The sequence below is a fragment of the Carassius auratus genome, chromosome 25 (genome assembly GCF_003368295.1).
Source record: "Carassius auratus strain Wakin chromosome 25, ASM336829v1, whole genome shotgun sequence".
NCBI lineage: Eukaryota > Metazoa > Chordata > Actinopteri > Cypriniformes > Cyprinidae > Carassius > Carassius auratus.
Window position 1 is genome coordinate 10,420,376 of NC_039267.1, and position 65,830 is coordinate 10,486,205.

The window sequence follows — 65,830 nt, forward strand, 5'->3', positions numbered from 1 at the left end:
CTCCAGGTCAAAGTCAGGACAGACGGCATTGTGGATAGGTGCGCTCTTCACTGCACTGAATGAATCGATTGCCTCAGCCATGTGAAATCTGGATATACCCTCTTACTCTTTTGAAAATGTTTACTTCTGTGTCTGGGACCTAAGAGCTGATCACTGGAAAAACAAAAACAGAAAATGAATTTAAAATGAACTGAATTTAAAGCTGTGTGTTACTTGATTAAGAAATCAAATAAAATTGTGGGATATTCAAGGTTTGCTGTTCATTAATAATCCATTACATTTACCTTGTTTAATTTTCACAAGTTGGTTAACCGTAATTATTGCTGAAATAACATATTTCTTGTTAAACGTGTCTTCTATGTTTGAAAAATGTGTTGGATGCGTAAAAAGAGACAAACCTTAGGTTAGTTATGCAAATGTCTGTCTGAGCTTATAAGAGCTCTTGCCTTCGGCTGTGATTTTTATCTTCGTATTAAACTGGGCTAACATTGCACATCTCTACTGTGGTCTTTTCAACTAAAACAATTTGTTCTCTGTCAACTGATGGCAATTAGACAATTTTGCTATTGCCTTCTGTTGCCATTTCCAGCCAGCATCCTTCAGAAATGTTTTCTCAGTTGCTAGTGAATCCAGTTAATCAAGCTTGAACCTTTTTCTGCTCCATTATCTACCACAGCATGAACGCTGAGCAACATATGATTGTGTGAACTGTCATTATTTCCTTTTGTTTCAGTTTCCATTAATGCAGATGGTACCAACAGCGAAATATACAAACAAACAGCAATATGCTTCCTGAAATATCTGAGTGGGCCAGTGTGCACAAGATGGCACCGGGTAATTTCTTGCCCATGAAAAATAATTAAAAACCATACACTTTACGTGATTTAATGCAGCCGAGTTCAAGGACTACATTCTCTTTTTTCTAGTATTTGATATTGTGAAGATATGGAACTGACGGCTCAATAGAAAAATACCTTCATTTACATTAAGGATACACATTTAAACATAAAACACAGACCTATAATCAAACACTAAACCCAGAGTTTTCAGCCTTCTGGTGAATTAAAACACTCATTTTTTCATGCCAATTTGTAGCTACAAAATGAACATTTGCTAAAGATCTAAGCATTAGTATATAATTTAATAATTTTAGCTAATGTTCTTAATTATTGTTCTTTATTATTGTTCGTAATTTTTTGTTACTATAGTGTTTCAGAGAAAATTTAGCTTTTTATACTCTTTTAGAGGTTTCTATGATGGTCTATATGATCTAGCTTCTGCTAATAATAAAAAATAGTCCATTAAGATGAGGTAGGGCCTACTTATTAGTGTTATTTCATAGGCAAAAAGTCCATTGTTCATTGTCAATAGTGTAGAGATGTATAAAGCACAACTCACACGGAAATCACATTCAACCCTGTTGAAAAAAACCAGCATATGCTGGTTATGTATGTTTTGAAGCTGGGATGCTGGTTTGAGCTGATTTAAGCTGGTCCCTTGCTGGTCTAAGCTGGTTCTTTGCTTGTTTAAACTGGTCCCTTGCTGGTTTAAGCTGGTTCTTTGCTGGTTTAAGCTGGTCCCTTGCTGGTTTAAGCTGGTCCCTTGCTGGTTTAAACTGGTCCCTTGCTGGTTTAAGCTGGTTCTTTGCTGGTTTAAGCTGGTCCCTTGCTGGTTTAAGATGGTCCCTTGCTGGTTTAGGCTGGTCCTTTGCTGGTTTAGGCTGGTCCTTTGCTGGTTTAAGCTGGTTCTTTGCTGGTTTAAGCTGGTTCTTTGCTGTTTTAAGCTGGTCCTTTGCTGGTTTAAGCTGGTTCTTTGCTGGTTTAAGCTGGTCCTTTGCTGGTTTACGATGGTTCTTTGCTGGTTTAAGATGGTCCTTTGCTGGTTTAAACTGGTCCTTTGCTGATTTAAGCTGGTCCCTTGCTGGTTTAGGATGGTCCTTTGCTGGTTTAAGCCAGTCCTTTGCTGGTTTAACCTGGTCCTTTGCTGGTTTAAGCTGGTCCCTTGATGGTCCTAAACTGGTCGGACTAGCTAAGGACCAGCATAAACCAGAAAAGGACCAGCTTAAACCAGCACCCAAGCTTCAAAACATTCCTAACCAGCTGTTTTTTTTTTTCAACAGGGAACCCAAACAGATTTTTGTTGATCAATGCAGTGAATTTGCATGACCAACTTGAACCCATTGCGAAATCTCTTTAAGTAATCTTTCGCACTTACATCAAATTCCCAGTCGCAACTGCAGGACATTAGGTAGTGTGAGTAATGTTATTGGCAAAAAACAATCTCCTGTTCACTTTAATAGAGAATAACATTTTCTCCATGTCCAGTATTCTAATTACTTTGCTCCTTTTGCACAGCACTTTATGTAGAATAACTGTAGCAGATAGTGGAAGGTCCTTGGGAGAATAAAGTAATTTAATAAACTCATCGAGGGTTTGGCTTCTCAGCCTGTGGGATTATGAGGTTCAGAAGTGCTAACCAAACACTTTTCAGGCCTGATTACAAGCTCTCCAAATGCTCTGGGCTTCACACACTTCTCTCACTTAAAATAGAACTGAATTAAAAATGATCCAACAGATAACACAATGCTGGGTTACTATAGGACCTACCTAATGTTAGGTTATTTTAGCCCAGTGGATTGGGAAAGGAAGTTTTATTATTGCTATGTAAATAAATAAGGCCAAGGAGCTCATATAAAAAGTGCTTCCTGACAAAATATAATAATTTTGCCTCTCAGAAGGTCAGTCGGAAAAAGGAGTTTTATCATCTCAGGAGGCAAACTGTATATCTGACAGGTCTGAAGTGAAATAGAAGGAAGATGAGAAATTGTTTAATCGATACAAACTATTTCAAGGATGCAGGGATATTGGAGACTTCTTGACAAATGCACTTCTAAAACTCATTTAGCTTTCCCATTTCTGGGGATGTACTGTAGCTTTTCCAAAAGATTGTCAAGACATTTAGAGGTTTTCAATTGTTTAAATAGCATAAATAAAGAAACTCTCAGTGGTTTAAATATAACAAACAACAATCTCCAGTTCTGTCTTTGAGGTTTCAGCCTTTAATGTTTTTTCCTCTTTTTTTTTTTCTAGGAAACAGAAATGACAGAAAGGCTCATGAAACTGTTGTTCCTTGTTCAAGCAGCGTGTGTGTCTGTGTTTGAGAGATTTGGATAGCTCAGAGCTCTGTGAGGATGTCAAGTGTTGCTGACTTTGATTAAAATGATGGTTTTGTCCCACAAGAGATGGGAAGACAGAAAATATGAGATTTTCCCGAAAGCAGAAATGAATTTGACTGAACTGTGAATGTGGAGCTTTAATTTCCGTGAATGCGAGAACTCTTATGGCATGAATAGAAAAACTGTATGAATAGAGAGTTCTGGAGCTTAAATTAAGATTTTATACCATAGCATTTGTTATTTTTAAATGTCCATCCTTTGAAGAAAGCTGTTTTAACCAGATGGTCCAATGCAAAATTCAAGAACAATGAGTTAAAAGTCTTTATTGTTTTAAGAAAGACTATTTATATTTATAAAATATTTTTTCCACATCAAATAATCACAAACATCATTCACAAACCTGAGGGAAAAAAAACATTTTAAATTTGTGCTACACAGTAGCAAAACTACTAAATGCTTAAATACACAAGAGCTAATCATACAGCAGAACATTTAAAGAGACAGTTCACTGAAAAAATGAAAAAGGTGAGTAAATAATGACAAAATGTTCATTTTTGGGTGAACTATCTATTAATTACTCACCCTCATGTCGTTCTAAACCCATAATACCTTCTCTACTCTTGTGAATGGCAACAGACCGACCCAGAAGAGCAGAAATTATGAACAATATGGTTGAAAAAGGACTATTTTATTAATGTCCTTACTACCTTTCTGGGCCTTGAACGTGGTAGTTCCCTTGCTGTCTACTGAGGGTCAGAAAGCTCTCGGATTTCATAAAAAATCTCTCAATTTGTGTTTAGAAGATGAACAAAGGTCTTACTTGTTTGGAACGACATGAGGGTCAGGTCAGTAATTAATGACAGGATTTTCATTTTTGTGTGAACTATCCCTTTAAGCATCATTGTCTCTAGTCTAAACCATCTGTTCTGGTCAAAATTAAATGTTTGACACTTGCTCCATGTTGGCTTTGAGGTCCGACACAAGACAATAAAGATGTTTACAGTGTTAAAAACAGAGAACAGCAGCCTTCCCTCGACACAACAGTGTGTGAAGGGACACTGTATCTCAGTCCAGTACATATCCAGAGATGCGTCACATTAGACACTAGGCTTATAGAACTTTCCCAAGCAGTATGTTGGTAATTGTCCATTTCTGACTGCTGCACTGTTGAAGGGCCAGCTGATATCCATGATCCACATCCGCACTTTCAACCAACTCCAAACAACGCTTCGACTTCCTATTCTGAATGGAGCCTCCCTGCAAGACACAATACACATCCAAATGAGTGAACAATGACATTAAATTGGTCCAGGATCATGAAGAATGTTGATTTGTATTACACTTTTTACAAAAAGAGGTAATATAATCCCTTTAATTCGAAAAACATGGAGCAGACATATCCTTTCTAATGCCGGATCCGAGCGGCACTAAGTGAGAAATCAAAGCGACACTTGCACCTCGAGAAACATATTTCTTTCAGTCAGTAAATAGAGTATGAAATACACCACCAAAGCCAGAAGCCTTCCCGAACAATGTCAAAAGGGAAGTGATGTTCTTGAAGTGGTAGCTTCTGAAGAAGAGCCTGAGGGATTGAGAGTCTTACAGTGTTGAAGGAGGCTCCGGTGACATGAAAGAGGAGGCCTCGGGCGAAGAGTCGCTCTCATCCAATCATCTGCCACCGTATGAAATCCAAGGTGTATGAAATGCCAAATGTCTCGCTACACAGGCTAAATCACATTATTGAAGATGCACAGTTGGAATATTTGTATTACTTTTATGGCATTTGTCATTTCCATGGCTGCAACATTGGCATTTGAAAACAAAATGTTTTACACTGTGCTAAGTGTGAAACTACATTATTGGATAGAATACCTTCATATGGTGGTTAGCGGTGGCAATTTAGGACAATATAGATGGTAGAGTAGCACATAGTGTGTAGTGCATTATTCAGAACTCAACTTTACACTTGAACAAAACTCTTACCCCATGTCTTAAACTTACACCAGTGACCAAGATCTTTTTTTATTTATTTAAAGTTGCGCTTTAAATAAAACAGGAAGAATTTGTTGTGTACAAGCCTGTTGCAGATATAATTTTCTATACCAGTGACCTTCAGTTGTCTGAGTATTGTTTAAATGGTTGTGTGGTTGCTTAACATGTTCAACTCACACAAATTATACTCAAGTATTAAATAACCATTAAGATGACAACTGTAGATACAGTATAAAATAGGAGCAGTGATATTAATTATAAAATATATTTTTTACTCTTTTCAATTTTAAAATGTATAAAATTAAAATGTGTGTTATACTGAATACAGTAGGTATTCACAATATAAATGGGCATGTATCTAAATGAAGAGTTAATTTGCAAAAACAGATAACTCTCAGTTTTCAAAAATCATGTTTTTTCAATGTGTATTCTAATTAATCTCAGTCACACTGCAGTTGGGTTATTTTAAGTAAAAAAAATACAGCTAATTAACACAATAAAACATGAGACCATATATATATAGTTGTATATAGTAATTAAGGAGTTATCAGTTTTTGCTAATAAACTCTTCTTCAAATGTTAATTTGCAATACATGCTTCTGAATTTGGAGACAAAAGCACCTCTCAGTCAATTATACCTTGAATTATAAACACAATTATGCTATTTTCTTGAAGTCCCACTGAGATTTAAAATAAATATTTAAATATTTTAACACCACATTTCAATAACACTTTAGTATAGGGTCCAATTCACACTAATAAGTAGTTGCTTATTAGCATGTCTATTATTAATGTATTGGCTGTTTATTAGTGCTTATAAAGTACATATGATGCATAACATCCATAATCCTACCCAATACCCTAAACTTAACAACTACCTTATAAACTATTAATAAGCAGCAAATAAGGAGTTAATTGAGGCAAAAGTCATAGTTAATGGTTAGTTAATAGTGAGAATTGGACCCTAAAATAAAGTGTGACCCACATTTCATTTAGCCCAGTTTGGGAAACGCTGTACCAATACAGTTTACTTTAAGGTCCAAATCTCGCTATTAACAAATCGGATGTATTAACAAACTATGTATTTTCCCTCATTAAACTCCTAATTTGCTGCTTATTATTAATTAGTAAGGTAGTTGTTAAGTTTAGGTATTGGGTAGGATTAGGGATGTAGAATATGGTAATGCAGAATATGTACTTTATAACCACTTATAAACAGCCAATATGTTAATAATACATTACATTTACCTTTAGTCATTTTGCAGATGCTTTTATCCAAAGCGACTTACAGCTGGGGGATACATAAAGCAACTCTTCTTAAAGAGGCAAACAGACACAGCAAGTGCTACAAGCTAGAATATTAATACGCATGTTAATAAGCAACTAGTTAATAGAGAGAATTGGTACCTATACTAAAGATTTACTATTATGTTTTATACATTTGGTGATGTTGATAAAGATGTCATTTCTCTTTTTATAACAATTCAAAAGTAGTGCTGTCAAACAATTAGTTCCAAAATACATTTTGTTTGCATAATATATGTGTGTGTACTGTGTTTATTTATTATGTATCTATAACTACGTGCACTTATAGTATATATTTTGAAAATACATTTATAGTCATAGAATTTATATAATATATAAATATAATTAATATATAAACAACATATTTTTCTGAAATATATACATGCATGTGAGTGTGTGTGTGTGTATGTGTGTGTGTGTGTGTGTATATATATATATATATATATATATATATATATATATACACACACACACACACATACATACACACACACGCACACAATACACACACACAAACAGCATACACACATATATTATGTAAACAAAAACTGTTTAGGATGTGATTAATCGCAATTAATCATTTGACAGCACTAGTCTAAAAGTAATCTAAATGTAATCAGAATATATTACCTAAAATGACTAAAATTTTCATTATGTAATTTGTAATCAGTAACAGATTAGAATTTATATTATTTGTTTCTCTCTCACTCTATATTTCAATTTTGTGAAATAGAATTGTAGTAGTATGACTCCATGCAATCTTTCGTGATCATATACATTATAAACAAGGTATTATTAAGACCCCATTCATTATAAAATAATTTGGCAAGCATCGTTGAACAGGTGTCACCTAGAGGAACACAGCATCTGCTTCAATTATGTTTTTGTTCCAAATCAGCCTCCCTAAAATAATGTCACTGACTGCTGGTGGAGCCAAACACACTAAAGGAAGAAATAACATGTGTCATGTATGCTTAACGGCGCATTTATTCATGACCTGTCAAGCGGTATCCTGGTAACAGACTGAAAAGCAGACAATGTGAGTCAATAAAAACATAATTAAAGCCATTTCTGATGCTCTCCTGTGTGTCAAGAGCCAGATCACTCTTTCACTGGCTTTGTCATCAATTATTCATCGCACCTAAAAGGCCACAATGGATTCGGCCCACCCGATTCCATTTTAAATAACCTGAAGAAAAAAGGTGTCTGTCTTTATCCCTCTGAGCTCGTGTGAGACATTAAAGCACGTCCCGAGGGTTTGTGTGAGAATTGATATCGTTCCTACTCTTACACTTTTCCTGTAAGCGCATGTTTGTTCATCTACTGCGACATCTCTCCCAAGGGGGCAGCATTACCCTTTCCTAATAACCCCATTCTGACATTTCCAGCACACTTCAGCTAAACCTTTTAGACGACACAGCCTGCTGTGACATATATTAATTCACCTGACTTTTAATAGAGAAGCATATATTACATGCGGATGAAATCAAGATGTCTGCTACGATCCAGAAAGGTGCTTGAATTGAATTAAGAGAGCTTTACAACACACACACACACACACACACACCTCTGAATTATTAATGCTCGATATCCAGAAAGTGTCCACTGCAGTCACACAGCCGGAGGGCTAACAGATGCTGCAAATTGACAGAAAATTTTAAGGGAAAGTTTTGAACTAGTATTTCAATGATATCAAAACTTATTAAAAAAAAATGGAACGATTTTGACAATGGCTTTAAATGAGCTGTGCAGTAAAGGATGTCTGTGTGTAATGAGGATTGTGTAGAATGCAATGAAGCTCTTTATGGCCAGGGTTTTTAAAGCTTATTATAACTACAACTAAAACCATAAAAAACTGACCAGTTAGCAAAAACTGACCACTGCAATACTCCACTTATTTAGAAGTAGGGCACCAAAACCAGGATAAAAAAATGTTTTGAGCGTACAATTGATTGTTTCTCATGAAAGTATACCTGAGTAAAGAGCCAGGAGAGCTTCATGTGCTTGTTGCTGGCGTAGCTGCATTCTAGCAGTCGCGGCCGGCCGTTCACATCCACCAGGCACTTGTTATCGTCGTCGTCGATGGTCGGACTCAAGCCTCCGACGTGCAGCTGCTGAGAGCTTGTGTAGTACACATTCTAAAACAACAGAAGAGACAAGCATGCTTAAATGATGCATTCATATCCATGTAACTAGACTACATTTTGGACACAAGAAATGTTTCTCGAGCAGCAAATCAGCAGAATAGAATGATTTCTGAAGAACCGTGTGACACTGATGACTGGAGCAATGATGCTGGAAATTCAGCTTTGCATCACATGAATAAATTACATTTTACAATATATTCAAATAGAAAACAATTATTTTAAATAGTAATAATATTTCACAATATTACTGTATTTTTGATGCAATAACTACAGCTTTAGTGAGCATAAGAATCAATTTCAATATTTTGTCCCATTAAAATGTATTAAATACATTTTGTAAAGAAAAGCATGTTTTGTTAAGAAACTATTACATGAACACTTATATGTTGAACATTGAAATAAAAATATATAAATAATTATTTGTAAAAATAAAAATACTTCTATTGAAATTCTAACTAAATGACTTTTATTCACATGAACTTTAGTTTGTTGGCATGAGGCAAAAGAACGAAGTCTCTGATATTCAATATTTGCTTTGAATCACTAATGCACATTTTGTTGGACCAAGTCCTAAATCAATAGCCCTCATACTTTAATCGCTCGCCTTACTGAAAAACAAGCACTTTCAGAAAGAATTCATTTCATGCAATATGCCCGCTTTTTTTTTTTTCAGGGTCTGGATGGATTGATATTTCACTTCAAAAGCCTGAGCCTGGAGAGGTGCTAACAGTATTATTGATTAGATAGCTCATGCAGCGCATCACAAAAAGGCATACTTCTCTCAAATACATAGATTAAATTGGTTGTATACCATCTAGAGCAATTTTAGCAATGGAACAATTGTGTTACTATCAGTCCTGTAACATCTGATACAGAGCTAGGCATACTCCTCTTCTCCTCTCTGGTATCGTTTGGGAGCTACCATGCTTAGACGGTTTTTGTTTGTCAAGAATATGTATTTCTAAGATTACCTCGGTACACCTGAGCCTACAGTAAAATCATATCAAATCGTTTGACTTTGGAACGGCACCAATGCAAAACTGCTCAAACTTTTGTGAGGCACCTTGAAATGAAAATCTCTGCAAACACAAAGACTGAAGAGCCAGCGAGTGCATCTCCACAGACACATAAAACAACTGATCATTCATTCACAACGGAAACAATACATGTCCTTCGGGACCCTTTGATGAGCAATGGAACTGTGACGGGAAGGGATGGAGGGCTAAAATGGGAAAGGGAATAATATAATAGTGAAGAAAAACAAGGACTGAACTTGCTAGGGATTCATTTAACACTGCTTGAGGAAAAGCTTGCTTCTTAAGAGATTTATGGCTGTTGTATGGGAACAATTGTTCCTTTTGCCCAATGAATGGGAGATACGCACTGAAAGAGAGAGGGAACGTGATATGCTTCATTTCCAACATGCTCAAATCCCCGAGCAACTGCCACGGTGTTAATACGCTTAGCTGAGGTATTGTCTAACGGCCCATTAAAGATAAAACTAATCCAGAGACGGCTCACATCCTATCAGAATGATTCAAGTCAGTTTAAGTGTGCAAATAGACATGAGATGCACTGTAAATTGTGCAAAAATTGTCTGGCTGGTAGAGAACTTAAATGTATATCTATATTTGCACACACACACACACACAGAAAGTGTGTGAGACAGTGAGAGAGCGAACATTTACATTAAATCCATCATTTCTTGAAAAAGCTTATCCCCTGTAGGATTGCAGGAGTTATATCAAAAAATATATAATTATTATTCTAATAAAAAGTAAAAATTGTGCATTTCATATATATATATACAGTACAGACCAAAAGTTTGGAAACATTACTATTTTTAATGTTTTTGAACATTTGCTTCTGTTCATCAAGCCTGCATTTATTTGATCAAAAATACAGAAAAAAATTATTATTGTGAAATATTATTACAACTTAAAATAATAGTTTTCTATTTGAATATACTTTTTAAAAAAAAATTTATTCCTGTGATGCAAAGCTGAATTTTCAGCATCATTACTGCAGCCTTCAGTGTCACATGTAACATCCAGTCGATCACATGATCATTTAGAAATCATTCTCATATTCTGATTTATTATGACTGTTGGAAACAGATCTGCTGTCTAATATATTTGATGAATAAAAGGTTAAAAAGAACTGCATTTATTCAAAATAAAACATTTCTAATAATATATATTAATATATTTTGATCAATTTAACACATCCTTGCTGAATAAAAGTATTGATTTTATTTAAAAAAAAAGAAAGAAAAAAAATTACTGACCCCAAATTACTGACCAGTACTGTATATTGTTATTACAAAATATTTATATTTTAAAAACATAGCTTTTTTTTTTTTTTTTTTACTTTTTTTACTAATTATTCAGCAAAGTATCCTAAAAAAGTATCACATGTTCTGAAAAAATATTAAGCAGCAGAACTGTTTCCAACTTTGATAATGAATCATCATATTAGAATGATTTCTAAAGGATCATGTGATAATGATCCTAAAAATTCAGCTTTGCATCACAGAAATAAATGACAATTTAAAGTAATTATTTATATTAAGTTGTAATAATATTTCACAATATTACAGTTTTTTCTGTATTTTTGATCAAATAAATGCAGGCTTGATGGACAGAAGAAACTTCTTTCAAAAACATTAAAAATAGTAATAGTAATATATAGTAATATATATATATATAAAATTAATATCTTAGAACACATACCTATCCATATGTAGGAATGTGGGAATTATAGGAATTATATAAAATATATTATTTATTACTATTATTATTAATAATAAAAATAAATAAAATATTATTTGCAAAATAAATAGTTTTGAATCACATTTTATTATTTTGTATTATATATATATATATATATATATATATATATATATATATATATATATATATCAGGTAATATCTAATAGGAATAAAAAAGCAACAATAATAACAAGTTCAAGACATGGAGCCTCTAAAATTCCCTATAACTAGCCGTGGTGTATTTCTGATTTCCTCAACAGATTCTAGAAAGTTTCGAATCAGCAAGAATAGAAAGTGAAAACACTATACTGCATTGCTTGGCACCATTGTGTCGTTTCCAATAAGAGAGCTGGAAGCGCACACGGATATGAATTCAGCAGGTGTAAGAGACCCAGCTAAGTAGTTAAAATCATGCTGACAGTGCTCTTCTCTGTCTTTCCCTCCCTCTCGCTCGCTCTCATTTATATATCTCTGTCACATATTCACATTCTACAATTCGACCACATCTAAATGATGCCCCTGTGGTGGTGAAACAACCCTCCCTGGTTGCGTTCTAAGTCATTGCTCTTTATTGAGATTCATTATAGTGACTACAGCCCTGGAATCTGTCTAAATCCCAAATTCCCTGGAGAGTCTATGCTTTATGGAGAAAGCTCCCTATTTTTACGGTATTTTTGCAGGGTATCGTTTGTCGTGGAACCTGGTTGTGTAATACACTCTGAATAAGACAAAAAAAAAAACAGACTGGATTGCCTAAAGTAGCCCAACTGTTTAAAAATTAATATTTCGAGCCTCAGCACAAAATAATGAAGATGTTTTATGCAATACAATGACTGTTTTATGGGGTGGAGAAATTGACAGTTTATCACTGTGAAATGCTGAGATCAATTGTGACGGGAAGATGGGAAAGAGCAAGCCAAGTGCATACAAGCCAAATCTTCATAAAAGAGAAATCTTCATAGAGGAAGAAATGTCTTTTAACTCACATTTCCACCATGAATTAAACAACTGTAGTGTGCAGAGCCTTTGTACAGAAGATAGGAATAAGGATGAATGATATAGCTATAAAAAATTCAATGTTTATATTTTTCAGACTTTTGATATCTCAGCACTTGTGTATTTGCTCTGAAATGGTTTGTTTATTTTTTCATCCAAACAGCCATAGTTGCCGAATAAATTGCTGAATGAAACTTTTAATAATAAAAGTTTTAGATACAAAAGCTAAAATACAGTTACCGTTTGAACTGATTTACATAAATGGACCACAGTTTTTTTTTAATAAGCTTTTAATAAAAAAAAAAACAATTCTTCTTTTACTACATGAATTAAGGGAAGAATCATACCAAAGTGATTATTTCAGTTGTAATTAACACTTCTGTCTAGTGACAAACATATTATGCTTCAGATTAATGAATCTTTTTGGTTCAGAATTATAATTGATTCATTGGAATGGACAGTTTTAAGTGATTCGCATAAATGAGTCGAAGTAATCAAGTTAAACCTTTTCAAAAAAGGTTTAAATTAGAGACACAATTAAAAGCATTCTCATATTTGTTAGGTGAATGTATCAATCAATGTATACAGTGAATGTTGAAGCTGTAGCTTAGCGGTTAGCATAAATGTACTAGAATCTAAAACATTTAGCCATGTGCTCAAACAGGTGCAAATAAACTTTTTTCTCATCCCGTTCCAACTGTTTCTACCCGGTATTTTCTGTTCTTGACATCTAGGCCAAAAAGAAGTTCTTAAAATGTTTCATTTCACATACTGTACAGATATAGTGAGAAACATGGAAATACTCTGAAATTAGAAACATAATATATTATTATTATTGAGTTTACAGCGTATGGTGGTTTTGGAGTTGCAGAAAAAAAATATTTTTGTCTTACTTAAAATACATTTTAAACCTCACGTTGATGTTTCTAGATTTAAATCTAGATTTGAATTCAGAGTGACAGTATCGATAGTCTATGCATGCATGACCTGACATTTTATTCGTATCCAAAATGAGGAGATGCTTCATTCATACTCGAAGCCTGAGGGCGCTCTCGCACATAAAGTTCAAAACAGACTCATAGAAGTATTAACCTATGGTGTGCAGGAAATGCCTAATACGGACAAATGTATTCTGAAGCTGAGCTGAATAAAAAGCAGAAATGCTTTTACTGATGAAACATGGAGACAATAAACACACAATAGCAAAAATACATGGTTTATGTGTTTTCAAGTTATCTCCAGGTAATAAATAATCAGACTAAACTAGGCCTATATGAATAATCGAGTACTGATTGATATATCATCTAGTATAGAAACTATAAAGTATATTTCCTGCCTTATTCTGTGATAAAAATGGGAAAACGGTGTTCGTAGTAGCCATTTTAAACAAGTTAAAAAATTATCATTAGGAAAATACTGAACAAAACTATTATAGGCCCTTGCTGCAGCTAACGTTACACACAGCAATATAAACAACAGCTGTGCATGCTCTCTTCAATTCGTTCTTGTATAATAATAAATTAATAATATTAGTATACCTGTAAATGCACACCGCTCCGCTGAGAATACATTGTTGAAGGCATCTAACAGTGCGCTAAATTAATAACGTGAGGGATCGTCCCAGATGAGATTATCAGGTGAAAGGTCATCATGTGAATCATTTCTTTTACAGCTAAATTATTATTCAGTATCTTTCTAATAGTTGGATTGGACAGGCCTTCACAAAAGGGAGTTTAATTACAAAAAAAAGATTGCCTTGACAAAAGGGCACTTTGGGCATTAAGGGGAAATGTGGCAGGTGCTCAAGCCTGGTGCAGTGGACTGGACACTAACCTGAGGCGTCAGGCCATGGCAGATGTACATGATGGGAATGTTGTCAGAGTCGGGACCTTGATCCAAACACAGATCCGGCCTCAGGCTGTTCCTCAGCTACAGGCAAACACACACACACACACACACACAAAGATGCAATATATAGGCAAGCAGATCAGACCCATTCCACACTGCAAAACCGCAGAGGAGAAGATGGATTAAGAATGCAAAAACCATCTTTCTTCCTCAGTCTGCTAATGGCCGATGTGTGTGAAAATGCCCTGGAGCTCAGCTTTCCTTTGTCTTCACAATGGAGCTGTTAATTACGCTATTCCACAAAAGAATGCCAATTAGGAAAAAGCGCTCTGCTGGCCTTGCGTTGTGATAAATGAAGAAACAGCAGGCCTTGAGTAAGAAAAATAATACTTAGTATAAACTGTTTCTATAACTCAATATTATGAGAAACAATGTCGTTTATCAGATAAGCAATGTCTCTAAGCGCTAATAAACTGCTTTGAGCTATGTCAGGCTATGTTGTTATATTATTATGCCTTCAGAATGGATAAATATCTACTTTATGGATGTGCACATTTGATTAATGCAGAAAATCACGGTAAAAGTGTTGACATTTTAAGACCTCATAAGCGAAACAAAATAAGATAAAATAATGACAAAATGTATGACACTTGTCTTGAAATAGTTCACTTCCTGAAGGCAGGATGATGAGAAAGTTTTTTGATAATGAAATAGCTCATTACTTTAAAAAACAATTGTTCTACTTAATTTTGTATTTTTTTGTGGAAACTGTGATGCATTCTTTTAAGGACTCTTGAATGAATATTTGGCTTTTGATCAAATTAATAACGACTTTTAAGACTAACAAGGACTAATATATGTATATCCTAATAAGTATATATATAGAAAAATATGGCCTAGTGAAACCTGGCACTATATATCTATTCATTAGGGGTTTTTTTACACACAAATATATAAACTGCATCAGTTCTGCAAATGGACATTTAGCGATGACTGTTATTAGCCGATAAGTGGATACTCACTACACCATAAGCGATGGTCTCTGTGTAGGTTCTCATCTCAGAATAAATATTCTTCAGGAACCAGCTGAAGGGTTTGCAGCGAAGTCTCTCTCTGAGAGCTTCTCTTTCTCTGATATCACCGATATCGATCCCTGAGTCCTGCACACACAAACACCCACAAGCACATGCAGTCGTGAGCACACAACAACTCATTTACTGAGTGCAGAATCTAACAGCTAGAACATGATGCTCAGGGCTTATTGTATCAGTGCACATTTATCTCTGTCCTTCGGGCACTTATGGTAACTTCAAGAGAAGTGATGCTATATGGTGCGGCACTTCAAGACGTCGGCATGAAAGTGAGAGCTCATTAAGAAGCCAAAATAACTAGCTTAAATAAGTCATGCCATTGCATTTCAGCCCAATACAGCTTAACTTAAAATGACTAGCAGCATTTATCCTTTAACTTCCATCACACTCATTGCTTATTCAATTTATAAAACAGTGACAGACAAAAATTATAAAATCTAATGTGCAAAGGATAATTAAATTTAACTGTAGGCTACTAACGGCTTCCGAGCAATTTAGCATACTGATATACAAATATATATCTGAGACCTCAAGTGGAAATGCCTCTATTAAGCATTTTTTTTTTTTTTTTTTTAATTTATACACTACTATTTAAAAGTTTGGGGTCTGTAAAACATTTCTATTTGAAAGAAACGGATACTTTTATTCAGCAGGATTCATTCAATTGAACCAAAATGTCAGAAAAGACATTATTACAGTATTTCCTGTTATAAGTAAAATTCTGAACTCTAGATTTGAATCCAATCAGACTATAGAGCTTCAACCCCTCATATGAAGGGGGAGAGAGAGAGATGTAGTACCTGTTGTGGGACGTTCCAGGCCATATAAACATGGCTCTTGAACTCGTCCATCCACACCTCGGCCACTCTCAAGGCGTTCCGGCGGACGTGAGTTGCCAGGTCCTCTGTGTAGGGCTTGTGAGCGCGCTCAATATGAGCTATTCTGGAACAGGGCATGACCTCCACGCTTCCTCCACACAGCCACACCTGATTACACACATCAATGTCTCGTGTTTTGAATTAGTACAAGAATGAAGAAAAATTAGCTCTTGAAAACACCCTTTAACATCCATTAGACACTCCACAACAGTTGTTGTGAGTCATTAGGGAGTCTGTGAGTCATATAACAGAATAAACCAAATCAATGAAAAAAAACAACAACGTGACTCAAAACTCCATGAGGAACAAAAAGTACTGTACTTTATAAAAAAAAGGCTTTGTTGAACAAATAAGCTGAACAACACACTTCAAATCAAGGAGGCTTTTTTCTATGATTATCAACTGAAGGTTATTCATTTCCTCACAGTGGAGCACTTTTTTTTTCAAAATAAACTCTTTTAAAATAAACCACATGGTAAGAAGAATTTCAAAAGGAACTATTTGTGACCCTGGGACACAAAACCAGGCTTAAGTTGCTAGGGTATATTTTTAGCAATAGCCAAAAAAACATTATGGGCCCTATCTTGCACCCAGCGCAATTGACTTTGTACACCGACGCATGTGTCATTCCTATTTTGCACCCGCGCAAAGCGCGCTTTTCCCTCCACAGAAGCACGTCGCTAAACTAGTGAATGAACTTGCGCTCCCTGGGTGGTTCGGCGCAAAAAAGGAGGCGTGTTCCGGCGCAAACAATCCCTGGTGCTATTTTGCTGTTCCATTAAACAATTGCGCCACTGACCAGAAAAAACCTAGTCTAAAGTCAGTGGCGCGTTGCGCGTTGTTCATTATGCTATTTTAAGGGCGCATGCTTGACCATAATGTATAGCGTGCACAACGCGCATACACTTTGCTCATGTGATCTACACAGATGCAACAGTTATTTTTGCAAATCATAAATTGTTACACTAAAAAATATTAACACTTGAGATGACGGAAATCATTGTGGTGTGCCACGAAGATGTGAAAAAATAGGCACAAATCTATCTTACAAATTATTCAGGCTAATTGTAGTAATTAAGGATCAGACCTGTTGGCCAAATAGTGGCAAGACATATGTGTATATAAGTACATCTGACAAATTGTGGCTATTTCCTCCCACGCCTGTTTAACCGACGCTATTTTGGGTGGGTTTCTCCCATCCCCATACAACACAACTTCTCTGTCTTTCACTGCTCTTACAAGAACATCAGTCTCCTCGGCTGTGAACCGCTCCTGGCGTGCGCCTGGTAAATACGTCATAATAATAGCAATCCATAATGGAACTTGCGCACCTGCTTTTAAAGGGAATGTTGGATGAAGTTCTGAATGGTTTATTTCACGTTACGCCCAAACCACACCTATGAATAATGAAGCTACTTCAGACCAACCCACTTTAGATTTGCCGCCGGGCGCAAGAGCCATTTATCCCGCCGGGAAAATAGCAACAGCGCCGAGACCCGCCCACAAACTTGCGCTTCGCGCTTTGACACTTGCGTTTCAGATCGTTAAAATAGGGCCCTATGAGTCAAAATTATCAATTTTTCTTTTATGCCAAAAATCATTTGGATATTAAGTAAAGATCATTTTCCATGAAGATATTTTGTAAATTTCCTACCGTCAATATATCAAAACTTACTTTCTGATTAGTAATATGATTGCTAAGAATTCATTTGGACAACTTCAAAGGCTTAGATTTTTTTGGCACCCTCAGATTCCAGATTTTTAAATAGTTACATCTCAGCCAAATATTGTCCACTTGTCCTAATAGACCATACATAAATGGAAAGCTTATTTATTCAGCTTTCAGATTATGTATACATCTCAATTTTGAAAAATTGACACTTAAGACTGGTTTTGTGATCCAGGGTCACATTTCAGATATGTTGCCTGATTAGAGTATAAAAAAGGGATTATCCTCAATATTGAAAATGAATGGTGGCACAAGGTAAACTGTGCCCCCAGTTCTGGTCATTTCATTATTGTGAATCGTGGGGTGGTATGTCCAGATGATATAAAAAGTGACATGAAATGATTTTTTTGCTGATCATTTTGCACTCTTGTCTGTTTTAGAGTTAAAGGGGTCATTTGATATTGCTAAAAAAGAACATTATTTTGTGTATTTGGTGTAATGCAATGTATTTGCGCGGTGTAAGGTTTAAAAAGATTTGGTTTTCTTTGTTTTTTTCAACCCATTGCACTCCTCCAAAGCTTTTGAACCGAAGTAAATCTTCAGACAGGATTATATAGGCCACATTCCAGCGTGCTGAACTTCATCCAGACATTCGCACCCAAACACTTTCGTTCAGGCCTGGTTTGGTGAAACATGAAATGCAACATCTGGTCGAGGCATATGTCAGGATCGTTTCAGTGCAACTGAACTCTATGTTTAAAAGCAGCCAGTTAGCATTAGACTAAAAAATGGTTTCAAGAGATCCTGGTGGTGTATTTTCTATCTGATAATTTGTTTAAATCGGGGGGGCATATTCATTATGATCTTATTGTTTGGCAGGCTTTTAACGCTATGACTATTTGGGCGGGATTCAACAGGAAGTGGACAGATGTGTGTTGTTCCTATTTGCCAGGAGAATGATTCATATGCATAATCATTGACAACAATCCCAATGATCCATGACTGAGCCGTCTGTTCTCCCGAAGCAGTAAAAAATCATTTCTCGCATTTGCATACAATACCTGCTGCAGACAGAGATATTCAGACCGTAATCTGTCACACAGAAGAACATTTCACAAGCATGAAATGAGAATCAAACCAGCTTTATATTGTCAGGGAGACATTTAAGACTTGGTCGCTTTTAAAAAAAAAAACACCAAGAGTGATCTAAAAAGAAAAAATCTTATGTGTTTTTGTTTTTTCATTTATTTTACATCCGAGCAATAAAATGTACTAAATGTACTACTTTATTGTTTTAATCATTTAAACCTCACAAAATGTTACAAATAATCTCTAATTTAAATGTATACCAAACGATTCTGGTTCTATTCTTAAAACAAAGAAATATCATTATAATTACAAAATGAACACTGGGGAAAATATTAATTTCATTACGTTTTCTGAAAATATCTGCTATAATGCTATAATAATAAAAATAATAGCCATTATTATTTATATATTTTTTTCAGATAATTTATCATGAAATATGTTTTCAGCCCAGCATTATTATAATTATTATTATTATTATTATTATTATTAATAATACTAAATAAAAAATAGATTTAATTTTTGTAAGGACATTTAGATATTTTTAATGGAAAAGGGGATAAAATATTGATAATGAAAATATTTTTGTTGCATATTTTCTATTATGCATCATTTCTATAGGGCTCTCAGTTTTATTTACCGGTCCCCTACCTTATTTAACGGACCCCCTACCGAATCAACCACTAATAAAAATAACCAAAGGGGCGTTATGACAAAGTCATTATTCTTTACCTGGAACCAAAACAGACTGCAAATAAACCAAGCTGACATCTGACATGATCAAAGACAGTTTTCATTCTCCATCACTGATAAACAGAGCCCTTAAGCGAGAGCTAAGAATAGAAGAGCACAGATGCGTTGACCTTTTATTGAGCATGTACCCTCTTTCAAAGCGAAAAATAGCTCCCGTCAACACAATCTCAATGAGGGTCAGCAAAACGGGAAATTTTCTTTTGCTTCAGTGCCTCCAGCATGAGTTTAAATGACAAGGTGCAATCTTACAAAACTGTCCATCAAAATATCTGCAAAAAATAACTGCAGTATAGAAGTTACAGTACATTACAAAAAAGAATTATTTAATCATGATGATGATGATATTACTTTATTATAGCATCATGATATTTAAAACAGCATCTGAATATTATCTCTAAAAACAAGGCTTAAAATCAGATGCAAGATGTTTCTGAATTCAATTGATCTGTTTTAGGTTTTTTCACTGTCAACAAGATAAAATACTGATTAAAAAATATTTTTCCAGTAATCTAAATAGACAAAAAAAAGCAAGCCTCAATTTTATGATATTGTCATCAAAAATTTAGAGTAAAAATTAAAATATCTACAATGCAGAAAATAATATAAATCAATAGATGAATCAATCTCGTTAAAAAAAATAAAATAAATAACATTTAGCAAAAATAACATTTACTAAAAAAATGCATTTATAAATAAAAGATATTTATCAATAAAACGTATTCAAATTAATATAAAAAATATATTTTTTGATTATTAGGTATTTTCACTCTAATACAAGACTTGTGTTATACATATATATATATATATATATATATATATATATATATATATATATATATATATATATATATTAGTACTTTTTTTTCATATAGCTTCTGTTGACTAAAATGCAACCAAATCACAATGAAACTTGATCTAAATATCATGCCTGAGCTACAGACCTCCAAAACCCTGCTGCAGAGAGATGGACAAACTTTGTGCTTTGTTTCCTTCCTTTTTCTGCAACATCTGCAGGATTGCAACATTTGTGCGATGTTGCGTTTGGAGATTTGGGGGCACAAAGGAGCTCAGAGGATGAGAGTGTGGAATTAGGCAGAAGAGACACAGCTGTAAGAACAGATGTTGAGAGCCATTATCTCCACGCAGCACCAAATCCCACCGCACACATGGTGCCTGCCACTTCTCCAGACATTTTCATTTCCTCTCTCCTCATTGAGGCCCTTAGTGATGAAACACAGAAAAAAAAATCTGTGCGTGTAATGGAGGGTTTGATCTGCTCGGTATTGTCAAGGTGCACCCTGCATGGAGTGATTGCAACTTTGCTAGGCCAAATCACAGTGAGAGAAAGTGACCGTGTATCTGCTGTGGAGAGCTCCATTCACAGCCTGGGCTTGCATTCTGGCTGCGGAGGCTAATTACAGGGCTGCTGGGTCTGATGGGAGTCAGCAGAGGTCTGGATCGGGCTCTGTACATGTGTGATAGTGAGAGGTTAGGACCCCGCCAGTTTGGAGCGAGAAGTATGTTTGGCAGGTTATCATTAGCGAGGTGCAGAGAGCTCTACTTTACTTTAACACAGACACAGAGGTCTATCTGTAACCAGAAGCTGCAAACCCCCACATATCCATCTACCCTCAAAGAACAACTTGCATAAAGTATCTTTTCATCAAATGAAACAGCATTATTCATCGACACGCGTCTGCTCGTCTGCTCAAACTCTAGACATCCTGTCTCCTGCTGCACTTTCAAAACCTTTGTCGGCAGTACGAATATCTCTTACCCTGATTCCCAGCTCCACGTTTTCGCCTCCATAAACTTCCATCCCTTCATCCAGCAGACCAATCTCCTCGAAATACTCCCGATCCACTACAAAGCAGCCGATCAGAGCGGGGCTCCTTTTGAGAGAGGGGATACAAATGGCAACAATTAGGTTAAATGACTTACAAGAATGTATTTTACTACATTAATCATATTGTATACAGGATGAAACAGTTTCTTGAGTCATTTAACACAAAGGACACAAGTTATTAAGAAGACAAGGAGACTGATTTGTATCTTTCAGGGCTCTAGACTACGACTGAAATATCTGCAAATGCGACAAAATGGCGTTGTATTTCAGCACACAAGGCTATCAACGCAGACATCAAATGATTTTTAAGAACTGCTTCTATTTAAAGTAGTCAATCAAAAATTTTAATGCATCAATCATAAACCTGCAGTTTCATAAGATATCTTTTCGCGAAGTCGAGGTTACTTCCTAAGCACGTTATTGTTTCCTGCACTTGAAATCAACACATCACAAACTGGAATGTCTGATTTGCTGTTAAATGATTCTTAAGAAACAGTTTGTTTTAAGTGAGTCAATAAAAAATATTCATGAATCGGTCTCAAACTTGCTTGTGAATGCAGCTTCATCAGCTATCTTTACACAATGTGGTGTTAGTTACTTCCTAAGTCAGTTTGGACTGCATGCTGTTTTTATCCAGCACATGACAATGAACAAACTGCAAACCATCAAATGATTAGGAAAAAGTTATTTTTCAGTGAGTCAATCAAAAAGATTTGTAACTCAGCCTTGAACTTGCTTGTGAATGTGGTTTCATCAGATGTCACCTCGCAATGTGGCGTTAGTTCCTTAATAACTTTTAGTTAGTTTAAATTGTGCGTCTGTTACCTGAACTCAACATTGAACACATCACAGGCTGGAATGGCTGCTTTGCTGCCAAATGATTCTTAAGAAACAGTTCTTTTTAAGTAAGTAAATAAAATATAGAATCATGAATCAGTCTCAAATGTGTTTATGAAAGCAGCTTCATCCGCTATCTTTTCACAATGTGGTTTTAATAAATTCCAAAGTCAGTTTAGATTACGTACCGGTATTTCCTGCATGTCAACAAACACACTGTAAACCAGAATGTCCAATTCACTGTCAAATTATTCTTAACAAGTAAACCAGTTGATGAGATTCATGAACCAGTCTTGAACTGAGCTAGCAATTTGAATCAGACTCACTCAGTGAATCTGAATCAGTGAATCACAACTGACTCCCTCACTGAACCATGAGTCAGTGTACGGTTATGCCTTAATTGAAATGAACCAGGAACTGTTACTGGGATGTATATTTTAAGTTTAAGACATGCATATGTCCTATGTGTTATCCCACACATTAATATTCCAACATGTAATTAAATTAGGGCCGGGACTTTAACGCATTAATTGAGATTAAATAATTACACAAAAAATAACGGAATAACAGAAAAAAAATTCCCGCATTTTTAATAACTTATTTTTGCACCGCGGAACGTTTCTCACTGGATGAGTTTCGGCGGACCGATTATACTGGAGCACCAACTAGCGTTCGCACATCACCGCAACAACACATCGAGTCTCAAGTATCACCTCAACGCAAAACATATAGCAGCTAGCGTGGACTTTACACTTTATGTTGAACTATGTATTATTTTGTTGGTGCAACAGTTTATGTTGAACTCTTTATTGTTTTGGCCTAGGTTATTGAGAGTTGGACTTAGTATGTTATGGCCTCTGAAGCAACAGAGAGATGTTTTCTAATAGTCAGTGTTTCTAATGTTCTGAATGTAATTGACAGTATTGTGTTTTACTTAAAAAACACTTTACAGAAGGTTCCAGCACCTATAAGCTACCTGAATTTCTGAAATGTACTATTTCTAAATTGTTTCTAAATATGCTATTGCTACACTTAATGGCAAAAATTGCACTGGTCTGCTAGACTTGGTTGAACAAAGATAAACAATATTTAGTTGCTTAAGCTTATGTATTCAGTCATTATTCAATGGTATACTGTAAATTAATGTGAAAAAAAAATTACTTCTCACTGTTCTCAGGTCAAATATTTAGATGCGATTAAAATGCGATTAATTTCGATTAATTAATTACAAAGCCTCTAATTAATTAGATTTTTTTTTTTAATCGAGTCTCAGCCCTAAATTAAATATATATTTTCGTGTTAATTAATAATAGTCATCGAAAAAGTATTCAGATATTTTACAAAACTTATTTTTGGTTATTACTTAGTATATGTAGTTCACTGTAAGGGAATTCTGGGAATTCAAAAAAGGTTCACTGAGCGGATGCTGGTAATATCTTGCATGGTTACCTGATTGGTGCAGTTTGATTCTTCTGTGTCCACCAGGATTTAGGAGGGTTTAGATAGCGGCACCAAAGTTCCCAGTCGAACCCTTGAGCAGAGAGGGGGTACTCTTCGATCTCAAACGTGTCGTATTTGATGTTGTCGAATGATGGCGAGATGACCCGGGTTCTGTCCTCTTTGATTCTGTGAAGGATTGGTTCAGCCCTTGGATCAATACAAATAAAACATGCTTTAAGTTCACAGGCAGTAGTTTTTGCATGGATCTATCTAATTTGTTTCTTGAGAAACCCTCTGAAAACCCAGAGTACAATGTTTAATGCAGTCCCTTCCAAGCGAAAGGCCATTTCACACTTGATTATTGAAGCTGATTGTAGTTTTCACATTGGCGGGCAATGACTTCTCAGTACCCATCGATCTAAAACTTAAAATGTCATTGTGGGAGATAACGTTACTTTAAAAGACCATCTCAAAGTTGTGAAGACAGACATTAGCGCTGCATTTGATCTCGGAAAGTAGCCCCAGGCTAGCTAATAGCTGTGCTATCACTCTGTAAAAACTGCATCGAGCCCTAGAGAATCGTCCATATGCATCCGTGAACTAGAACACAGCATGAATTAAGAGCAGGAATAAGCTGACGTGCATAAGATAGACTTGGACTCCATCCAAGCCCTTTAAAGGTGTTTTTCGACATGTTGCACAGAGAATAATTAACAGGTATGTAAGTTGACAGCTGTGCCTAGCATAGTAATTGCAGCGGACAGGCACGTCTGCTCATATTCCTGCCCTCATACCCACAGGGAAGAACACACATTTCGATCCACATGTACTGTAGGTCTCCTACATTTTAACTGTTACACTGGCTTAACATGTCATTTGATAAGCATGCAGGGTATTTGAATTAATTTTTATTGGGGTCAAAAGTGCAATGAATGTAAAAGTTACAGCACTTTATACAAACAATGAGCAAAAACAACATCACACAAAGACATGTTTATACCAAATCTGCATTCTCAGCATGAAGAAGGCAGCACAGCTAGATTTTTAATGAAATGACGCATGTCTATGAGCTTCTCTGCAGTAATAATTTTTTATTAGGAGGTTAGATCAATTTCCTATTGGTTTGAATGTCTAAATGCAAATAGCTGTGTTGGAAACCTTTATGAATATTTTGCATTCCCATGATGTTTAGTCATATCAAATAGGCCGTAACAGGACATACAAATGAGATTTCTTCAGAACCTTGGGTCTCATTTATGAAACACATGCAAATTGTTCTGTGTAAATTGTTCATAAAACCATTTCACCGCACTGAATACTGTCTTTTTCAATCCAATATGGCAATTTGTATAAGAATGGCTTTACAAACAATTTACACTACTTTTCTTTTGCAGAAATGCTTAAAGAACAAATTATCTTGTTTCCATTCAATGGCTTCAACTTGAATAGCAGTATTCTAATTACATTACATTTACATTTATCTGACGCTTTTATCCAAAGCGACTTACAATTGCTATATATGTCAGAGGTCACACACCTCTTGAGCAACTAGGGGTTAAGTGTCTTGCTTAAGGACACATTGATGTCTCACAGTGGATTCGAACCCGGGTCTCTCACACCTAAGGTGGGTGTCTTATCCACTGCGCCAACACCACCCCTAATTAAAATACATACTCTGTTATAAAAAAGATACAATATAGAGAAGACAGATGGTCACTTCAACATTTTATTTTCGTTCATAACTCAGAAAATACTACAAATCTACCTACCGTAATTTAGTATAATAAAATTTAATATATAACATCAGAATATTCAGAGGTAAATCTAAATATAGTTATAATTTTGAATATAGAAGTAAATCAGAATATTCAGAGGTAAAACTGAATATATAGTTATAATTCTGAATATATAGAAGTAACTCATAATATATATTTATTAATCACATCAAACAAATAACAAATCTTCCACTATACACTATAACAGACAAATTATAGCATTTTGATGCAAATACTTTATACATTTTATTAATTGTATATATAATAAGCATAATATTTTAAAAGCATCAAAACTTTACAGAAGTAAAAACCTTCTAGCACTTTTACTAGTACTGGTAACAAAAAGACTTAAATTTCAAGTGTCACTGACCATCCGACGCTGAACTCCACATGGGCATCAAACAGGGCCACGACGGGAGCGGTTGCAGCCCTCCAGCCGCTGACCCGAGAGCGAATCAAACCCTCTTGCTTGTTATGTCGAACCACTTTAATGAAGTCGGGCCGCTGTTGGTTGGTCTCGTCCACAAACCTCTGCAGGTTTTCTGACAGTTCAGCTTTGAACAAAGTGAACGAAAGAGGGATTAACTGAAAAGAGTCTCTTCATGCAATATAAAATTCAAACCTGATACCTGCTGTTTGCTTAATCACCCTGCTGGCCTGGTGAGTTTCAGTACTCACCAGAAATGAAGCGGGGAGACCCTAGTGACACGTGTACCTGACTTTTATTACATTCTAATCAAAATTCGTTTATATAGCCTCCCCCTTCGACCTCTCAGGGAATGACTAACATGAACTGAAATGCTGAGAACATCAGACACTAATATTTGCCAGCGGTCTGTGATATTTGGAGCCTCTACCGCTGTCTACTGGTGATTACTCCCCTCCCATCTGTCTCCTCTGCTGTTTGTTTTTATTAGGCAGAGAGCCATCATCCTGTCTCACCACAGCAACCAGATGATGTGAGGTGGGGCCACTGTCAATCTGTGGGAGAATGAAACGTCCAAACCTCTGCACCTCATGTTAACCGCCCAGCCCACTTACTATATCCCACACTTGCTGAGTAAAGGGTCACTGTAGCATAACTGCTGTGAAGTCATTTTTCTGGAAAAACCAAATACTCTAGAGGTGACTGAGAGCAAATAAAAGCTTTTGCTTCTGATCGGCCTGAGATGAACCCGGCTCAGTAGTGTACTTTACTGCACAGAGCCTGTAGTTATCTTCAGAAAGTAGTCAAGTCTTAAGCAAATTCTACACAGGGGTTTTTCAAACATTTTGGTGTCAAGGACCAACAAATGCGTTTATCCCCGAGCAGGGACACAATATCTTATTATATTTCAGTGTATACAGACCTATTTATAAAAAAATAATGACACTATATTTAAATATTTGTCTTACTTCAGTCAGTTTTGTTATGAAACCGAAGGACACTATTAAATTACTAATCTTTAAAATATTTATTTATTGGTTTTAAGTTTAAGTAAAAGTGTATAATATTTATTTTATAATTTAATATATTAATAAAATATTAAAGGGGTAATATGATGCGATTTCAATGTTGCAAGCTCTTGGTGCATAAAGAAGATCTGTAAAGTTACAAAGACTAAAGTCTCAAATCCAAAAAATATATTCTTTATAAAAGTTAAGAGTAAACCACTCCCCCCTAAAACGCCCCTTTTAAATATGCCCCAAGATGTTTACATCACTATGTGGGAAGATTAGCATAACGCCGCCCAAATGTTCACGTAAATAAAGAAGGCGTAACTTTTATTCTCTGTTGCCACTGCTGCCATGATGTGGAGTCGCTGTGTGTTTCGTTGTGAAAGAGAAACTACTTTGTTTGGCCTTCCAAAAGTGTACATAACTAGAAATCAGTGGTTAAGTTGTATTTACGAGAATGTTCCAGAACAGTCCAACCCAAATATTCAGATGTGTGCTGTGCATTTTATGGAGGATGAGGACTGTTTCCTGAACCATAGCCTACAATGCATCTGTGGCACAATGGCTGTTTCTATAAAGTTGGGCAGTTCAAACATTGCAAGGACAGTCTGGACAGACTCATAGCCTGTAGGTACATTATTTATATTTAAATAATTTGTTATTGATGATTCAAACGCAAGTTTTGAGCAGTGTAAAGTAGGCTTGTTGTTTGTCGTTTCTCCAATCACAAATGCAAACATGGTTTTATGTTTACGCAATGCGATATGCAACGTATCGCTTAAAAAGACAGAATAAGTCATTATAATCAGTAATTATGTCTCCACTGGATGCAACAAATGCCTAGTTTGTAATGGGTTTTATTGGTTTTGTCTTGTCTAGCGTTGTCCGGATCTCAAACAAATCTTTCCAGTTAACTGGTTCTTCTTAGTGAACCGGTCGAACCAGTTCAACAAATCGAACTGAATTGTTTGAAATGGTTTGCGTCTCCAGTACACACTCATCCACAAATGATTTAAGTTATTCGGTTTATAAATGTTCCTTATACTTCCTCTGATTCAAAATAAACCAATATCCTGAGTTATTAATTTCCTCCTAACAGTACATTGATTGAACTGCTAAAAGTGAACCGATGATGGTTTGTGCACGAGCAGAGCAGCTTGAGAAGGCATATGTTAAGGTGCGTAACATTTCTGTCACACAGTTGAGTCATTCGGCCAATAACAATGCGCTGGATAGCTGGCCAATCAGACCACATGTCGCTTTTTCAGAACAATTATTACAGAACTAAGCCTTTCAAAAATCAATGCGTTTCAGAAGGCGGGGCATAGAAGAGAAACAATAATGTGCATTTTATGGAAAATAATGTTTTTGTTTTTACCTTAATCTGCATAAACACATTTCATTACACCAAATAAACAAAATTATGTTGTTTATTAGCGGCATCATATGACACCTTTAAGCAGAATATTGCTATGCATTACTTGTTGTTTTAAAACATTTATTTTTAATTTATCAATTTTATTGCATTGACAGTGTATTTTATATTTGATATTATATAATCATTTAAAAAAATATTACAATCATATTAAATTAAATATATTTCTATTATAAACTATATTCATTACCGACTGACAGTGTTAAATACTTGCAATTATTATATATAAAGTATAATAAATACTAATAATTATATTAATAATATTACTAACAACTTTTATGTATTATTATTAATATTTGTTTAATTCTTTTTTTATTACCTTTCTTACATTAAGTGTATCTTATATATTTATCATTGCATAACATTAAAATATTATCTGTAAAATATTAATATTTACAAAAATTTACTAAATTACTAAAATCTTTAAAACCGTATTTGAAATTTTTACCTTAAGGTTTATAATTGATTATATATATTATATATAAATGATATTTAACAGTATTACTTATTAATTTATTATTGCAATATTAATATTATCAACACTAATTTATGCATATATTTTAAATATTTTGTAAAAGATTCAAAAATTCAAATTTTTTATTAACATTTCAAATGTTCAAGTTAAATTCAACAGGTGACCAGAAACTCCTTATGGACATGATAATATGTAAAAAGAAGAACTTAGAAATAAACATAAATTAAATTTAAAGAAAGGAAGCTGTGGATTAAGCTAATAAACCCAGTTATACTGTACTCTACATGATACACTGTATGTACTAATGGCACAATTATTAATTCATTTATCTATTTATTTTAATTTTACTTTATTGCCAGGTAATGCTTGGACTAATATAAAGAATATAAAGTATTTGTACAAATGTAAATATAACCCAAAGCAGAATATATGCATGCACATGTCAAAACATCTACAAGAAACATTACTCCATCTGGGCACCTTTCAGACACTATGATTTTTCACACATCTCAGATACCATTTAGGACAGATAATATGCAATATGGCAGTGAATTTCTCTTCAGAAAAAGAATTGGCTTGATTAAACTGACTCCTTCTAGACCAGAATGTTTGTAAGAAAAATGACTCTCTTCTGATGCCAAAGCATAAAACATTTAGTTCTGCATATGGGATACATGTACATTGGCTGCCCATAATCCCCTAGTGTTATCATGTTACACACCTCAAAAATATGCATTATGCATCATAATCTGTCATTCATGAGTCAATCCCCACTGATGGAGTCCCTGTATGCCCCCAGCAAATCAAAATATTAGCACTGGGGCAAAAACAAGCCCTCACCGTTGTTGCTGTTGTCATCCACGAGGATAATCTCCTTCAGTAAGTGGGAGGGCGTTCGATGGATCGCCGAATGAACGGAACGCAAGATGACCGACAGCGCCTCGTTCACAAAGATGAAGATGATGCTGACTTGTGGTAGACTGGAGGGGTACGAGATGTTTCTGCACCTGCATAAATACAGGATCACACACCTGAAAAAGAAGTCTTTTCAAGATTAAATATCTCAAATATTTTTCTTTTCTTGAGTTCTGCCTTTAATCACAATGGAAACACATTTGCGACTGGAATTAAATTTCAGTTGGAAGAGGCAAAAAAAGAGGTGGTTATGTATTTTGAGTTAAATATTTAATTAAAAATGAAAGAGCAAGACTGTTTTGATTTAACACAAACATTTTCCATAGGCGGTTTGAACAATCACATAACCGGAGGCGTTTAATTCCAGTTTGACACTTTGAAAGATTACGTCTGCACCAAATTTATTATTGCTCAGTCTCATATAAATACGCATCCACATGGATGTGACATCAAAAAAAAAAAAAAAAAAGTTATATGCTATTAGCAAAATTAAAGCCATGATCTATCATTGTACAGAAAGATAAAATAAATTATAAAAATATTTATAATTAATATAAAATATTTTCCTATTTAATATAAAATATTTTCCTATTCCTTTTTATTTTACCTCAGATAAACAACATTACATATCACACGGTGTTATTACTTAACAAAAATTTTGTTCAATTTCAAAAAAACATGTGAAAAAAGTTAGAACACCCTATGATTCAACTGCAGATCCACTTTTATTAGCAATAACTTGAGTTAATCATTTTCTGTATGACTTTATCAGTCTCTCACATTGTTCTGGAGGAATCTTGTCCCACTCTTCTTTACAACGTTGCTCCAGTTTATTGAAGTTTATTCTTTTCAGTTTATTCTTTTCTTTTCAGCCGTTCTGTTGTAGATTTGCTGGTGTGCCTGGGATCATTGTCCTGTTATGATATTGCATCATCCAATCTTGGCCAAGCTTTAACTGTTGGTTAACAGAGGAAATCATGGTCAACTCAATGACTGTGAGGTGCCCAGGTCCTTTGGCTATAAAACAAGCCCATAATCCTAAGCCCTCCACCAGCCACAGACTTTTGGTATGAGGTGTTTGTGCTGACATACTTGTTAGGTTTTCACCAAACGTGCTGCAAACATCTCCACCTTGGTCTCATCTGTTCAAAGGACATTGTTCTAGAAGTCTTAAGATTTGTTTAGATGCGACTTTGCAAACCAAAACCTTGCTGCCATGCTTTTTTAGATAGAAGATGTTTTTTTTCTGACAGGCCTTCCGAATGTGCCGTACTTATCCCATATTTTCATAATTGTAGTGTCATGAACTTTATAATTTCACATGCTAGCTGAGGCCCGTAGAGTCTGCGGTGTAGTTCTTGGGTTGTCTGCCATCTCTCTGAGCGTAACACGGTCTGATTTTGGGGTGAATTTGCTGGGAAGTCCACTCCTGGGAGGATTGGTGTCTGTTTTGAATGTCTTCCACTTGTAAATAATCTTCCTCACTGTAGAATGATGGACTTCAAATTGTTTGGAAATGGCCAAGTCACTCTTCCCAGATTGATAGCAGCAACAATTGCTTCTTTAAGCTCATTGCTGATGTCTCACACTTGTTGATGATCAGTTAATCAAAGGCTTTTGATTAGCAGTGCATGACTGCTACTTACCCTCTTAATTCCTATGTTGGGTGTCCTAACTTTGTCACAAATGGTTTTTCTATTTTGGTTTTATTTTTGATAAATAAATATGGCAGAGTGGATTATGTGTTGTTGTTCATCAAGACCTTTCAACGACTAGGTTTTATTTTTATTATAATGTCCTGAAACAGAAAACCATCAAGGGTATCCTAACTTTTCCACATGACTGTATGTGTGTGTATATATATATATATATATATATATAAGGGATGCACCGGTTGACCGGCCATAAATCAGAACCATACGCGATCTGCAATTAGCCGGGTTTTGGTCTTTTTTCTGCTGATTTTTCCACAAGTGCGCCTGCGTGTACAGACTACATTGTAATTATTCGCTATCATGTCACTTGTGTGGAAGTGTTTCGAAATCTGTGTGCAGGACACGGGCAGCCCTTCAGCACTGGAAGGGGTCTGAGGCACAGAAAGCAGGAAGCGAACAGCCGTTGGTTTACTGGTGCACAAATAAGAGTCCCTTTCCTTCTCACTGAAGCTGCGCGAGCGTATACTGTACCTGTCGGCGCCCTGCACACACGGAGACAGTGAAGGGATTTTCAGGACAACTTGTTGCTGGTGTGTTGGATGAGAATCGAAACGGACTAAACTGTGACAAAACTGAAATGTTTTTTTTTTTTTTTTTTGTAAAGTAGAACTTGCATACACGTTTGAAAAGCCAGAAGTAAACTTCAGTTCTGTATAGGATCATTATTTTTATTTTACCTTAAAATTACATCGACTTAATTTGATATAAAAATCACCTGCTGTAGTACACTTAAGGAGAAGAGGGTTTCATTCATCCAATTAAAACATTTTAGGGTAATGATTCACATCTATATATTTTTAACTTGAGCCAATAGTTATTTATTTTTCATTTGGCTAAAGTGAAAAAATATAGATATGAATCATTACCCTATTGTTATTATCTTTTTAATTGGACGAATGAAACACTTTGCATCTTTGTTTTATTCGCACTAAATTTATTTGATTTTAACATTTTGAAATAATTTATAGCATACTTTTATTTTGTCTCACTGGTAAAGACCTTTTTTATTTAAAACCAAATTTAAAAACTAAAACAAATACTGAATGCTGATTAAGAAACATCTTATTGAATGTGTGTTGATTGTGTTGTTTGGACTATAGAACCATGCAGTTATTACCTTTAATTTCACATGGTTATAGTTAATCTTTTCATTTGAGGCCATTTCTATGTAGTTTCAACCCAATTCAAAACCAAAAGCTAAATGCTGATGTCTGTATCATCTATGTTTGTATTGAATGTAGTCTGCTTACTGTGCAGTTACTGCCGTTAATTTCAGATGGTTACAGTTATTGTTTTCAATAGTCAAAAGCCTGTTTGGCCTATTAAATACCAAATAAACATCTTGTTTATGCATGCCTTCTTTCTTGTTTGTTGCTTAAAAAAAATATCGGTATCAGAATCGGCCATGAAAAATCATGATCGTGCATCCCTAATATATATATATATATATATATATATATATATATATATGTTTAGATAGATAGATGAGTGATTGTTTCACCCGTCAGGCCTGAGGTCTGGGATGGCTCTGTCTAGAGAGAGTCTGTCGCTGAGGTAGCCGTTGTAACCGTAGTACTGGAACTTTTTCAGAGCCACCTTGCGGCTCTCGGGGCCGAGGTCATGACCCCAGTGTGCAAAAAGAGAGTCTGAGAGGGTCTGGTCAGCTGTATCTTCCCCATCTTTCAACGGTTTCTCTGGAAGTTCTGATGAAAAGAACAATATCAGCAATGTTAGTGATGGCTCAAGGGCTTCTGGGTAAACATGGTCATCACATCTTTAACAAACTCATTTTCACTCATGTTGAGTTAGTGAAAACAAATCATGTAGACACTGAATATAATTTATAAACAATATAATAACAATGATTAACACTAATAACAATTATAACTGTTAATATTATTACTTCTAATATTATTAGATAGTGCTGTCAAGTTGATTAATTGCAATTAATCGCATCCATTATAAAAGTGTTTACATAATAAATATGTGTACTCTGTATATACATAGTCATATTTATATATGATTTATGTTATACAGTACATAAATATAAATGTATATTAAATATATGTCATATATATAATGTATATATGTTTTCTTATATATATGTGTGTGTGTATTTATATTTACATATAAATATACTCAGTACACATATATTATGTAAACAAACTTTTATTTTTGATGCAAATTAATTGTGATTAACTGATTTGACAGCACTAAATAATAATAATAATAATAATAATAATTATTATTATTATTATTAAATTATTATTTTTATTATTATTATTGCTGTTGTTGCTGTTAAATAACAATACTATTAAAGGTTAAAATAAAAACAATAATAAAACAGTGAAAATTACTATGATTACTCAGTAATTATTATTATTATTATAATCACTATTATTAATATTTCTAAAGTATTATTGTTATTATTCAATAAAAACAGTATAATTAATAAAAACAACAGTTTTAAAGATTAAAAAACACCAATAATAATACAACATATTAAAATTATTGTTTTATTATATATAAATCTTAAAATAAATTTTCAATAACAATAAAATTGTAGTATTAATAATTTATGTATATGTATATATATATATATATATATATATATATATATATATATATATATATATATATATATATATATATATATATATATATATATATATATATATTAGTAACACCATGGGTTTTTAACCATGCACCATTGTTATTCAATATTTTTTGGACATGCGCCATGGCCATCCCACATCCCACAAGTACCTAGGTGTACTATGAAATATGAATATGGTATTGTTCATTATTATGATATAATGGTATAATCATATAAATGAAAGACAGCCAACTGCAGTTTGGAATCTATTACTACTAAAATAATGAGTCCATTTCTTCTCTAACTTCCATTCATCAAGTCAGCGATCCCATCAAGGTCTTATGCAAAGCTAATCCTTCTCACCCAATCTCTCCATCAAGCTGTCTAAGAAGCAAATCAAAATCAAATTCACATAATATGAATATATGACAGGTTGCAGAACTATGAATGCTGAGTACGCGGGCAGAACAGAAGGAAAGTGCCCTGGCAATGCTCGAAGAATGATGAAAGGCCAATGCGCGTAATTAAGGAATGCTAATTAACAGCAGAGGTTATTTAATTACAGCCACTGCAAAGAGCTGGCCTGCGGAGAATAATACATCTTTGCCACTGCAGACACTGACAGTTTGAAACCAACTTCAGACCAGGAGACACTGCTTTCATGAACTAGAAATGCCTTTTAAGGCGCTGTCGTGTAAACATACACAAAAAGAAGTCCGTTTCAGGCTTCCAGTCCTTCAAACGCACATCCGAAAATCACTGAATCATTAACAAATCAGCTAATCTTTAACATTTTATTTGTAGCTTACACTTTTCAATTATTTTCCAAAGCCGAAGGCTAGTCACGAGGCTTAAAAATCACCTCCCAAGTAAATTAGAGCTTAGCCTCATTCCAGCTCTATTCAGCAGAGTAGCCTACATTCAAACAGCCATTGAGAAAACAGGCCACTGGCTAGAAATCAAACAGCAAGATGAATAACAGTATTAAAGATCCAAAAAGCCTCCATTATTGTGTTTAGAAGTTCAATTCACTGTATAATTCAGGTAGTGTCAACATGACCACGCTGATGTGCAAATAAATGCTCTATATAGGTGTCCTCTCTGCTGTGGTGCTCCAAGTGACTTTAGATGCAGACGAAAATCGAGGTGGTTTCACTGACACTGTAGATTTGTGTCGAGATAAAAAAAAAGGAGGGAGTCAAACAGAGAATGAATTACTGCAGAAACTGACAGATCAGTGTAAGTAGGTTGAAAGATGGATCTTCTCAGCATATGATATGAACAAAAGGAAAAATGCTTTAAAGTTTGCTCATAGCTCCTACTGTGATGTACCTACTGCTCTCCAGAAGAGAATGACAGATGAAAATGAATGTGCCTCCGGGTAGAGAAGAAATCAGCATTCTCATAATAACTAAATTACTTGCAGAAGTGCTAAGCAACAAGCTAAATATATGAAAATACAGTTAGGAAATACATGCTTAAATTAACTTAGCCATTCATTTTCACCTTCTTTAAATCATCACCCTTACTGACAATTTGTTCCTATTTATGTGTGGAATAAAAAGAGGAAACTTGTTGTTTTCGGATGGCCAAGTCAATCTTGTAAAATAAATTTTGAATCTTTTTTGTCTTTAGTCAAATAAAAGTTTATAATAATTTTTAACAGCAAAACTTTATAGGTTCAAACGCACGCATCGCACATTATATTATAATAGCCCAAACCCAATTAATAATAAATCCCCATAGTTGCCTTTAACATTTACTCTATTATCATTATTTTTGAATAAATAGATACACATCTTTCCATCATCATGCATTTTGACCCTTTATATTTATATATTTTTTTTATAAATAAATTTTTTCATCATCATGCACTTTGCACCCTTTATATTTATATATTTTTTTATAAATAATTTTTTTCATCATCATGCACTTTGCTTCAAAACTTTTGTTTCAAAAAACCTAACAACATCAATAATTAAAAACATATATAATTATCAAATGATTATTTTTAGTAGTACTGTACATTGTTGTTGTTAAACAACAATAACAAGAAGAAATAATACAAAATTATTATAATTATTGGTGATAATTAGTGATAATTATTGCTCTTCATCTTATTATTATTATTATTATCCAACAACTATTGAATCTATTACAATAATACTTTATAAATAATTATAAGTGATAATAATAATTATTATTATTTATAAAGTATTATTGTACAATAACAATATAATTAATAACAATAATTGTAAAGATATAAATAATAATAATGATAAATATTAAAATAGTATATATGTATATATATATATATATATATATATATATATATATATATATATATATATATATATATATTTATATATGTGTGTGTGTGTGTGTGTGTGTGTGTGTGTGTACAAAATAACGTATTATAATAACATGTTGCTGATATCAATAAATTATTAATAAAAAAATATATTAAATAAATATATAATACAGAAAAAATTTATTCAATATATAAAGAGTAATTCTGCAAAACAGCAAGATTTAAAAGACATTCACTGTTTTTTTTTTATAATTATCTTGTATTTTTCAATGCAATAACCATTTTGAATTCCTAAATGTGTTAAGTATTAAAAGCATTAGTCAAAGTAAACAAATTATTAATAAAAATAATTATTATTACAAATATACATACAGTACTAACATGGGCTTTAATCACCAAAAGTATAAGTCAACATAAAGTACATAAAAATCTTTTATAATACATTACAAAAATTAAGCACAACAGCAACATTTCACAGCTTCGCACCACAACCTCCTGCAGCGACAAAAACACTATTATCTTGCAATTATGTTTTTAATGCAATAACCATGATCTTCTTCCCAAAGAACTTGGATGTCCTTTACTCACCAAACAGAACTAATGACATATAATCAACTCCAGAAAAAGTACAAGCTCATTTCATCAGGCTCTTCAAAATCAATTAATATAATCCTTACCCGCTGTGCTCAGTAAAGTTAAAGTAGGCTATATACTTACACACACTTCTAAGTAAATAACTTTTACATCCCTTCAAGCTCTAAGTACTAAAGTTTCAACAAAATAAAGAAACTCAAAGTAATATCTCTTTACCACCAAAACCTGGCTTTCTTTCTTCTATGAACATTTTTGAAGAAAACCCTGGCCAATCTCTTTACTATAATGAAAAAGAATGAGGACTGTGTCTGTCAAGCTCCGAAATGACAAAAAGGCAACATTAAAGTATCATAACGATGGTTCATAAGACATGTGCACCATATCCCGAGTCTTTCAAAGTCATGCGATAGCTTTGAGAGAATACATTATTCAATATTTTTCCTTTAGTGCTCCACAGAAGAAAGAAAGTCGCACAGGTTTGGAACGACATTAGGGAAAACCATTTCTTTAAAATGCTGAAAAATAGAAAAGATTCATTTTGTAAGATAAATATAGTAGGAAGGATCCAAAACGAAGTTGTTTCCCTTTTTAAAATGCGAAAGCCTCGGGAGGGTTGCGTCACGCCGGACGGCTAGCATTTCTGACCTCGCCTGTGGCATGCCGTCTGCCTGTCAGTGCCAGCTCTATGAGCGAATGTAAAACTAGACACCCAGCATGTAACCCAAACCAGTGAGTTCAGAAGAACACATGCAAACAGCCTGCAAATGCAAAAACATCATGCTGTTCTGACATTTCGGAGAAGCTCTTGCTATAGATATAAGGTTCATGTGAGAGCATGTCACATGTGTGTTTGTCTGAAGAGGACTCTGACTCACAGACCCAAGACCACAATGAAAGCCAAAATATGAGAGCACTCACATGACCCTAATGAGCTACATACTGTAGCTGACCTAATGTTTTGCTGTCAAATTTATTCAGACCCATGAGACAACGCAGACGGCCAACAGAGCTCTGCTTCCTGAAGACATACTTTCCATGTTAGGATCATTATCAAGACAAATCGCTGGAAAAACAATGGGTGTTCCTTCTTATGTCTCGGGGCTTGCTTTTTATTTAGACCAACTGATTTTAACTTAAAGGTCATATCATATCATTATTTACTCTATGTTTCAAATATCTTTTATGTAAAGATATTATTGTTTTAATCTGGTCCCAGATCCAGATTTTACACCATCATTTATGAAAATCTATCATTAGGAGTGAAATAACAAAACATTTAAACCAACACAATATTTACTGTGTGAAATTGATTTATATGATTATGTGTGTGTGTGTGTTTGTGTGTGTATTTCAGTTGTAACATCATTTTCACCACCATTTCAATTCTGCAAATTCTTTTTATTTAAAAAAAAAAATTTACGTTCGTAAAGAGAGGCTATATGAAGAAAAAAAAAACAAATGCAAAAACTGATAATATGAATTGTATGCATTTCAAATACATAAAATGCTAGCTATAATAGCCATAGCAAAACTTTTTGGTTATTTTATTCCAAGTATGTTAAAAAATGTATTTCTGTCAACGTACTTAATTTCAGATGACACTGTGTTTGAAATATTTATGACCCTCATTAAAAAAAATGGCTGTGTATCGTCAATTAAAATTATTAAAAATAAATTTCCAATAATTAAAATAAAGCCAAAATAAAATAAAACATAAATACTTGATTGAAAACAAAAATGAGCAATGTTGCCTTTGCAAATAACTGAAATAAAATAAGCTGAAGTGCAGTACTAAAATGACTAAAACTGAAATAAATTAAAGCTTAATATAATTTAAATAGAATAAACAGAACACACACACACACGACTTAAAACAACTTTAAAATTAATATTTCAATATTATTATAAATAAATTAATTTAATGTGCTAATTGACAAATTAATTCACTATTTATTTTGAGCATGTTTGTCATTTATAGTTGAAGAAACACCCAAACGAAATGATACATAATGCATAAATCATGCAGCTCCTAATTCTGTGCAAATGCAACAATCGTTTTAAAACTCTGACGTCGTGAGCTTGTTGGCCTGATGCTGCTGCTGTAATACAAGCTGTGCATGACTAAGAGATAACAGGATACTCTACTTGATTAAATTAGTCAGCAGCGCACGGCTCTAATTGAGTAGAGCGCAGATACACAACAATGAACAATGTCTAAAAAGGTATATAAATGACAACATATTGCATTTACAGTCCACCATCGTAAAAATTCCACACAGCTATTTAGACCATTGGACAAAGACGTAAACAGCGCTTTATGAGAAATGTATAAATGCTTCTATTTATTGTCTGTAGGTAGCACCAAAGACAAGTCTCATTATTCATTCACTTTACTGTGCCAGAGCAAATATTTGGCACAGACACCATCATACACCAGTTTACTGCTTTCTTTCAGTGCAGTGTACCTTAATCCAGATGGCTCTTGTGTATCAACACATTTGAAAGTCTCTCTCTCGCTGTTCCGCACATATCTAAGGGCTGGATCGTCTCTCTGCACACTAACACCCATCATTATAGATTCTGGCCAGTCGAGAGCTGCAGGAAAAGCTTCAGATTGCAGAACAAAATGAGCAGATGCCCAAAGCCATTTCCACAAGGAGAACACAGCAAGAGCATCTGTAACCGTGACAGACAGAGCTGTGAATGGCTTTTGGACAATACTCTCAATGCTCAATCAATCCCGCTATTATTTGTGAAAAGGCATAGGGTGACTATTAGATATCATTCCTGGATATATTCTTCCATATGCAATCTTAATATTTTTGTCTTAACTATTTAATATCTTATCATCATTAGACACACTGCATGTTTACGATTTGCCAGTACATGACTGACCATGACCTTTTAATGAAAGTTATGTATTCATATGTATTTGTTTTATGGCATTGATCGAATATGTAATTTGTGTCTTGTCCCCTTTCATTACAGTTTTCAAAGTAGACTAATTAGTCTGATATGGGTCAGACCGGCCTTATTCCCCTCATGCCAATTATATTAAGCGCATATTTCAAATGAAAGACATGCCATTTAGCATGTTAGCGAGAGTGCTCAGCTAAATTCATGTTTCCAATTCGTTTGTAATTACTGCTGCCTTTTCCAAAGTTTAACAGTGAATCATAATTGTTGATTTCTTATGCTGAAAACACAACGGTCACTGAAATAACTATAAGGCTTTGAATACACAGTTCTTCTGTCACATAATCAAGGCTTTGAATACACAGTTCTTCTGTCACATAATCAAGTTTATTAAACTAATGTTGAACTGTTTGCAGTTGCCAAGCAATGTAGAAATTGTATTAATAACAAATACAACAGCAGAGTCATTTTATACAAATCATCCAGTCTTAATTTAGCTAAACTAAAATAAGAAATGTTCTCGAGCACCAAATCATATTGAATGATTTCTGAAGGTTAATGTGACACTGAAGACTGGAGTAATGATGCTGAAAGTGTACCTTTGCATCACAGGTATAAATGAAATTTTAATAAAATATAATAAGTTATTTTAAAGTGTTACATTTCACAATAGCACTCTTTCAAATAAATGCAGCCTTGGTGAGCAGAAGACACTTTCAAAAACATTAAAAAGTCTTTCTGACTTTAAACTTTTTAACAGTAACATAAGAGAGAGAGAGAGAGAGAGAGAGAGAGAGAAGAGAGAGAGAGAAGAAAAACACAGAAGAAAAAAGGCCTTTCAAACCAAAATATTAATATCTATCTTCGCAGAACATTATTGCCAGACTATAACAGCCAAATAGTATTTTATTTATTTATTTAAAATTTTTCTGAGTTTAGGGCATGAATCCCTTCGAAGTATGAAGGCTACAGGGCTAATGTCCCAGCCAGCGTCATTAAACAACATTGTGACCTGAGGCAGGACAACCCAAGGCTGCAGAAGGGAGAAACAGAAGGTACGTGTCCTGACCGTCTAAACGTTCCATCTGCACACATTCGCCTTCCCCTCCATCACGCTCTGTGCAGCTTATGGAAAAGGACAGCTTGCTGGCAAAGTCAGGAAATATATTTTATTCAATTTCTCTGAGAGTTTTTTGCAGCCCTCCGGGGATGGTGACACAGAGAGCAAAGCGAGGCTGGATTCGATGACCTGGCTCAGCCTGAAGCCAGCGCCGGTCCTGAGGAGAGTGATGCAGAACGTGATCCGCCGTCCAGGCCGGCCATCTGTCTGGCCACAAGAGAGACAGGAAATGGGCCACCGTTGAGCACCTCAATCAGAGGAGATGGATGTAGAGGGAATAGGACATTCTGAAGTTTAGGATGTACATCAAACCCATTTATTGGGCTTCACTCAATAATAATTGCACAGGAATACACGTGGGGATGGGTATAGTGGAGAATTTGATGCTTACGGTTCCGTTAATGTTTCTTTCAGTACTCTCAATAAAGAGAACAGGCTCATTAAAGTAATTTGTTTGAGAGTCTTACACTTGTTGTGCTACACATTTTTGATCCACTAAAAAAAAAGTCTCATTAAAGTCATTTGTTGGGGAATCGGACTACATTGGCAATGCTGTGTGTTTCATAATATAGATTCAGTAGTGGAGCTGTGGCAGAGCTAAATAAATACAGCCAGAAACTAACAGTATTTGAGCAGTATTTCAGTATTCCAACTGAATACTGTACTGAATAGAGTATTTTAGCACAGCTCAATAAGTAAAAATAAATATGCAAGCAAGCATGTGGAAGACCAACGTTTCAGTAAATGTCTTCCACAAATATAATGGACCTAAGACTGAAATTAACATACATTGACACCAATGAGGCAGTGAAAATAATTGACGACAAATGTACTGACATCCTGCTCTTTTCATTTATTGAATCTAAACTAACTAACTCTAAACGTCAAGCCTAATCAGATCACATAAAACGGTTGAGAGCGCATAGGTGTTATATTCACAACAGTGGAAATGACCAAGCTGCTGAGTGAACCACGCACTGGTGATGAATGCCATTTTGGCTGCTCTTCTCATTAAGAGCTGTTATGTAAGCATCTGCTGGGTTAAAATGTCCTGCCGGCGCCATGACGACAGCAGATGAGACATCTAAGTTGACAGTTCCTGTCGCCTTCTTTAAGGCACATTAAAGAGCCCACTGGAGCTACACGACACATAAATTAATAGATCAGTCAAAGGTCCTGAATGTCTGGGCAACTCTCAGAAAAATAATCAATGAATTTTTTATCATCTGCCGTGGGATATATTACACCAGAGTGCATGCTAAGTACCCTACTTGAGAGGCGCGTGCCATTACACAGCAACAAAGTCAGTTTCAATTGGCATGCTACTATGAATATCCCATCTCCACCAATCTGAAGTGCTTCAGATGTTAGAAGCGCTTGATGCTTCCAAGTTGCCACTGATGTAACCGTAACGCAATGGTTTCTGACTTCACAGAGACACGTCTGAGCATCTGAATCATATATGTACACCAGAATAAACCTTACTCAGTGACAAACATCTGAGACAAAACAAGGCATCACAATCCAAACAGCCCCATTCTATCAGACCGTGATGATTTACACTCATAGCCTGACAAAACAAGATCATAAATACTATACAAAGGTTATTTCATACCTGCTTCACTTACTTTCTTCAGTTGAACAAACCAAGCAAGATCTTCTTTGCATTTTCATGACAATTACTGATAGCGAATCATGAATGAATCTTTCTTTGGAGTAAGATTGTCTGAATCATTGAGTTATCAATCAGACTGATCTGGTTCTTGAGTTGAACTTAACCAGACTCAATGATCCAGTGGCAGCGGTGGTTAAGAAAATTAGTGAATAATGACTTAAATGACAGTATGTTTCTCACAGAATCTTTATGCTGATGTTTGAATGCTTCAGTTTTGTTTTATTGTGACTGCATGGAAAAATTAATCAGCACAGTATTTCAGAACACCAAAGATGTTCATACATTATAGTACATCACTGCAGAAATCGAACACGGTCTGTGACAAGCGCTAGTTTATAATATCAGGTACATTAGCCTGTCTAACTGGAGTGTGCTGAAGGCCTTTCAGAGTCAAGCTGAAAGCTGCCAAGCACACAGCTGGAAGTTCATGCAGCCCTGCAGAGAGTGAAATGGAGGCAGGCTTCACAATTAAAGGTTCTTATGGGTAGTTGAAACAGTGTGAGTCATTTGAGTCATTGACGCCGTCTACTTCTTTCTAGCTTGGCACATTAGCTACAGGCAAACTGCCGCTAGGTTAACACTATGTAAATGTATGTATATGAAATGTTCTCTCATCCCAGAGGTTTTACATTTATGGAATACAGCCCATTGCCCTTGAAGCTGAAATGACTTTACAACTTTTTGTTGGTAATAATTTGGTGAGCCTGCTGGTAAATGCAGGCCATTATGTGCACCACACAGAGCTAAATGATCATCTATCACAAAATTTCCTCACCAATTCACAGAGCTTGTGAATAATCATAATAATAACTTTTGGACTTTAAGACACTGTTGGGAAGCGTGCAATTCTGAATGGATTCCACACCTCAATGTGGACAATTATAAGTCTTTCTTTGGGCAATTTTAAATACATCTTGCTATTAATCCATGACATTGAGCAGTAAATAATTCAAACGAATTTCAGTATTTCTACAGTCCTGTTCTTGTTAAAGCAGAGCGCTAAAAGGTATGAATGTTATGCAGAATTGCAGTTATCAATTGCTCAGGGTTATTTTATTGGAAACCTTATAATGTAAGACTAATTGAAGTTCATGAGAGAATGTCTTTGTGCGTGTTCCACAAAGCAGATAACCCTGGGATTTTTTTGAAAGTCTAAAAACTAGACTCAAAAGTCATAAAGTTGATCATAATAATAATTATTATTGTTACCAATTACAAATCTCGCATCTTGTTTAGCAGACCTCTGTCCTTGACACCAGTATTAAAAAGGCATTTTCTTTCCACTGTATTTTGTTAGATTTTCTATCACACTGATAACATTCACACACTCAAAAAAATGAAATCTGGGTGTTGTTCGATAAAAATAAATAGAACATTTTGAAACAAATAAAATTAATCAGTTTAAGGGATGTACACAATTATTTTAAATCAGTCTGAACTAAATCCATACAACCTTAAAAGAGCTCAATTCATTTGTGTCGAAACAACAAAAAATAATGATTCAAGTCAAACTACTACTTTTGCGCATGCGCTGATGACAAGAAATCCACGTGACCTCGTCAGTTATCGCGGGCGCCATTATGTGGTGGAGTCCAGTCTATGGTGGAATGCTGTAGAATTGGTAAGTTCAAAAATCCTTTATTTTCTTTGTCTGCATTGTGCTGATAGAGAGTAAAACTATTTAAATCAGTCAGAATTCAACATTAAGCTGATATTTGACAGCTTATTGGATTATTTGAATTACTCTATTAGTCACATGTTCATACTCGATAAAAACATAGTAAATCGATATAAACGCCTGCATGTATGTACATAATTTAACATTAGTGCGGTAGTTGCTTAGTTCTAATTCCTGTTGCAAGCGTTATTTTACTAGATTGTTTCAGTTAACGTACTCGGGCTACTGTTGTTGAGCGTACTGTTAAGTGATCCTTCTGTACAAGTAAAGACGAGAAGACTGCGAATTAATGTAAAAACGAATTAACAAACAATGATGTCAATACAATTATATGCTTGATGTTAATCAACAAGCAGCCAGGCGGCGTGGAATACAGTATAGAGCACATGCGTACTAGGCATGTGTCGTTTGACTATGATCGCACAGGATTAGGGTGCACGCGTTGTAATACGTTGTATTATTGTTACAGTTGCTGTAATTGAATGAGAATGATTTAAAGACAATTTGATATTTGTTTGTATGAAATATAATGATCGAAACTTCCCTTCCGGGCAGCATTTACATTTTATATTGATTTCAGTTATAATGCATATTGCATGGGAAAATCAGCCTCGGTTTCGTCGGTAGAGCAGGATCGCCCGTTTTCTTCAGAATTGTTTTGTGTTTGTATATATTATAGTTTTACTGTTGCTGAGCATGTAATAGGTGAAACATCTGTACAGGTAAATACAAGTACATGGCAAATTTATGTAAACATTGTTTTATTTTACAGGTTTTTACAAGAGCTCATTAAATGGTATCCTATACTTGGGTTATAGTCTACTTTTTCACATGGTAAGTTGTATTAAGTATGTTCTTAAATGGGTTTAAAAAAAATGGCTCATTATTACTGTAATAAAATAAAGGAAAGTTTAAAGTGTTTTATTAGTGTGTGCTTGGAAATACCTAATGTTTTCATAACCAACATATGAATGGATAATGTAATTTTCTGATTTCATACAATTTGATAGTTATTTTACTATATTGTTTCAGTTATGAAATTAGCCATTTCATTCAGGCGACTGCTGCTGAGCAATCTGTAGGAGATTTCTCTGTTCAGGTAAAGATGAGAACACTGCAAATTTATGTAAAAATGATTTTTATATTTTTATTTTTATTTTTATTTTACAGGTTTACAAGAGCAATAAACAGCATGGGTTTTAGTAAACTTTTTCATGTGGTAAGCTGTATTAGTGATGTTCTTAAAGGGTTAGTTCAGCCAAAAATGAAAATGATGTCATTAATTACTTACCCTCATGTCGTCCCAAATCCGGAAGACTTTCGTTCATCTTTGGAACACAAATGAAGATCTTTTTGATGATTTCTGAAAGATTTCTGTCCTTTCATGAACAGCGACACAACTGAGACTTTGATGTTTTAATAAGTTCGATGTTCGAAAGTATGATGAACAGATTTAATTTAGGTTTTTACTTGCATAAAAACATTGATTAGCAAACATCAACGGAAGGTCAACTGAACCTGATTGATGCCCAAAAACAGAAGCTCAGACGTGCTGTGTAACGAGAATGAACCTCATCGGTTCTCGCATGACAAACAAATATGCTTATGATTCCGTTCACCACAACTGATGTGCGAGTTGATGAATGTTTATATGTGAATAAATTGCAAATCTAAATCTGTTCATAATATAAAGCGAGTCTTCAGAGAAATGTGACTAAACCGCTCAATTTATATGGATTTGTTTTATGATCTCTTTATGTACTTTTTGAAGTATCAAAGTCTCAGTTGCATAGCTGTTTAAGGAGGGACAGAAAACTTTCAGAATTCATAAAAAAAATAAAATTATTTGTGATCCAAAGATGAACGAATGTCTTCGAGCATGACACGAGGGTGAGTAATTAATGATAGAATTTTTATTATTAGTTGAACTTTCATATAGATTGTATGTCCTGTTATACTTGGTTATCGATATGATATTGTCAAATAATCAATGTTTTTGTGTTTTTTTTTAATTTTATTTTTTTTTATACAGAACAACAGCGTAGACATGGAAAGAGAATGCATCCTCAAAAAGCACTGTGTGTATACTTAAAGGAGGACCATCTACAGCTGTTCAAGGAGTACAATGTAAGCAACTGCTTTTCTCTTCTTCACTTTTATGTTTACATTAAAATCTAACCGTACCATTCTCTACTTATGGTTCGGCACGCACTTGAACCGCAGTCCACCTCTAATGACGATGCGAGTGCCGTATGCTGCTCTAACGTCTAGTCATGAACGCTGTTGCTATCTTTGTGTAAACAAAACTCATTTAAGCCTTGCTAAATTAAACATTCAAGAACAAGACGCAAAAGAGAACTGTGAGATGATTTGTAAGTGTGCTCATCCAAAGCGCCCACATGTTTTTTTTTTTTCAGAAAACGTGCAAATACTGAGTTCTCTTTCAAGTCTTGTGCTTCAGAGGCCAAATTCGTACAAAAATTATATCAACATGACTGTCTTGGTGAGTATCCTAGCAAACATAGTCTGTTATGTCTTAAGTGAAGTTTTATTAAAAGAGAAAGACATTGTATGTGTAACAGTATGTACTGGATCGTCAAAAAAACTATTCTCACTGCCTGTGTTTTTAATGTTAAATCACACAAGAAATGACAAAGAAATTACTAACTGCTCTTGACTGAATAGCTGATGTTACTTCATTAATGATTAATCTATAATTGACTAATCTTAATTCTGCACCTAAGGGGAAGTCGTGGCCTAATGGTTAGAGGGTTGGACTCCCAATCGAAGGGTTGTGGGTTCTAGTCTCGGGCCGGACGGAATTGTGGGTGGGGGTAGTGCATGAACAGTTCTCTCTCCACCTTCAATACCACGACTTAGGTGCCCTTGAGCAAGGCATCGAACCCCCAACTGCTCCCCGGGCGCCGCAGCATAAATGACTGCCCACTGCTCCGGGTGTGTGCTCACAGTGTGTGTGTGTGTGTGTGTGTGTGTGTGTGTGTGTGTGTGTTCACTGCTCTGTGTGTATCCATTTCGGATGGGTTAAATGCAGAGCTCAAATTCTGAGTATGGGTCACCATACTTGGCTGAATGTCACTTTCACCTTTCACTAAAAAAAAACTACTGTTAGATACCTGAAAAAAACTGAAAAGCACTGTTTATTTTATTTGAATCTTTGATCTATTGTATTTATTTGTAATGTTGCTTGTAGTTTGATTATTTGTTCTTATTAATTGTTCTTATTCATTTTTATTTTACAGTAGTCCAATTTTACCACATTTTATTTGTCTTGCCCAGGATTGCGACTGGATGAATTCTAAAGAAGCCATAGACCAGATGGTAATGGGGATCTATATCGTCCAATTCATAGACACCAACCAGGAGATAAACCTGTGGACGTTGGTATCCTGATTGAAGGGACCGAGGTTCTCTGCTCTTTGAAGAACGTATAGCAGTGGCCATGCTGTTTGGACTTACTTACGCCTTGAACCTCAGGCTACATTTGAGGTCATCCAGAAAGTGTTCTTTATCTTGGATGGACAAAAACTTTCACTAAAGGTACCAGCCCTTAAAAACAAGATGTTGGAGTAAGTTACCTTACGTGTGTATTCTCAAAAGACTAAATCTTGACTCAAGAAGGTATTAGCTGTGCATATACATTGAAATATAATGTTGTTCATCTTGGATGATATTTTTTTGTATTTTTTTACCTGAAAATTTGCCTTGAAATAAGAATAAAGAGAAACTTTTGACATTCATTTTGAGAACATTTTATTTGTGCAGTAAATTACATTTTGATAGACATGTCAACAATTAAACATTTGTTTGATGTAAATAAAGTTGTACAATTAACTTAACGATAGTAGTTGACACAATATTTCTGGTTTTCTAAATTAAGTGATTAAGATTAATTGGCTCAACAAGATTAAATAGTTTATAGATAAATACGATAATATGATTCAAATGAAAATGATTTGATCTTGTTGGTTCAAAATGAATTTTGCTCTTGGGTTCCATTTGCCTAAATTAAGTTGAGACAACACCATTCAAATGTGTGGAAATAGGTGTCATAATTATATTAAGTTAGACCAACGATTTATTTTTTTGAGTGCAGACTCATATTAAAACTATACAAAATTAAAGGACAAACAACAAAAAGATGGACGAAGAAACAGAGGTCTTTCAGTTGCTTTGAAATCAAGCTGGTTAATGCATGGCCTTTTGTTTGCATTGACAGCCATGGGCTGTGCTAGAAACTGCATTAGCAGGTGACCTAGAAGTCAGCAGGATGCTCCATGCCACTGAATGTTTATGTGCAATCGAGCGGATGGGCGGCCCCGGACCGCCATGTTAATCGCCAGAACACCATTAGCAGCAGGAAACATGGCAGTGAATGTCCCTCAGGTGATATAATGCATTATTATGTGTGGGCTCCAAATCTCAAATCTGTGTCTGGACCATTAACAGGCTTTGCAGAAAGGCAAAAGCGTGTTTTTTCTCTCTACGGAACAGCACTTGTTGATTTCCTTGCAAAATGAATGACTTTGGCCTCATAAATCATTGACATTACAGCTCATTGCCAGTAATTTCTACATGCAAAACACAATCCTAGAAAAAAAGATGATAATTACAGCCTCATCCAGCCATTTCTTCCAAACAAAAAGGCACTAAAATCACATTCAAGATCTTCTAGAAATCACTTTAGTGACTCTGCAAATAAGGAAGCAGAAACAACAAATTGCAAAGTCCAACAAATGCTAAAATAAACCACACAAAGAGAAACATCATAATGCGTTAGAAATTATTTTTCTAAAATAGTCTAATAAACACTATAATATTAAATGAGAACGGAACAAAATTACTAAGACTGTAAATTGATTAAAATGTTTAATTAAATAAATTAGATAATCTGATTAATCAAAATATTCATAGATAGATTAATCACGATAAATTGCATCCCAAGTTAATGTTTGTTTACATAACATATGTATGTGTACTGTGTATATTTATTTTGTATATATAAATATACACACATGCATGTATATATTTCAGAAAAATATGTTATGTCTATATATTAAATATATTTCTTTATAATATAAATTATATGAATATAAATATAGAAATGTAAATACATGTAAATATTTTCTAAATATATACTGTATGTGTGTATATTTATACATACATAATATGCACAAAACACACATATTATGTAAACAAAAACTTTTATTTTGGATTTATTAATCACGGTCAATTCTTTGATAGCACTAATTAACAAATTATAAATCATTAATGTCACAAAGACATATATAAATATTTGTACAAGCTTTTTTTACTTTATTTGTGGGCAAAATTATGATTTGGATTCATGGAGCGAGTCTTTTTTTCAAGTGTGACTGAAATAATACATCAATTACAAGCTCTCCCTCTCTGTCCTGTCAGTTCATTAACAGGTGGCCTAATGCACAGAGTGAGCTATCAGCTTTAACTGACAGCCCAGCACAGCTCCCTATTACACACACAAAAAAATGTCAAAACTCCACCATCTGTGACTTTGTTGAGCTACTTATTTATTTAAATAAAAACATGTTACATAAATGCCAGATCAGAGAGCAAAATGTGACAGAAAAATAATTCCTCAGGGCCATGTTTACAAAGTGTCTGCCAAATACTGTCTTAAAATAAATTGTCCGGTCAAAATATGACACATACAACCGACCAGAACTCATATGTGTTTTATTTAAATCACTTTTATTTTGGCTTTGTCCCCACCTCTGTATAAAATAGCTTAATATGGAGGAATATCTCTATTTGTTAGATTCATACATTTATCCACCGACCTACAAAAACCAAAAAGATGAATTTATCAAACTGAATAAGTCACAAGTCGTCCAAAATTCAATGCAGGATGTGGTATGATAGTTGGGTTCAAATTAAGTTCATACAGCACATAGTTTCCACTCCTAATCTGACTGAGACACATCTGAAGCTGTGAAAATATTCATACACAAACATGACACCAGGAAACATCTGTTTTTGTGTTTGCAAACCGCATGACACGTCAGCTTTTCCAAATGCATCAAGCATTGTTGCAAACACAATGGCTCTCCAGCTTCAGCACCATGATAACAAGAGACAGCTCCACTGATCTGTTTTCTGCTTCTGTTCAGGAGGCATTATTGTCCTGATGCTCAAAACCTGAGCACAGTTGTCAGGATGCTGTGTGGCGCATATGTGATCAGAGTTTTAAGATGCAGCTCCTGCTGTGGGCGATATACTCTTTCGCTCTCTCACCAGTACAAAGGTTAATAAAGTCACAGAGAGGCATTTGAATTCAGTCCCTCAGGTGTGCCTACTGGGCGAGCTGCGGCCCGGTCTCCATGAAACCCTCATGGGTCAGTGTGTGAGATGTCCAGCTATGACAGACAGTTGCCAGAGTTTGTTTTCTGACCTGAAGGCTCTTTCATTGTTTAGTTGAGCTTCATTTGCTAGTGTTGCAAATGTTTGCTCTTTTTATAATGTAATATCTAAATGCATACAACAAAATAATGTTAGAGATTTAAACGATTCAATAATTTTATATAATGTTTAATACTGTTTGTTTCAAATAATATAATACATACAAAAAAAAATTATCTTGTAGTATTCTAATAACAATGATATTAAAAATCACAGTGTATAACTGGCCCTACTAATAGGCTGCAGAACCAAAAATTGTCGCCTTTATATTTTTTAATGGAAGGAAATGGACAGAACTTATATCATTTTTAAATTGTATATATGGCTTTTGCAGCATAGGTCAGTACGGAACAACAGTGGGAGAGCGAGTAACCTCTCAAACCCACAGATATGACATCCACTGCTGTGCTACAGCTATTTTAAGGCGCTGTTTTGAAGTTAATTAAACAGAATATTAATGAAAGGTTAATGAATATGAACAGAATATACTGAAACAATCTGAGTGTAAAATTACATTATCCATATATTAGAAAATGATGGGAGAAACTATCTATCTTCATTGATAATGCAAATATCGTCTTTTTTTTTTAAAAGATAGTTTAGTTAAATCTATTTATTCATGCACCACGCTGGAATACTTGATTCTGATGGGCAATCACAGCACTGGTTTTCAAATATTATTGAACAATGCTACTAAACAGTATATCTGACTCTTTTTTTCCTATATTTATCATTTAGCTAGAGTAGTTTCATTTTCTTTGTTGCTGACAAGCAATAGCCAAAGCAGCCTCAAGAGACATGCTACAGGTTCTGTGGAATATTCACAGAATGTCACTCATTCAAGCAAGGGAATCACAACCGCACACAGTATTATGATCTCACTCGGTTAGTCAAGGGCAACTGACTCAGTTTTTAACCCTGGGTCACTGGCTCAGTGAGTGTTTCCTGTATCACTCCATTCAGGAGCAGCACCAGATGACTGTTTATGTGAACTTAGGTGATTCTTTAAAACAAATCAGTCTGAATCAAACAGAAATCACTGAACTAATTCAGACTAGTCACCTCACTATACGTGTATGTGTATTGGCATCTGTTGTCAGATTTCAGTAGAATCAATCATAAAACAAAAGACAAATCACACTGTCATTCATCCCAAACACCTCCGTCATTGCTCGTTTTATTGGTCGGTGGAATACAGCTGAAATCGTTTCAAGCTCTGAGTGAGGATTACTGAAGCTCTAGCTTGATTACGGGCTGCTCTCTGGACGACAGACATGTGAGACAGGCTGAAAATCAGTGCACCCTAAGTGGAGGCCACTGACAGAGGGGAAGAAAGTGTTTATCAGGAGCTGACCTCATGAGGACACATGCAAACAGGAGCTAAAAAACAGTTCTGAATCCACTGAAAACATATCAAGTTTCTCCCACGCAATAAGATTAACCCTAATCCTGACCCCAGACATAACTTAAGGGCATTTTACACGCTCAGCTTGTGATATTTGCCTCCTCTTGTGTACAGCCGTTTTCCTGTAGAGCAAACACAGCGACGGCTGCTTCAGCTCCAAATATGTTGCAATAAAATGGTATATACTTTTCCATAAAATATTTTTTATTGGTGATTTTATTATAATTTGTTGATCAATATTGGATATGTAATTGTTTATTTACATTTAGATTACATTTACCATAATTTAACAAATCCATTTTTATCATGTAAAACAATGGATTTTTTTTATAGGAATCATAATATTAGCGTCTCACTCTGGTTTAAAGTTTCTGCTGTATGAATAAATGAAAAATGTAATCCACAATAGCATGAAAAAAATAATGATTGGCCTTATCGTTGTTTCACCGGAAGATTGCAATTCCATTTGTCTCATTTTTATTTTATTGTATTATGTTTCTTCATATAGGAAGACTGCAGTAAATAAACTGCTGGTATGACTTAATGCTCACTGTCTAGACTGAGTGCGCCTTGCCACCACAGAGACGTTTAATTAGCAAAATCTGATGGGTGTCTAAGCAATTACCCGCCTTTAATTAACTACAACACATTTAAAGAGCCAATCAAGACATTTTGAGAAAAATCGCAGACTGACGAAGCAACTTTCCAGTGTGAACTGTGACCTCCATGTTATCAAGTATCCTCCTCCCGCTTCACTCCTTCCCTCTGGCGTTTCTCCTTCATTTCCCATCAGCAAGTGAAGCGTGGTGTTAAAACGAGTCCTTATGTGTCCTATCCTATAATAAGAGAACCGTGGACAAACACACCTTTGATAACGATAACAATCTCAGGTGGTATTTAACAGAGGCGGTACGACAGAACAACACATGCCTGCGGGGTGTGTGCGCAAAAACATTCAGTGTTAATTGTCAGGCAGGCGCACCGTAATGAGACAGTCCAAAATAAATTAGCGGGGTAACACTCGGCTCGAAAGTGTGAATCATGATCTTATGAACTTGTGAACAGGGCACGGAGAGAAGAAAAGATAATAGTACGAAGGCGGGATTTTTATAGCACTCAGGCACCCTGCTGATCTTCAGTGCAGAGAGCTATGTTGAAATGGGAAGAGAACGGGAGAGTTATTCTTGCTACGTACAGCGCTGCTGTTCTCTTTAGATGTACAGAAAACTCAGCAGCTGTTTGCACAGCAATAACACATGAGCATGTGAATACAAGACTCTACTGTACTCTCTATACACTGAATCCAGTTAGAGACCATGCTTTTGAAGGCTTCAAAGAGGAGGGAAGCATGTATGAGCAGGTCTAGATGGAAACTTTCTTTTTTTGTTTACATTTTAAGCGTAAAACAGGTTTTCCCAAACGCTCTCCTGGCATGCTATTGGTCATCCACACAGATAGCTCCGCCTCACGCTATTAGTTGAATCAATGTTGCTGTTGTTGGGCTGTTTAGGATGTTCCAACAAACAGAGCAATGTTTTCATAATGCCACAACACTTCAGGTTGGTTAAGTCCATTTACACACGCAATTTAAAGTGCACGATTCTGGAAACTGACTGTTTCTGTAGCAAATGAAGCCTCTAACTTCTATAGCTATAATGAAACAATGACTATAGTAATTGCCGATTGGCACTTTTATTTATAAATCGGGACTTGTTCCACCATATTGCGAGTTTCCACCATCTACTGCCCTGGAGTGTAAAGCGCTGGATCCCACAGGAATGCAATGGCCAAACCTCACATATTGAGTTGTTTAGTCTTCAGAATACTTTTTAAAATGGTAAGCAAGCTACATTGTAACTTTGAGAGGACACTCTTGGGTGCCTTATTGAAGTTACCATGAAATCAAAACTGACAATTTTTATTTATGGAATACTGCAAAGAGTATAAATAATGATTTATTTGTTTAGAATTCATATGCAACATTTCAAACAATTCCTAATGGACAAAATCAAGTCCAAGTACATTTGTTCTTGTTCGATGAGCTGTTTCAGTTGGATATATTTCACAAGAGGGAAGAAAAAAGCAGACATGTTTTGTTTTTTTTCTGTGGAAATGCCAGTGAGATGCCATAATTTTCATTTTGGGTGAATCTCTTTAAAGAAGGAAAGATCTTCTAACTTAATTTCAAACCTAATTTTATATCAGATACTAACATATACTTGTTTGTCTTGCTTTCTACAAAAAACTCCAGCATCTTGCGCTCCGTATTTCTAATGGCACAACACCAGAACTCATATCCCTGGTCGTCACAAGCAAAGCACAATAAATGTGGCAATTCCACAGTGACCTTTCACTAACCAAAGTTCAACTTTGCTAATTGAAACTGGGTTACAAGAGAAGAATTGGCTTCATTTCTTTCTGTCTGTAAGACAGCACATCAACACTGTTGCTTGTGCCAACACAAAACTGGAGGTCCAGTCTCAGTCTCTGCCAATGACAATGCAATCAGACAGTTCAGATGGGCGTGAAAACCAGACTTCTCACTTTTAATGGATTTTGGAGAAATTAGACTCTCCAACAGTAGCCACTGACTCGGTTAACGTAAAACTGAGGAGACGGCAAGGAAATCTGAGGCGTCTTGATTATTTATTTTACTTATGTCTTATAAGACTTATGTCTTTGACTTATGCTCTGAAAGTACAGAAGAGCAGTTTAAATGTGATATAGGGTTTTGAATACATACATAAAATGTGTACTTTCAATTCCCAAAGGCATTTCCAAACTTTATGGTCAGACGAACCTCTTTGACCTAAAATATTTACTTCAGATTTAAGTTAATTGCAAAGGGTTCCATGACATGCAAATAGACAACTAAAATACTTTCTTTAAGTGGTTCACCTATTTTAATTTAACATTTAATTAATTGTTAGCTTTTTTTCAACACACGAAACCCAGTTTATGAAACTAGAGTTAAATAATCTAATATAATTTGACTCAAATCTAAATAAAATACTAAAAAAGCACAGTAAATACACATTACACATTCATCTATTTATTCCTCAACATTTTACTGGAATCACAAAATCACTTGTGGTTTATTTAAAAGCTCAATACTCTCTGTTTCTGTTAATAAATAAATAAAATATGAAAACAAATGCCTCATAATTTTCTCTCAGAAATGCGATACTTGTTTTTGAATATTATGTTGGACAATAAATTGATGAGTCTTCAAACAGAAATGCAAAAACAATAGCTGTTTCCAAACAGGTTTCTCTGAATATTCCCTCATTCTTCCATTGGTTGGCCAAACTAATAGTCCCACCCCAAACTCATGCTATTGGCTGAGCCAAAGCTGGTGTTGTCAGACCATTCAGAAGGCTCAAACAAATAGCAAAATTTTGAAACATCATTAAAAAACCCCCACAATGTTTACACTTGGTTACACTACAAATAGCTGTGGTTTTCTCTCTATGGTATTTTTAATTCCCCCCCAAAAATTACATTTCAACCAAATTATTTTAAGACTAATGAGGAAGGTAGTATATAATGTAGCATGGTACACTCAATCGCTTATGTGCCTCATTGTGTAGGTGTACTGGGTATATTTTGATTGACATTTATGGCTTCACTACGACTGCACTGAGCGAGAAGCTAGCTTTAAGACCTTGAGCTCAGCACAAGAGCTGTACTTAAGGTACAGGCCAACATATCCCATAAATTCAGCCAAATGCTTCTCAACAAGATTAACGCATGCATTAATACTTTACAGAAACACAATTCCTCACACAAAGCATGTTAGTGCATAAATAGGGGGTTATTTTAAAGACAGCACCCCCTCCCTATTTCATTCCAAGGCCATATTTTTTAACACTACCGAATTAGACCGACATCAACAGTACACTAATGATGATTAATCAGAAGCTGTTCAAACTCTTGCAGGTTATCATCACTCCCAGCTGTCCTGTCGGAGTCCAGCAAAGCAGCATGATGGCACCAGCCACGGGACCGATGTTTACGCGAGGGTTTTGCCAAGTGCTAAATTTATGTCCCCTCTCTAGCAGCAATAAACCTGTGTTACACTGCACCAGCTGAATACAGAAATCTGCTGGGAGCTGAATGCAGTCCAGATACAGGTGCTATAACATTATAATCGGTCTCAAATTCATCTCAATGTATCATTATAAAACAACAGAGCCATAAAAGAGGCTCATTAACATCAGCTTCTGAAGAGCAAAGCCCATTTAAACAAGAATTGATCTTCATATCTGCAGCAAGTGGTACAGTGATATACAGCAACTGTAAAAAGAGAGCAAAAAGTACATATAATTAATTTTGTCCTGTCTAAAACATCGTTACCTTGGATGTGCTGATTCACAACAGTCTCCAGCCTGTCCAGTCGCTCTATAATCCTCAGCGTTTCTCCTCTGCTGTCAACGTCAAACTTTTTCTCGTGCGTCCTTCCCGCAACTTTGACGTTTCCGTTATTATTCACATAATTGGTGATCCATCCCACGTAGAGCAGACACAAAATATTGGTCATGCCGCTTAAAATCACGCACGTGGACACCAAAGTTTTGGTTCTCCTCGTGCATGCCATCGCAACATCCCCACGTGCGCAGCGCGCGCAGAAACAGGCACAAATCCTCTAAGCGTTTGGCGGCGGTTCTGCTCTCATACAGCCGGGCGGAATGATCTCCCGTATAACGTTTCGGTTCTCCGGCACATCTTATGTGACACGGAGCTGCAGCTGCTCGGATCTGCGCGGATCTCTCTCGCGCTTGTCCGCGCTGTTTACAGCTCAGCAGCACGCGCGCACGGCGTCAGAGCCTGGAGGACACGCGCTGCTGTTGACAGCCAATGAAGTTCAGCAGCAGCGATGGTTTACATTAGATATCAGGGGGACGCCAAATAGTTTACTGTACAAACAAGTCGTTTACCAAACTTAGAAATGTATTGGCGGTGTGCTAATATTTAATTGCTTGATCTGAATAACGTTAGCTTCTTCCAGGCAGTTAACTATTCAATGTAAATATTTATGAAAGTATTTCTCTTTAAACTTTAACACGTTTAACACATTGATGTGGACTGTCTGCCAGCTATCCTCATTTGAGGAATTTTCGAGTGCTGTCAAACATTAATCGCGATTAATCGCATCCAAAATAAAAGTTTTTTGTTTATGTAGCCTAATATATGTGTGTTTGCTGTATATATTTATTATGTGCATATAAATACACACAAATACAGTATATATATTTAGAAAAAATAGTACATAGTATATACTTTGTATATTATATAATATATAAAGTATATATTTATATAGTTATAAATCTAAATATATTTAATACACAAATAAAATAATAAAAAAAATATGTACATGCATGTGTCTGTATTTATATAAACATAATAAATAAACAAAGCACACACATATTATGTAAGCAAAAACTTTTATTTTGGATGCAGTTAATCAGGATTAATCGTTTGACAGCACTAGAGTTTTCAGGGCATTTTTTTTTTTTTTTCTTGCATATCATGTAATAATTTGATTATTTAAAATTCCAGTTGGCTTACAGACCAAATACTAAATTGTTATTTGCTAATTATATGTTTGTATTTATCATTGTTTTCCCTGCTTTCCTTGCCGAACTGCATTTTTGGATCCTAACAAGTCAGTTGAGAACCACTAGTTTGACTCACACCCCATCTGCTCCAAACTACAGCCGTGATTATTTTTAAATGTTGTGATCTTATGTAAATAAAATCACCAATTAAATGAACTTTCTGTTAAAACCAAAGCATTATAATTAAAGTCGACATGAACTGACAAATTGATTCTATTTATTTTATTAATACACATTCCTATGTGCAATTCATCTTTACAAAGTTATTCTAAAATGTAAAAAAAAAAAAAAAAAAAAAGTTTGTTTTTGCTCTATTTCTGAAATGATCCTTCTTTTCAGATGATGTACGGAGAAAGCATTAGCATTCCCATTCATTTCAGTGGCACTTCTAAACACTTCATTTGTGCCTCCTCTCTTTGCTCACAGGAACCAAACCTTGATTCCTTGTTTCGTATGATGCGAAGAATCTTTTTAACTTTTCGCACCACCTGACTCTATTCCAGTATGTAACAGCAACTTTTCACAATCCAGTAAATTCCAGATGGATAAATTTTCCTGCATTATTTCTAGAATACAATTTAAATACATTAGATTACATAGTGGGTTGGAACGGCATTTTACATTCACTTCAAAGTTATTAAACAATTACAAAATGTTCCAACAAGCTATTCAGGCAAGGTACTGTATGTAGGGAGTCTATGAAGCAAACTTGGCATAACTGCTTGATAGTAGTTACATAATAGTTTGTGTTTTACTGTATTAAATATACCTGACAGTACTATTTAACATTCAATGGAGATAAAAGGCTTTTTAATGAAAATTTAGAGAATTCCTCTTTGAAGATTGGGGGTGGGCAATTCCCCTTTTTTATGTCCTCTTAAACAGTCAAGTTGTAACTCAAATGAAAGAATACATTTGAACTGCCTTAAAAGAAGATCCTCATCAGCCTCTCCACTCCATTCAAGGCTTTCAGGGTGATCAAGCGAGAAGAAAAAAAAGCATCAGAGAAACATTACGTTAACAGATGGAGTCAAGAGCAAACTACCCTGAGGCACTGGCTTTGATCTTTGTCTTAGGCGCGCCAACCTACTCTCTTTCACCTGTTTAGTTTACCCAAGTATACACAGAGACACCAGCAGGGCCACCGCTGCATGAAATGATGCATGAAATATGAATGGACACTGAAATATTAAAGGACAGAGAATTTCTCTGTAGAGAAGGCCTGTAATTACTTCAAAAAAATGTAGAAGAGCTAGACCTAAGGTCTATGAATGATTGATCTTAAAAGAGAAAATGCAACAGTTCAGTTTAGATTTAATAAGGGGTTTGGTAAAAAAACAAAAAAAAACAAAGGTGAGAACTTACAGTACAACTTCTTGCAATGAAAGTCTGTGTCTTCTTGGAGATGTGAAGACCTGGAGACTTTATCTACAATATCCTGCTCCACCTGCTGAAATAATCGGATTGCTTTAGAGAGCACCTACATTTCTTGAATTGCTTGTTTTGTTTTACACAAAAATTATCTCTACGTCCTTAAAACAAGACAAAGAAATGTACTCTGCACCACCTGGTTACCGACACATCCAGCCGTGACTTCCCGTGGCACTGTATTTAAGCATGGAACCTATGACTCAGCTATGCATAAGATCAATGAGACAGAATACGCTCCGTTCTGTCTGCCACAGCCCCCACTGCAGTGAGACATTATTGGGCTGTAATTTAAACTGAGAGGTCTAGGATATATTGGCTATATGTAACAGAAGCTAGTAGACGCTGCCTGGAATATCAATAGCAGTGGTGGTTCTTGCCCAGAAGAGCAATGTGAAATTTCCTTAATCGGAATCCGTATTCCTGATGCAGAGCATGCGACAGTGCATTAATCTGATTGCTTTTCAACAGAACCTAGTTGACCTACTTGGTGAATGTTGAAACATGTGGAGGATTATGGTCATGCAAATCCACATACAGTATACCAAGGTTTGTTCGGGAGTTAAAATCACCCTTACCTTTGACTAATATTATTAGAGAATAGGAATAGCGCACCAGTGTTTTCAGTTGCACCAACTCACTAAACTACTTTTTCAGCAGCAAGCAGCTGAGTTGTTTTCAAAATGGTGTCACTTTTCCAGAAAGCAGCAGTGTAATTGGTTTAAATAAAAAAGATCAGTTTTTTTTTATTCATCCACACAGAAAATCAGCACTGAAACACAAGGGATATAAAAATGTTGCGGTTTTATGGCGATAGAGAACCCAGAATTATACTGTAGCTTTAAAGTTGCAATGAAATGAAAGAATTTGCAGATCTTTCTTCCTTGTTGTGATGTACATCCAAATATTACGGTTTATCAAAAAAGTTCAAATGTGAGTGTAAGTGGAATAAATTATTAGAGAAGTCTAATATTTTGTTCAAGATTTAGCTTTTTAATAAATAATTTTTACTTCAGTTAACAATTCATTTGAGGGGGAGTAAATGATGACAGAATTTTCATTTTTGGGGAAAATGTTGCTTTAAATATTGAGTACCTTGGCATGTTACACTTAAAGCAGCTTCTCCAACACTGCATTGCATATTAGATGTTGTTTTAGATAGTGGAAGGGATTTTGGATTGCGGATGTGGGCTTCCCATTGCAAAATCATTTGAAAATGCTAATGTTGGGTCATACAGTCCTGCAGAGAGATTTTTAGTGAATTAAGCTGTGGTCAGATCAATTCAAAACCGCTGAGCTAATTTACTAGTGAAAGATTGATCATACTCCAATAACAGCGGGAATGCATGCACAATTTCAGCAAGAACAAGACATGTATCCGATAACCATGTCCCCCTACTGTATGTGAATCAGAAATTATGCACAGTACAGTGAGACTGTCAACAGTTTAATTTATTAACCTCATTACTTCTATTACAGATGCAAACTTGCTTGTAATATTCAGGGAAATGTGAGACAGTCTCTCTTGTGTAAGTCCACATTCTCTGATATGAAAATCTGTGTGCTTAGTTTGTATTCATGTCCCTGGCAGTTTTAAGATAAGGGGATGTTAGAAGTTCCTGCCTGAGAAAATCTTATTTCCTCAGAATCCATTAAATGGAGAGTCCGACTTTAACCCCGATTCAGACAGTCTGATTTTGTCATCTAGAGGTACAGAATGCTTTGTGATCAGCCATGTTATATGTCTTCCCATGGTCATGGAAAACCTGGAAAAAATCGGGAAATGTAATAATTGTGATTTCCAGGCCTGGATAGATAATAACAATTTAAAATTCCAATTAAAAATAGATGTGCACAATCACAACCGTGTGTCTTTCAGCAAAAGATCTCCTGAATATTTTAGACTTTAATTACTTTTATGTACTTTTTGAATGGTTAATAAAAAAAATCATGCAAAAATGATTGCAGATTTTCAAGTTCACTTGGTTCAGAGCAAGAACAAGCATTCAGCAGATGCATTCTTCATAGGTTGAGGAACTCAATAAAACTCCCACTTCGTGGTAATTTACTGCACAGAAAAGTGTACAGGAGAGCTAATGTGTCTAATCAAGAGAGGGCCAAATGTTGAAACTGAAATAAATAAAAAAATGGTAAAATGCATTCAACAGAAAATGATGTTCTTTAAAACACTGGCACAATTACTGAGAATGAGTTAATGAATCATAAAATAATCTTATAAACACAAATTGGATATTTCAAGGCTCTTTTTATCTTAAACCATGCATCACTAATCGTCAGTAAAAGGACACTTTTGCCTTCATTTCTGAAATGTCTTTCCTTCTAATCCTTTTTTTCCAGACATTATAGCAACAAATAGCTTAATGCCCCCCCACCCACCAACCAAATACATCCTGCAGAGTTTATAAAATTATTTCAAGCCTGAAAGCCATTGTTGTTATATCTTGAATTATGTTGCATAATGGTTAAATCACATATACTTTTTGTTGATATGAGGCTGATGTAAGTTTGTCCGGTGATTATGTAATGATGACCCAGCAATTTTGTGTACTCTATTTGCATAAACAGCTTTCTGTGAAAGCATGTGCAACAATGCAGGCTAAGTAGAAACACTCAGAAAGCACTTTAAAAACCATGTTGTTACTTGATAAAAAATTCAGAAGCCATTTAGAATCACACTATGTGCCTGCTGGAAGAAGTTATTTGGTCATTTAAGTGCCTCATCTAATAATATGTCGCAAAAAATCAGATTCATAAATACATCATTCCTTTGAGTCTGATCTTTTCAGTGAATCAGTTTATTCAGTTTACGAAACCACTTAGGGCTTCGTTTCCTACAGACATCTAAGCCTAAGTCGATTTTATAAGCTACTGTCATCACCAGTGGTCTTTATGTATAAAGTGCTGTTTGGAAACTATTCTCTGTATGAAACATTTGTGACTCTGACTTATTCGGTGTTCAGCTCACTGAATTAATGATCTAGTTGAAGTACTAGATGGGACGATTATTAGACAACAAAGACTTTGTGAATAAGAAATTTTCACACAAATATGTTGAATGGCTTTAGAAGACTTGGAATATAGCACATAAATATTATGAAATATTTACACGTTGTGGTGAATATGCATCGACTTGAAGCTACTTGACGCCACATTTGCCATTCATTGTAACTGCTTGTTCAAGAGCCCATCAGCACATTATTAAATGTTTTGCATTTGTATTCCACTGAAGTTTTGGAATGACACAAAGGTACAAAGGAGTAAATAATGGCAGAATGATCATTTTTGGGGGGAAATATCCGTTGGGGTCTCTTTGAGACCCATCATAGTTTGCAATGCTTTGCCCTCACACTTTATTTACTGTGAGCTCTGGCATTTTTATAATAAATTCCGATGGTAAACATCCTCTGGACAAATTCATCCATAATTGAGAAATAACATTCAGGCCAACCACAGAGTTACAGGGCAACAGAAGGAATTTCTGCATTAAGGGACTGAAGCATGACAGTCCTTGGCCTCTTGCTTCTGTGCTGTGAAAAACAACTTCTTGTATGGTTGTGATTATTATATATGCCTGATGTGAATTTAAACTGGTCATGTAAGACATTTTTGAATCATGGTGCCTTACTATAGAGTAAAACCTTAACCCCTCAGAGGAGAATAATGTCCAGTCGCTCACCCTCTCCATGTGATTGTTACTGCTCAGCAGAGCACCATTAGGAACAAAATACTCCTGGTGTACAAGGACACCCTTTCACTGTTCCTTACCCCCTACTGTCAGTACATACAGTGGGTTTATAACTCTGCAGTCTCTGTTTCTTTACAACGGGAATATAAATATTTGCTCTGACAGTGATTCAGTAGATTATGATTCTTTACTAAATGATGTGGTGGGTCATAAAATCTGCAATTTGGTCTTGATTAGGTTTGTAATTATGACGATCCTGATGAGCTACTGCTCCAACGATCACATCCATGGTGGAAAAACCTCAGCTGAACTGTTGAAGTCTTTCAACGCAACAGTGCACCTCCACTGAGCGAAGTTCACATTTTATGTGCAATTCTATACCAATCCATATTAATACATATAAGACCTGTACAAACCCATATGTACCGTAAAAATCATTGTCTTACTCAGATTTTTTGCTTCATGCTTGCATACCAGTAAAAAAAAATATTGTAATAACATCCATAACACAAGATAAATTCATTTGAAAAGCAAAGTTTTGTTATATACGATTTACAAAAACATACATAATTGGCATTGTTAGACTGTGATGCCTTTTACGCCCCATAAATCATACACTTTCATCAGCCTGTCATTTTTCTTCTGCAGTGACTGATATATTTGTACTTGTATCATATCTCATTTTAAGTGATATATGAGATGCAGTAGGAATGAAATAATCCCAAAACAGTGTGACAACTGTTTTTAATCTATTTTAGGATCCCCTAAACTGTTTTTGTTGGTATTTTTATCCTTTTGTTTTTTTGTTTTTTTTTTATGACGAGACCAATTCCTGAGGCATAAAATGGGCATTAGACTCTCATCACAGTCAGAACAGAAGCTACGGAGATTAAGATTTGGTGTTTTGTGTCTTATTACCTGACTGCTTGTGGCCTCAAACACACGAAACACAGGGCAGTGAGTCCTCAGGATGGATTAACTCAGTTCTGCTTCTCTCATTACCTCCATCCCAGACAGCGAGGCACTGCTTCAGAAAGGCGCTTCGAGCTCTATGAAGCCATAATTATCATCTCTACAAAGAGATTATGTTCTGCATGCAGAGATGGGAGCCAATGGGCTGTAAACTCAAATCATTAGGCAGGCAGAGAGAACCGGAGGAGTAAATCAGAGACCCAGAGAGAGGGTGAGTTGTCTCCAGAGCCTACACTACACTAACACACTTAACTATACACACTTACATGCTTAGCATTTCCCTCCCTCTGAGAGGTGCGCACAATACATTGTACCGAGAAGAAAGAAAACAGAAAAATATATGATGTACTTGCACATGTGGCCCCCACCCACCATATGCCGCCTCACAGGAACTTGATTAATTGTTCTCAGAGCCACTTTTGCTGTATTGCAGATTGATTGACCACATATGGAGAGCTTCATCTAAATCCACTCCACTTCCTCTCCATAGCAGAGTCATTAACCCACTCCAATCACTATGGCGACCTATGATAGGCCACCCTCAGGAACTGGAAAGTGCTTCACCGAGGTAAAAAAATAAATTGCTGGTCATCTCTGGATGTATAACTAACTCTATTATTACTAGCTTTCTAAAAGCTTTTCAGTTAGAAGTCCTTCAAACCAGAGGAGAATTGGCATTTTCAAGCCATCTTTGGATGGATTTTTAAAATGGCAGATTTCTAGCACAACCATAATGTTAATTTTCATGTTTGACAAATCAGACAGGACATATTTAACAATTTTAACAATGTTTTGGAGCAAAAAATCATGTTTGAGGAGGGAGTGTTTAATTGATGTTATAAAATAAAACTGAAAAGTTTCTTCTTTACAAGTTGTATAGGTAGTCCGTATGTAGCCTTTTAGCTTGCTAGGAAATTCTAGAAACATTTAGTGAAAAAATCCTCTTGACAAATTAGGACAGTGTAGTCATAGCGTTGCAAACTTAACAACTTTTAACAATGTTTTTAAGCAGATTTGTATTTAAGGCAGGATTTTTCTGTAAATTACATTGTTGAACAAAACTGGAAAGTTTCTTTATGAAAAATCAGACATTGTTAGCTTGTTGGCAACATTAAGCAGTGTTCTTTTTCCCCCCTTTTGAGGTAGGAATCATTTGTAATTTATGCTGTGAAACCAAATGTGAAACTTTCTTGATGGCAAATCAGACAGGCTAGCTTGTTAGCAACTCAATATTTTTAGAGTGTAAATTCATGTATGAGCTATCGATTTAATCTTAAAAGTACCTTCAGGTAAAACATCCTTATTTTACCCATAAATTAAGAATAGCTAGTTTAAAAACACAACTGAATTGCTAGCGTAGGTGTATTCTTAGCCTTCCAGGTTGACCTAGAAATTGAGGAGCTCTTTTTTAATACAAACATTGTTTGTACTGTGTGATGTTGAGGAAAACTGCATAGGTCCAATATTGTTAAGCGTTCTGGGCACACATCTGTTTGATGTGGAAGCTCTGGAAATACTAACACTGAGAACATCAGTACACTTATTTGAAAAGCAAATGTCAGAGGAAAACATCCTGGCCAAATGGAAGAAGGTCACCACAAAAGGTCAAGAGTCAGAGATGTGGGATGAAAGGAAGCTTTGAAATCTTGTGCTTTCGTTCCTAAATGAAGCATAAGAAAGCCAAATTGGCCAAAAGGCAGCTGAGGAAAAGAATAAGGCAGCCCTAAAAACATTTCACAAGAAAATGTAATGTACAGTACTGTAAATGA

The 65,830-nt window shown here is 35.2% G+C and overlaps 1 protein-coding gene and 1 long non-coding RNA gene across 2 annotated transcripts; one reads left to right on the forward strand and one right to left on the reverse strand.

The window, feature by feature from the left end:
• Nucleotides 1-3,482: 3,482 nt before the first annotated feature.
• LOC113043240 (polypeptide N-acetylgalactosaminyltransferase 18-like) lies at nucleotides 3,483-57,196 on the reverse strand. The gene is made up of 11 exons (XM_026202486.1): nucleotides 56,694-57,196; nucleotides 33,088-33,289; nucleotides 29,797-29,963; nucleotides 25,980-26,163; nucleotides 23,844-24,041; nucleotides 21,489-21,603; nucleotides 16,126-16,311; nucleotides 15,257-15,394; nucleotides 14,220-14,315; nucleotides 8,446-8,610; nucleotides 3,483-4,432 (listed from the first exon to the last, which is right to left on the reverse strand). The coding sequence occupies exons 1-11, from the start codon at nucleotides 56,932-56,934 to the stop codon at nucleotides 4,286-4,288; spliced, it is 1,839 nt and encodes a 612-aa protein (XP_026058271.1). The 5' UTR covers nucleotides 56,935-57,196; the 3' UTR covers nucleotides 3,483-4,285.
• LOC113043241 (uncharacterized) lies at nucleotides 44,354-48,228 on the forward strand. Its single transcript, XR_003275708.1, has 6 exons — nucleotides 44,354-44,419; nucleotides 45,249-45,310; nucleotides 45,647-45,695; nucleotides 46,509-46,603; nucleotides 46,894-46,979; nucleotides 47,774-48,228. It is a non-coding gene; the product is annotated as an uncharacterized LOC113043241 (long non-coding RNA).
• Nucleotides 57,197-65,830: the final 8,634 nt, after the last annotated feature.

Coding starts and splice junctions, on each gene's coding strand:
- LOC113043240 (XM_026202486.1), bottom strand. CDS start 56,934: ATGGCATGCACGAGGAGAACCAAAACTTTGGTGTCCACGTGCGTGATT. Junction 21,604..23,843: donor AATCAAACTGCACCAATCAG/GTAACCATGCAA, acceptor CTCTCTCAAAAG/GAGCCCCGCTCTGATCGGCT. Junction 15,395..16,125: donor CCTGGAACGTCCCACAACAG/GTACTACATCTC, acceptor TTGTGTGTGCAG/GACTCAGGGATCGATATCGG.